Here is a 72,089-nt window from a genome sequence, read left to right as displayed (position 1 = left end):
ATATTTTTTAAATATTCACATTTATTCTAAGTCTTATTACAAAATATTTCATTGTAGCTGAAAACCGTGAACAAAAATCGACAGGCTAAAGAACACTTACACAAGGAACTTTTACCTAGTTTAAAAATACCACAACAAAAACAACTTGCCTAACTAATATAAATTTCAAGCACTATTAAAGACAAGTAAACACTCAGTAATTAAAAAAGAACAAATAAGCAAATAAGCTATTGCACAAATAAATACAACTGAACAAAAATAAGATTGAAATAAACAGTGTTTTAAGATTTTAAGGTATGTACAGAAAAGCACTTTATGAATAAAATATACATTACAAGTATAAATACAAAAGTTATTCTGTATAAAAGAGCAAGTGAAAAGTATCTTGTTTGTGAACCTTATTATAGACACGGGAGCAGGAATATCAGTCTGCTGTCACTTTAAGAGCTTTAACGGATCCAATATAGTATGCTTTTTCTTTGCCAACTGTTTACGTTCACTTAATAACCGACTGTGTTTACGAGAATATTATGACATGTTTGTGTGTATATGTGTAAGTGCAAAAAGACGTAGAAGAGAACTCGGTTCAGTATCGCTCTCTGTATGAGAGGCAGCTTTCTGTGCACACGTTTTGGATGTGTGCGCAGCACAGAAAACAGCACATGAGTCTTCGATTCCCAAGCCTATTTATGAGCTTATCCATTGATGCTGTAAAAAAACATTATTTTATTTTAACATTATTATTTTAGTCGTTTAAGTTTTAGATGCATAGCCTTGACATTAAAACTGTCTGTATGAGTTACTAGATGTAGATGCGCAACTGTTGTAGCATCTGGACCAATCAGACACACACAAATTATTCATTTATTTAATGAATAATCCAGCAAACTCACTCTCCCAACCAAGGCCTGTGAAACTTCCCCCAAAAAACTAACATCCCAAATGAAGCTAACACACTGGCAGGACGCGGTGTCTTGTTACAGGACATACTGAGACTGATAAGAGTTTTACGACCAAAAGGAATTTCCAGAGAGCTGCAATTCTCACTTAAAATTCTTGCAGAGGAGGAGAAATAAACCCTGTAATCCTATATATTCTATATATAAACACTTGAGAAATGTGTAAACATGTATCTAATTTTACCATCTCATGATTTTCCTTTTATGTGGTGTGGCTTTTGTATTCTTGTAAACTCTATTGGGTTAATGTTTCAGACTTTGCATATTATGGTTAACCAAAATCATATCTGTGGCATGTTTGGTCTCTATAAAATCCAATCTTCGTCTTCGATTTGTTAATTTACATTACATTTTGCTAACTTTGTGACGCATTAGTATTATAAAAATCTTAAAGATTCTTTTCTTAAACACCCAATGAAAGTACATATTCAAATGCCCTGCTAGGACACAATGGGTCATAAAATTTCCCTCCAAAGGGAAATCTTCTCATTAGCTCACACACCTCCAGAGGTTGTGCCATCTTCATGCTTTAAAGTCACTGATCAGCTCTTAGCTCTCGCTTAGTCCCTTTCTGAAATGCTGATGTGAAGATGATGCTGAACTAGAAGTTTCTAAGGACCCCTAAGCTTGTGCCAGGCTGCGGCCTTGTCTTTCCATTCACCAAAGATACCCTGACTCCCACTGGTTCTCTCTCATCAAGACCACATCAGCAAAGATCAACTGGAGCCTCAAAAAATTGCATCAGGACAGTTTAATTCAAATAGGCGAGACATGGAAGTATCAAACTTAGTCTCATTATTTGATACATTAAGTATCCTTACCCCTTTTAAGGAAGGGCGTGTTAGAACTAAACTGATGGTTTGCTCAAGGCTGTTGATCTGCTGAATTTCAAACAATGCTATAACTTCTTGCTTTCCTGTATTCTGCTTCAGCTCTCTTTCCCTTGGTAAACATGTATGTGTGTGTATGTTAGAGTAGTTTAAGTGTTTAGACTAGTTAATAAAGTCTTGTTCATGTCACACGTAAAGTTGTCCGTGTCTCAAGCTCATAACTGGAGTCACTAATCATATAGATTTTGGCTACTGCTCTTAGTAGTACTGTAAATTAAGAAAGACATTTCCCATGCCCCGGAAATGTACATTTCTTAGAGTTAATAAACAATTAATCCTTAGTGTTCACGGGACAAACAGGTTCATTGATTGTAATATTAATTCACGACAGTAAGTTAATTATATTAACTGATCCAAATATTCATAATCAATTATAACCAGTTATTATTGATTATTAATATTTCATAGAGCTAATTTGCTACACTGTGAAGGAACTTAGTTGCATGCAGCTGGCGTGCATTATTTTTTTATTTGTTTGCTGATATGGCAGTCTGTGACAGCAAGAGGCATGCATGGCATCATGTAAAAATAGTATGGCTAATTTAATTCTGGAAATGCACTTGTTGCAGTGCCAGTGAGACATTATTTATTTATTCTGTGAGTGTATGTTTCTCATACATAGGTGGTTCATAGTAGGTCCCATAATATCTGCTCCCATAATCATAATTTGTGTGATAAGGAATAAAACATTTTTGTTGTTTTATTTCAGCTGGGAACTGCAGTGATTTTTTTTTATTGTATGTATAGGTAGGCAAAAAATGTAGGTAGAGGCACATGTTTCTAATGAGGTTGCAATCAGGGGTTTAAAGTAGCATATTTGAGTAAATGTACAGTAATTAATTACTGTAGGGATAGTTCACCCAAAAGTTTATATTCTGTAATTTACTAACCCACAAATTGTTTCAAACCTGTATGAATTTCTTTCTTCTGCTGAATGCAAAAGAAGATGTTTTGAAGATGGTCTGTAATCAAACAGTTGATTGGATCCCATTGACTTCCATTTTTTTCCATACAATGGAAGTCAATGGGGCCCATCAACTGTTTGGTTACCGACATTCTTCAAAATAATATTGAAGGTACTACATCTTGTCCTTACTTACACAAACTTGTCAACAAGGCTACTTTACACAAATGCGAGTGCATTAGCAGGTTGCTGAATTGTAGGTGTTTTATAAATGAGATGAGGACATGACAGCAGCCACCGGAACCAGGCCGAAACCAGTAGAACGCAAGTAGGCGTTGACTTTTTTAGGTTTTAATTATAGTTAACATTATTTTATTTATCCGTTATACTGAAGAGAGTTTTTGAGGATATTGGTTTACTTGTGCCCTTTCTGAGCACTTGAGTGTCTGTTGAGGTTTAAGAGGCTGCTGTGTCGATTGCAATACTGAGGTGTTCGGTTATATAAATGTGTGATTGCTCTCCTCACAAATCAGCTGTTTCTTGTTTTTCATTGGCATGTCTCTAAGGCGTTGAGGACTAGTGCATCTTTGAGCCTTCCTTCAGAATGAGTAAAATACTTAAAGGTGCTGTATGTAACTTTTTTTATAAAATGAATCCTTTTTTTATTGCCCGTCTGTGAAGGGGTTGTAATCACACATTACAATGATCCACTTTTCGCGTTTTGCTATTACCTCTGAAGGCCAGTATTCCTATTTTTATGTGAAGTCTCCGGGTCGGATTTTCTGCGAAATCCACCGGATGTGACGTGCATGCGCGCTCCCGAGCCTCTCCGTTTTCTATATACAGTCTATTGCGACGGCACTGCAGCTAACGACATGGAGTCTGATAACACCAAAAAACGACCTGCCTCCAGCACAACACAGACTCCAACACAGACTTCAACACAGACTCCAACACAAACTCCAACACAAACTCCAAAAAAAAAAAAAAAAATTTTTTTATCTGCTGAAGCTCGTCAGGCCAAACGTCAATCGGATCGACTCAGGACGAAAACCCGGATCAACATTGGCAGAGCGTTTGAATTATGGAGAGACCTCCGCTTTGTTTTAGGTATAAAAACAGACCCTGAGTTGGCTTTCATCCTTTTGGACAGGTAAGCTAACAATACTTCAAAGCATGTAAAATATATTGTGATTTTGTGCTTTAGTTGGCTCAAGTTAGACATCATTAGTTCGCCAGCTAACGCCGACCATTTGCTAACGTTCGTTATCTGATGTGAAAGACTACAGTTGTAACTTTATTGCTTTTCACGAGCACGAGCGCTGTTGTTGCAATCTGAAACATCACCGCTAGAGGCCGCTGGATCCTACATACAGCACCTTTAAGTACTGTTAAAATCAGATGCTTTTACTCAAGTTGTATTGGAATGGTGACTTGTACCTGATAATGGAGTCATTTTCGCCGCAAGGTATCTGTACTTTTACTTTAGTATGGTTTTCAGGATGTCTTTACACCTCTGGTTGCAATTAAAACTTTTTTGGAGGTAAAACTTTTTAATAAGGAAAAATGGCTGATTGCAAATTTAAGTAAAAATAGGCACCAGGAAGTTTAACATCAATACAAATTTCACACATTTTACAAAGGTGATGTTGTGTTTTATTGTTTAATAAGTTTTTTTTTTTTTTTTGCTTTTTTGAGAATAGCTTGTCCCTCTGGTACCTTTTAAGATTTTCTTTTTCTTTTCTTTTGCTTAGCAGCAGCAGTTTTGTGAGAAAAGAATAAAATAAAAATCACATGTCACCTTTAACACATTTCACAAAGGTGATGTTGTATTGTATGCTTTAATTCGTTTTTTTCTTTCCTATACTTTTTGTCCCTATGGAACCTTTAAGATTGTATTTTCACATCATCATCAACAGTAGTTTTGTGTGGTGTTGCACTCATAATTACCTGATATTCTCTGTCCTGGAATAATGTTTGGAATAACCTGCTTTAACTATAGCGTGTCTTTCTGAGCCCTGGCAGCAGCTGTTAGCTTGTCACCAGAGCACAACTGCTGGGTCGAGGCCGGCTGGTGGACCACTGTCAAGCAGTGTATCTGTGTGCCCCATCAAGACAACAGTATGCTAAGTGCTGGTTTGTTGGCGGAGCTCAAAGATCCAAACAGACAGCGAACGTCTCTCTCTGTTACCACACTTTGTGTTGACATGGCAGTTTGCGAAGAGGCCTTTCTTGAAGAGAGAAAGAATAAAAAAAGTGTTAGGAGACAAATAGGCTCTTTTATGGAAGAGCATGCAACTTTTATGCATTTAAATGTGTTCAGTCAACTGATCTCCTGGAACTGCATATCTATAACATATTGCATGCTTTCACTTGCCATGCTCTTTACACAAAATTTTACATGCAACTGAAATGCAAAATTCACCTGCTGAATTTGACTAGTTTGCCTACACTGAAAAAATAAAATAAAAATGGTTTTAGGATTAACTTTGAAACAATTTTCACTCAGATATTCTACATTCACTCTACATTTCACAAATAATAACAAAGCAATGGCAAGACATTGAATTACAGTAAACGTGAAATTCCTCAAGTAGAATGGGTGAAATCATATTATCTTGTAAATGCACTCCAGAAATCTGTTTTATTTAAAACTTTGTAAAATCATTTTTTACAATGTAGGCAGAGCATGCCAAATGATTAAAATTAGAATAAAATATGTTAAGGCCAAGTGTGGTTGGTTGATGCACAGCCATTTACTGATGTTTTTTTTTTCCTAAAACCTATCCCTAAACCTAACCATATTTTTTTTTTTTTTTTGCATCCAAAATTCAGCCTCAAAAGATATAACAGCATTTAACGATTTATGTAATCTGCAAAAGTTTGCATTTTAAAAATGCTTTTTAGTATGTAAACAGCAATAATAATGAAATAGATGCGGTTCCTTTTAATCAATGAAATGTAACTGGATATTGCATATCAGATGTACATAAAAGGTGACTTTTGCATAAAACAGCATGCCAAATAATAATTTAAATCAGTTAAATCAGTTTTTTTTTTTGTTATTCCTCCTTTGAAGTTAGAAAAAGGGTTTATACCCTCCTATTATCTGTCTGATTATCTGCATTGTTAGCAAATGCTGCCACTTTAAAATGTTGAAAATGACGAAAAATACATGTATTAACTTAGCAGATGTTTCTGTCCAAAAGCAACAAATGAGAAAAAAGCACTAGACAATATTTGCATTGACTTAATATTAAACGTTTTTTATTTTATTTAAAAACATTACATGTCTTTACTTTCAGCATTAGATTTGACACTTTTTCTGTGAAGTAATGGAAATTCAATATTCATGGTTTCATTCAATAATGAAAAACTATACTTTTAGCTAAACAAATGACAAAAAAAAAAAAATGAATAAAAATGATTAATATTAAACTATTAAAGGATTATTCCAACCCTAACTCTAGTCTAACACTCTACTAACACTCTAATGAGAGTTAGTAAACATGTAACGTTACTTATAGTCAACAGAATGTGTTAAAGGGACCATCAAAATAAAGTGAAACCGAGTTTCTTTCTTCTGTTGAACACAAAGTAGATATTTTGAAGAATGTTGGTAACCAGACAGTTGACAGCAACCATTAGATTCCATAGGATAAAAAAAAAAAAAAATACCATGGAAGTCAATGGCTACCGTCAAATGTCTGGTTACCAACATTCTTCAAAATATCTTATTTTATGTTCAATAGAGTAAATAAACTTTTACAGGTTTGGAATAACATGAGGCTTAGTAAATTATGTCCGAATTTGAAGAGTTTCGTTGCAAAACGAGATATATCCATTTTGAGAAATGTTGGTTATTTGACATTATTATTTAAGACATCAACAGTCAAGTTCATTCACAATGTGAAGGCCAGGGACACAATATTCTTCAAATCCAGGATATTTTTTATTTAATTTTATGTCCATAAATAGTTCATAAATAAGTCAAAAAACATGCCAAAATGCAACATATTTATCTTAAAGGTGCATTGCGCAACTTTTCATGTTAAAAATACCCGTTTTCTAACCCATACATGCTTAAACAATTGCCTGATGGGCTGACTGAGCCCTTCTCTGATCACTGCGATTGCCTCTATAATCCTGTACAGTAAAATAAATAAGAGGGATTCGGGTCGGAATCTGAGACTGGGCGTGACGTCATGCGCGTTCACGGCACGCTCATATGTCTGGCAGGTTTGTGTATGCGCCGACGCCGCCATTCTCCGTAGAAAATGGATTCTAAGAGACCGGCTTGTAGTTCATTTCAAACACCAACGCAAACTCCACGTAAGATAAAAAAAGAGAACTTTTGTCTAGTGCAACCAAAAGGTCCAAATTGGAGTCAGACAGGCGTCGGGGTAAGACGAGAGTAAACATAGGGAAGGCTTTCAACAAATGGAGAGATCTCCGGTCTGCTCTAGGGCTCAAACGGGATCCTCAGTTGGCTTTTTTCTTGATAAAAAGGTAAGATATATCCCATTCTCTAATGTCTGATACGGCCAATAATGACAATAAATGACGATCCATAAAATGTGTAATGCTTTAGCGTAAGCTAGATAAATGTACAATCGGAATAGGTTTTACTAACTTACCATTGTCAGTGATCAGGTTCAGAATGATTGTGATATAAAATGCTGATATATAAGTTAGATACTTAGACACAAATTTTGAGCAAATTACTGCTTAATTACGATGTATTGCTATTGGAATATGCTACTTAGCTGATCAATAAAACAGGCTAAACCCCCGCAAATCTTCGGCGGATTAGCCTGTTTGGCTTTTATGATAACGTCATAGTGCCACTTGATTGTTTATTACCTTGAGACATTTGGGTGTACTTTGTTGACCGACTGTGTATGGTATGGTATCATGATTACAATTTTGAGCTTTTACAAAGTTATAACTTATATTGTTAATGAACGTGTTTCCATAATAATAGTCATAAGTGGATACAGTAAACACATAACACAGTTCAACATGGAGATAGATGGGAATAAAAAACGAAGTTTTCTACTACCCCCATTTTTTCCCTCACACATAAGTGTGTTATTTACTCAATTGCCTTTCCTTTCACATATTTTAAATTACTTGCAGATTTAAAACTTTATTACCTCTGAAGACTTTATGATTGTAAACAAAAGATTTGTGCGGCTGATGCTCCTTGGGTTATGACCAGCTCGAGCTCGTGCAAGCGTGCGTGTGCGTGTGGTCCGTGAGCGTGCACACCTCTGGTTGCAGTTTCGCTTGCCGCCAGAGGGGGCGTAGTTCTGCGAAAACTCAGACTCTCGCGCAATGCACCTTTAACATTGTCAAACATCTTAAATTGGTTAAAAAAACAATACATCATAAATATATGGAATAGTATATACAAAGATTGATTAATAATAATAAGATTCTGAGTTAGTTTTGGCCAGAACATACACAACATAACAATTTTTTTTTTTTTTTTGCAAAACGCTATATATCCACCTTAGGCTATATTCTACTAGGCTACTGTAATACCATTAAGAAAAGCTAGTGAATCAATGTTTTGTTTGTGTGTGTGCGTGTGCGTGTGTGTGTGTATACGTGACTGACAGCTCGCCTACAGTATAAACAATTAAATGGTAAACGTTTTTTAGTTGGCCTATTGAATCCTCTTTTTAAAAATATATGTTTTTTGTTTTGATATTATCGTTAAATCACTGAGCAAACTCGGAGCACTTCACCGGCGGTGACTCTCTCCTCGCGTGACATCCTGAGCTCGCGCAGCATCCTGAACGTTCTATAGCCTAACCGTTATATCGCACTTTGTAAAGAAACTGGGCTGGCGGATATCGCGTTTTGTGAAAAAATACATTTTGTAGTAGGCTTAAAATGTACATTTTTAAATCTTATTAATGGCAGCAATTCACACATAGATTAAGGTACATCTGAACAGTGATTTCCAATAATAAAATCCAAATGTCAAAAAATGGCGTTTATCGCGTTTTGCAACCGAACTCTTCATTTTCATTTTTGGGTGAACTATCCCTTTAAGTGTGGGACAGTAAATGCACTTGACACTAGAAGTAACTGATGGGCTCAAACTTCATTGGTTCCATGTGTCTCTTCAACGTTCCAGTTTTGAAAGTGTGGACTGTTTCAGTCTCTGATGCAACCCGTATAAGACCACAACACCCTCTGGGGTCCCACAATCTGAACCACTGAATTAAGGTGTCATATTATATAGGGATATATTCAGCTCAGAAATACACACATCAGCGCTCTCAGTCCACGCAATACACCCACATGATGAGGAGCTCCCAACAGGCTGAAGAAAGTGGGTAGAGAAGATTCAGTTTATGTCACATCCAATTTGAAACCCAGGCAGTAAATTTCAATTAGCTAATTAATGTTGATGAATGGCATGTTTTGAAAATCACATTGCCTTAACATCTGTATAGAATGCACAGATATTTTTATTCATATTGTTAATGGTGGAACACTTTTAGCTCATCTTGCAACACATTATGCTTTTTTGGTATGATTAGGTGTAATTGAAATATCTTCCGTATGTTGTGTAGGAGTTTCAGTCAGGTGGATTTTGCTGATTATTATACATGTGTCTTGGTTGTATAAAAACAAGTATAAATTGGGAAATGCTGTCTTTTTGATAGATGACAACTTAATAATTTTGTTGTCAGGCCCTTTACTGCATTACCTCTTTTTTGGAGACCCTAAGAATTTCAGTGAAAACTGATGTACTAATTACTTCTATTGTTTATTTAATTTGGATCATGAGCCAATTTTTTTTTTTTCTGTAAAAGAACACTAGGGGATATTTATAACACTTGATTGGGCAGCAACAATGAATGGGTGAAAAGGGAGAGGTAAAAGAACGAGGAAGATAGCAAGAAAAAGAGTGCTGAAAATGAAACACACATGGTATATGTTTTTTTTTTAGTTTTTTTTTTGCTTGAGTTTGTTCAAGGTGAATTCGTGAATATTTAAAATTCAGTAGCATTTTCTTTCTCTCTACAATCAATCTACCTAAAATCCCCTCCTGCTGCCCAGTGAGTGTCCGTCCTGTCAGAGTTAATGTGAATAACGTTGCACTTCACTTCCCCTTGAGAACATGCACGGCTGTGCTAATGTGTGTGTGTTTATGTACAGTATAGGGGAGAACAATTAATGAAACGGCAAAAATGTTTTGGCCAGCAGAAATGAATTGAAATTTTCACGTGTACAGTATGTACAAATGTAAATGTGTATATGTGTGTACATACCTATACTTTTATGTTATGTACTGAATTTGATGAAGAACTTAATCTTCTCATGCAGCACAAATGCAGTCTTGGACATACATTCACTATGTTGTCTTTTGACCTATGATGTACTGATATACACATGACTTATTTATGACAAATATGATATTGAGTTTTTTGTTGAATATAATTCACAAATTCATTTTAAACTAAAAATATTGGTGTAGGATTTACTTTGAAACTACTTGAAAGTGAAAGTGTGCATTTTCTTGTAAAATGTAGGCCTACTAAAATAATCTTTGTTCTATTTATAACTTTGAAAAAGCATATATATATATATATATATATATATATATATATATATATATATATATATATATATATATATATATATATATATTTACTGTGTAATTCAATAGAGCTTTGATATTCTGAAAATACAGATCACTCATTCTTACATATATGGTAACACTTTTGTGTGTGTTGTAATTGGTTGAAATAATGATGCAACATTTTTCACATTTTTAACTTATTTTTTAAAGAGTGGATGGTTTCTGTTTAAAAAAATATAGGAAATACTAGAAATATTGCAAGCTTTGGGTTTTTCTGCACAAGTAAGCCTATTATTTGCAGGAAGTATTGTGATAACTTAATTGAAAAGCATATTGGGGTGTGAGATTAGAACACATTCCTTTACTTTTTCTTTAATATTAAAAAATGATTTCATTTGACTATAATAATTCTTAGCTTATTGAAATCTTTAAGCTGACTAGTGCAGTATTGGTCTGCACTACTTTAACTTCAAATCATCATGTGTTTTAAATATTTATTCACCCATATCAATGTACTGCATTCAATACTTTCAGATTATGTACTGAATTTGATAAAGTAAGTTATGTAAACTAATGCAGGTGTGCAGCACAATTGCAGTCTTGGACGTACTACATTCACAATGTTGTTTTTTGACCTATGATGTACTGACAACAACTTAATTAATAGTTTACTCAAGTGTTGTTAAACAAGCACAATTTAATCATGAAGAACTGTTGTGGTACCTACACTGAAAAAAAAGAAAAGAAAAAGAAGCTGTAACTGGGGCGGTACTTTTTCAAAAGGTACTAATATTTACACTTTAGATTATGTTTCTTTAAGGTACTAATATGCACCCTGTAGGGATAAATAAGATACAAAGGTGTACTGTTTGAAAGGGTACCGCCCAGTGACAGCTTATAGTACTTTTTTATTCAATTTCTCGGCTCTGCTTTCTCATGGCATACCAAGTGTCCACTAGTGGGACACTTCATAATCTCAACAGATGCAGTAGGTCATCTGGGTGTTGTTAGCTTACTGTATCATGAATACTGAGTAGGCTACTACTTGTTTGATGAACTGTGCTTTTTGCATTCTGTGCATCAGGAAGTATGCATATTTGAATTGGGAGATGTGTGGGGATAGTTTGGGTATATGAACATTTAAGTGTTTAAATGGAAAAATGGAAGCTGGACTGATGTGATCTCACATTTTAATATCTGGCAGTATGACACATGGTTTATTTCTGGGCTGCTGGGCAAGCATATATCTGAGGGAAGGCTTCAATACCCACACATTCTTTTCTGAGACGTTCCTGTTTTCCATCATGAATCAGAATTCAGTGTCTTTCAGTAACTTGCTGCTTTGCAAACATGTAGAAAATCAGTCTCCACTCCTCCACCAACTCCCTCTCTATATCAACTCATTCTCTCCAATCTGTTTATGCCCACAAGGCATGACACACACACACACACACACACACACACACACACACACACACACACACACACACACACACACACACACACACACACACACACACACACACACACTGTAAGGCCACCATGCTTATGGAGGTGTGTCTTTGTTTCACTCTGGATTGCTTGTCATCTGTATTAGGAGCAGATACAATACTATATTAATTTCTGAACCATTCGAGACATGTCCATCTCTTTGAGAAACAGCTTACAGCACAGGAAGGTCTGCGTAGGTGTGTGCGTTTTTTTCTTTCCAAAAGAGATTTATCAAAAATGACAGTAAAAAATATTTTCAATAAAAGCTGTTGTTTTGAACTTTCCGTTCATCATTCCTGAAATCAGTTATTTTCAATTGTAGGTATATTTCACAATTTTACTCTTTTACTGTTTTGATCAATATAATGCCTTGGTTAGCATATAGACTTCTTTCACAAATGGAATGAATACCTATATATGTATTCTTTTGATGTCTCAACTATATGTATGTGTGAACGAATAAATCTAACTCTGTCAAGAAATGGTTTGAAATCTTTTTCCCAAAGAAAAGTTCTTATGACAGCCACTTTTTAAACGATTATTCTCAGCAAAACTTAATCATAATACAATCTCAGCACATCATTTACTTTTTCTTTCAGGGCATTAAACTCGAAATGTGTTTGTAGGTCAAAGCAGCAATAGCGTAGGTCAAAAATGTAGCTTATAAAACTCTTGTGCTTTACAAGTCTCTAGAAGCTGCATGATACTGTATCTTTGTGTGGTGTGCAGGCCAACATTTAAGTAATTATTAATATTCACTGATATTATTATACTCCCCTTAAGCTTGTGTTGAAGATTGACAGATGTCTTTTAATGTGAAAGACAAGGACTTTGCTCCGTCCATTTATACACTGATTTATACGCTAGCATTGACACTGTTGTCATGGAATCTGTGCACCCCGAGGAGTTTGTTTGCTTAAATAGTTTCACCCATTACCATTGGGTATTATACAGCAAATTTACACAACACTCAAGAATGTATAAGCCTGATAACAGTGCCGTCGCTGGTGGGGTGCGAGGCCCTGTGCGAACATGAAATGCGAGGCCCTGCTCTTTGATGTGTATGCTCAATTGCGCATGAATTACAGTCACACGGACGTAGCTGTTCTAATTCTTTTGCACGCATAATCTTGCTGCAATACGTTTTTATCAAGTAGAATAATACAGCATAATCATGCACATAGTCTCAGGCTCAGCTATGACTTTTTGCTATTTATTTCAGAGGGGAAAAAAATCAACTGTGCAACCAGTGGCTTTACATCAAGTCAGCTCGAGAATTTTCATCGAGAATCCGCCTATTTAACCCAACGTGTATCTTAAAGGTCCAGTGGTAGAACTTTCGCCAAGCATGTCACAGGTTCTGGGTTTGAATCCGCTCTCGTATGGTTTTATTTTTCTCGTATAACGTTAGTTTTTTTTTTCTCATCAAAACAGGGACACATTTGTGTGCATTATGTTAGAGTATCCACAACGGATTGAAGCGCGCGTCCAAATGAAGACTTGTGCGCAATTAAGCCACACGAGAAAACACTGTATCCGCGCCACTGATCGCAGCGGCAACGAGCACTTTGATCACTTGATTTAAAAAACACATTTCAGCGCTAGATCTTCTCTTATTTAAAAAAAAAAAAACGAACGAAACGAATGCTCTGCCAGTTAACTGGATAAGTTTTATTTATTTGTAGAATTACAAATACATTCGTACATTCGTGCCGCGAGATGTTTTAAAAAGTGGTAAAAAAAAAAAAAAAAAAAACACAGCAGGATAGCGAGGCCCCCTATTGGCGCGAGGCCCGGTGCGGTTGCACAGTTCGCACAGTCTATGCGACGGCTCTGCCTGATAAGCTGTACTATGCTTTCATATGGGTACCGTATATTAAACTCTATTTTTTGTTGTACAAGGACAAATAAATAACTATTAAAATAGTGTTTTAAAATGTTTCACATTTTATGATTGTAAAAGTGGTTTATCTGGTTGCTGTAAGTGTGCTTTTTATATATTTTTTATTTATTTCAGTCCCCCTCCCCCTCCTCTTCCCCCCTCCTTGACCGCTAAGGAGGCAGGAAAAATGGGAACGGGACATGACACGGGCCAGACTTACACCTGCATCCCTGCGCTACAACTGTTACGCATTCGGTTCATGTCTCGGTTCAGACTAGGCTTGCTTTTGGTAATTTGAGCTTAGAATTAGGGTAACCCAGCTTGTTAATGTTCGTAGACTGTCAGAGTTATTAGAAACACCTGCAGTTAACAGATAAAACTGCTATGACACTCTGTCCCTGAAGCAGAGTGGTTCTTTTAACTGGGTTGAGGCTGCATTTGCACATCAGTTGTGCTCAAGGCAAAATCGGGATTTGCGCTCCCCAACTGAAGGTGACATGACTTAACAATGGGGGGGTGTCGTGGGGAAAGTGAGTAAGGCAACAATGAGACAAAAAGACTATGCTGATGAATGAGAACTGAGCTCATTCTGGATGTCCCTGATGACTGACAGATAGGCAGGATGCATCTGATAGAGATTAGATCTGATCCATTTGATGCTAAAAATCTGTTTCAGTTGCATCATCAGCAATTCTTTCAAATACTTACTTCAAATCTTTGAAATACATGTACACACATATAGAACAAAAAGGTATTTTCCAAAACTTAGTGAGCTGCCTTGCTGTCAAAGTATTTTGAAAGCAAGGCAGCTCACTAAGTTAGTGAGCTTAAATATGGTGGATGGTCACATTGTTGGAAAATGACAAATGAGTTGTCGTCGGAATACGACAATTCACCATGACGTCACAACAGTAATAGACGTTCTTCCGGGTGGCAAAAGTCGAAGCGTTCCTATGGCAACGCTAGTAAATTGCTTGGAAGGGAGGCCCACCATCGACAGTAAAAATGTAATAAAAATAAAAAATGTAATTAAATATAATGCATTTTTTTATCATAATAACAACTGTGTTTAATGATATAAGTAAAAAATATAATAAATATGTAATATAGTAGGCCTACACATAATTAGCAAAATACTCTCTATAGCTCTTTTTTCTAGCCAAAATAACCTGCTATGTAGCCTATCATAGTCATTAAATGGCTTTCCTGAGGTAAATGTTATGTGACAATTGTTCTCCAGCTGTTATATTGACCTTTGCGCGGTTGAAAAACACTGATTGGTCGATATTATGTATGAGGAATATACATTTCGGTAAGTTGCGTGAGAAAATGTGTGGCGTGAGAGCGTGCGAAAAGTGACAATTGCGTGAGTCTCACGGTGAATGCGTGAGAGTGGGCAGCCCTCTTTTACTTCAGGCAGTGACTGGCAATGAGTCTCTTCATCAAAAGAGACAAGTTTACTAATATTAGTCTCGAATTTCCCCAGCGGAAGATAAATGCTCTGCTGTGATTTTGTAGATGGACCGTTTTGAGAATACACGAAGCAGAGTTGAAGGGCAAGCAGGGTTGGCAGCAGAAATGTAAACGTTGGATGAATCATATAATTTAGGGGCTCGTTAAGATTTCCTACTTTTGACGACACGACGTCCACTCGCTATAACCTATCACCCACAGGAAATCGATGAAACCCCTACACCTTTTGCTGTATATCTGGCAGCACAACCCCAAACACAACACGTTTTCATCATCGTTTCATCTTTGATCAACAACAATGTTTTTAACTATGTAACTGCTGCAGTCGCCGGCTGGATCTCTTCAGTTAGTCAGTGGAAGCCGCTCGCGTTCTGCCACCCGGAAGTTACTCGGTGCCTATTGTTTACAAACATTCTGAAAAGGCCTATTGGCATAAACTAATTTTGAACATGTTTTGCAAAAATTCTTATATCTCTGGAACACTAGGTGGCACTAAGTTCAAACTTCTCAGGTACCTTCAGGGCATGCTGTCAATGATCCCTATCAAATTTTGTGAAGATATGTCAAATCATTTAAACGATATTGCATTATATGACAAAATTCAAAATGGCGACTGATTGTTCAGTTGAACATTGTTGAACAAATTTTGGAGTAGCGAAAAATGGCCTTTTCAAAATGGCCACTACTTTAATGGGCGGAGTCTTAATGTAAGATGTTGAATGGCATCAGCATGATGAGAGGAATCGGGTGAACTAAATTAATTAATTTTTTAACTGGTGGTGACGCTATAAAGTTGGATCCTAGAGACTCCAATATTGGTCCAATCACTATTCATTACCATCTTTACAATTGTGCCAGATTTAATAATTTTCTCATGTTCCATTGATAGGGCTGCCATAGACTCCCATTTGTGGCAATAGCCAACAATACATTATGGGTCAAAATTATCGATTTTTCTTTTATGCCAAAAACCATTAGGATATTTAGAAAAGATCATGTTCCATGAAGATATTTAGTAAAATTTCCCATCGTAAATATATAAAAAATGTATTTTTGTGAGTGAATGCAGCACAATCACGAACATAAATGGACAACTTTAAAGGCGATTTTCTCAATGTTTTGAGAATTTTCAAAAAGAGAAGGCGATTTTCAAAAACGATTTTTTTGCACCCTCAGATTCCAGATTTTCAAATAGTTCTATCTTGGCAAAATATTGTCCTATCCTAACAAACCATACATCAATGGAAAGCTTATTCATTCAGCTTTCAGATGATGTACACATCTCAATTTAAGAAAAATTGACCCATGTGACTAGTTTTGTGGTCCAGGGTCACAATTGCATGTGCCATTAACAAGGCTTTACACTTTTCTCTCATTGTGCCTTCGCTAGTAAAATGGATATTCAGAAAAGGAAACAACTGAATCATCTAGGCTTATTTTTATCCATTCTGCACACACACACACTGTAAGCAGATGTTCATCTGTAGTTGCAGACAGAAACGATAGTCTCCTTCCAAAATACCGAAAATACTAGCAGAAGCTACTGGCTTCCAACACTTTCAGTCACTAATACTTTATTGAACCACACAAGAAGAAGAAGACAGGCAGGCCCATCCATCCAGAGGTTCAGTATCCATGGCCAAGGGTCAGGGGATGCCTCCTACTCAATTAGTCTGTTGCAAATGGAGAAGTTTTATTCAGCATCACATCTGATTAATAGTTTATTGAACACAGCTTGCAATTAAGCCACACTTGAATGAATCCCATTAATGCAGCCTGTTATTAACCTTTTCACTAATGTTTAATATCTCCTTTATTAAATGTTACAAAATGATATTTCTTTGATATTATTGAGTTTTTAACAATGAATGAGGACGCCCACTCTTTCAAGCATCTTGTGCAGATTTTTAATTAGTTGTTTTTTTTCCCTACCGTGATGACACCCCATCATTAACAGAATTAGAAATCCAATTCGATGAGTCTTTGTGAGCAGCTGGCTTTCAAAGGACTCGCTTTCATCTCTATCACTTAATCCATCCTCCTTCCAATCATTCATCCATCCAGCCCTCTGTCCCTCCATACATGTTGTTCTGTGTTGTTTTCGTATAGTTGTTAATTTGTTGACAAATTTCACAGACAATCACGTTGTGTATGATGGACACAAACTCCCATTTTTATAGCTTCAGACTATGATTCCATCCAATCAGAGGATATCAAAACATGTTTGATATTTTAAGACGATTTTAGAACACGTCGTAGTATCGTCTCTACAGAAAATGAAGCTGTCCTCTATCTACCAGTGTTGCCGGCAGCACAGCCAATCGATCTCCCTTTCTTATCTGCACATTCTTATTTATTCCCATTCCAATCTGGTCTAGCTCAATCCTGTACACCTTGAGAATTTTCTTTAGCCCTCCTCTCCAGCACCACCTGTCTAGATTTGCTAGATGGGGTTCTCCCTACTTTACCTTGAAGCAACAGCATGTATCCTAATCCCTGTAATTCTGAGCATGTTTCAGCAAAATGATTTGCTCATGCAGCACCAGGAGTGTAACATATCTAGTTCCGTCAATATCAATCCCATCTACACTCCATTCTTATCAATAAAATGCTGTTAAATCTATAGAGACTGGCCATGACTGAAAAATGCAGGGATGAGTCACGCTTTTAGGAAGCCTTCAAAACAAATATGGCACTGATAAATATCTACTATAGTGATGCAGTGAGAGCCAGTCAGATGAAGGAATGAGGATAAAAATACATTATTTCTTAATAGCACATAGTCAAACAATAAATGAGTAAAAGAGTTTGGAACAAATAAGATACACATTTTAATAATAATCATAACAGTTAAAAATGATTTCTAGTATCTCTGAGTCAAATATTCTTGCGTAAGAAGAATAAAGTAGACAAAGGTCCCTCTTGAGGTGCGAGAGAGAGGTAAGAGTAAGCTAGAGTCAGAAAGTGTCTTACTATGCAGGAAATATTGCACACTTCTTATACCACTGTCTGGATCCGATAAGCAAGGGCAAGTTCCTACTGGGTGTAAATAAGGTCGATGTGACCTCGTGGGACCACAGCTGCAAAATTAGATAGCTGTTGTGGTTTTGATACCTTCGGAGCAAAAGAACAATCAAGTAACTTTTATCATATAGCTAGAGTTGTGACAGAACATTTGGTACTTCGATTCAAAGAAACAATACCAACTCGTGCTGAAGTGAGAGATGATAACACTGTAGATGTGGCACTTGAATAAATCATAAAAACATGATTAACAACAGCGGAAAAACAACTTGTTCCAGCAGTTATAGGAAACATTGATTACATCTTCAGAACAAATGTTAACTAAGATATAGATATGGTATAAATATAGATTTGGAAAAACAAAAATGATCACCGGGGAAGGGGGGCAGTGGAGTTCTCTCTTTTTCCTCACAGTGAAATGAAGTGAAATCTGACTCCTGCTGCTGATCTGCATATGCAGAGAAGACCAGCCTGCAGAATCACATTCTTGCTGCAAGGGGGTGCCCCTTACTAAAGCTTGGGAGAAAGCGACCCCCCTGGTAGAATGAGCCCTAATACCTTGGGGAGAAACTTGACCGCACACCTCATAGGCTAGGGCAATAGCGTCCCTCACACAGTGTGAAATTGTTTGCTTGGTTGCAGCCGCCCCCGTTTCGATCCCCATAGTAAACTGGCTAGTGCTGTGGACGTAGGTCTGAAGAGCACAAACTGGACACAGTCTGTGAAGTTTCTCCTGCTCCTGCGTTGTGAACGGCAGAGGACAGAAGGCTTCAAGAGTGACTTCAAGAATGGAACCTTAGGTAGATAGTCAGGATGCAAAATAGCTTTCACCATTCCCAGGGCAAAGTCTAAGTAGGATGGCAAGGCTGACAGAGCCTACAAGTCCCCAATTCTTTTTAGTGAAGTTATAGCCATGAGGAAAACCATCTTTAGGGTCAGAAGCTTGATAGGCACTGACTCTACAAGTTCAAAGGGGGTCTCAATCAGCCCCTCGAGGACTATGGCTAAGGCCCCCGAGGAGATCTGAAGTGGGCGAGCAGAGGTTGCTTCCCGACTTGCACCCCGTCAGTCAGGGCGTGGCAGGCTGATATGACGGCCATATAAACCCTGAGAGTGGCGGGGTATGTGCCTGCTGATAATTTTTCCTTCAGAAACTCCAGCACTGAAACAATCTGGCAGTACACTGGGTCTGCATGGCGTGCAGTACACCACCTTTCAAAGACACCCCATTTAGTGGCATACATCCTTGTGGAGGGAGCCCTAGCCCTGAGAATGATCTCTATGATGTCAGATGAATGCCCAGTGTCCCTCAGTTGGTACCCTTCAGGGGCCAAACGTGAAGGTTCCACAGTTCAGGCCGGAGATGAAATATTGTCCCCTGCACTTGAGACGGAATGTGAGTTGTCGAGGAGGGACATTCTCTCCGAGAACCAAACTCTGTTTGGCAAAAGCGCTAAGAGGAAAGACCTTTGTTGACTAACTTTGGCCAGGACTTCCTGGAGAGGGGGAGACGCACACAGGCAAATTCTGGGCCATGTATGCGCCATCGCGTCCAGACCCATGGGGGCTGGGTGACTCAGAGAGACATTGCTCTGTTCCCTAAGAGGCGAAGAGCTCTACCTCTGCTTAGAATCTGTCCCACATTTGTTTCACTACCTCGTGGTGGAGTTTCCATTCCCCGTTCGACACTGTCTGTCTGGACAGTAAATCTGCTGCCACGTTCAGATACCCAGGGATATAAATCGACCTGAGGGACAGGAACTTGTCCTGAGCCCAATGCAGAATCTGTTGTGCTAGCCTGTTCAGATGGCGCAAATGCAGACCGCCCCTTGCTATTTTTATAGGAGACTACCGCAGTGTTGTCCACCCGCACCAGGGGATGGAGCCTCTCAGCTGCTGGAGGAAGTACTTCAGGGCCAGAAATACAGCCATCAATTTGAATAAATTGATGTGCCAATCAAGATGATGGCCTCTCCAGATCCCTTGGACTGGACAGCCATCTATGACCGTTCCCCAGCCCAACCGAGAATCGTCTGTCGTTAGCATCTTGTGACGACAAGACACACCTAGAGTTGGACCCAAGGTGAGGAACTGGGGTCTGAGCCACATAGAAAGGGTCCATAGTCTGCGGCGTGTAACCCTTATTTACCTTTGTGGATTGGCCCTTGGAGCCACAACCGAAGCGCTCTAATGTGCAAAAGGTCCATAAGCATCACCGTGGATGCAGCTGCTATAAGACCTAAAACTTATTGATGCTAATGTATCAAACAATAATGTCCTGACCTAGGGTGTAAAAAATGGTCTCGACACGAGCTGGAGACAGAGTCCCGTACAACCCCTAAGTACGTTGTCCTCTGGGCAGCAGAGATAATGTTTTTCTTAGTGTTGAGTCTCAACCCCAGAGAGACGAGATGAGCTAGGACGAAATCTTAATGTCGAAACGCAAGATCCAGTATCAGCTAGTCGTCGATGTAGTTCAAAATGCAGATGCCCTGGATTTGTAGCCGAGCCAGAGCTGCATCAATGCATTTTGTGTGTGTGCGGGGTGATAAGGCTAGGCTGAATGGAAGAACTCGAGAAAGCAAACCTCAAGAACTTTCTGTGTTGTGGCAGTATTTCTATATGAAAGTATGCGTCCTTGATCGTTTGTGACAAACCAATCGGGGTGTTGGATTTGCGACATAGTTAGCATCTTAAACTTTCTGAGGGAATGGTTCAAGCCGCAAAGATCTAAAATTGTGCTGCTGAGTGTGACGAGCCGATCCCCAGTCTTGCTTAGGGGGAGGGTGACTTGCAACCCTCTACTTTTGTGCCTCTCTTTTGTGAGAAGGACTGGGTTGGGGCTGGGGGACTGACAGCCCCTCCCCTGGAGTGCGGCGGGAAGGAAACTACACAAAAGCTTCCTCATGCCTTTTCACCTCCCAGAAACTGCTGACTACTGTGTTGACCGAGTCACCAAACAGCCTGGAAGGTGAGAGCAGAAACACTCTGTGGTTGTCTTTGATACTGTACCTGTTAGATTTCTCTCCGTGGCGACTGGGCCGTTTGTTTAGTCGCGCGAACAGATCTGTGGCTCGACAAAGCCCAGAGAAAGTCTCTTTGTTGATGGAACCACCCGCTCTCAAATCTTTACCAGGTCAGCCTGGCATGCCTGTAACACTGCCATGGTGTGGCTGAAACACTTTACCCACCAGCATGGAAGTTGTCCTGCACTGCTTGGTGGGGAGAGTTGTTTTTTTTAATGACGATGCAGACCCAGGCGAGAGATAGCCCGTGAGCGTCAACCCGAGGCATCGTCGTATAACTGCGTGCCTTCACACCCACAATAGTTGAACATGTAGATGTCGAAGGCACAAAGATACGCAATGCATAACGTTTCCCCCATAAACAAGATATCTTGTCATGGAGGTCCTCAAAGAAGGGGAGATACTGATGTTGAGGTCCCTCCTCCTGGCCACTGGACAGAAATCTGTCCTCAAATTTTGAGCGTTTGGGGTCTCCTGTTCCCGTGGCCAGTCTAGTTGAAATCGTGCCACTGCATGAGTCACCACCTCAAGTAGTTCCTCTAACAAGAAACAAGAAATTCACTGCCCTCTGCCTGAGCCGAAGAGGCGCTGGGGCACACTTCGAAGTCAGGCAATAGGACATCCCGGTCTGAAGAGTGATAGGTGACGGACCTGTTTTTTGCTCCTCAGCCAGATTGACACGCGAGCCCCACAATCTTATTGTGGGTGCTGGCCCTTGGAAGTAAGCAAGGCGAGTGCGAAGCAACCCTTAATCGCTGTTTGGGGTCAAAATGACCCCAATGGACTTTTCCTTCATTTTTTAAAAGTGTTACCTTCATCTCAGGGGCATGAAACTCTGTGACTTTTCCTAAATAATCTATCTAAACATGCACAAAAAAACTGGGCTTGATTTGGTTGTTCTAAAGGTGTGTAAAAAAAAAAGTACCATTTAAGCTGTTTGGGGTCAAAATGACCCCACATTGAAAATGAATGGGAAAATGAAAAAAATGACTTTTTAAAATTTTGTTTGTCAAAAAAATAAAAGTAAATCCATTATAAATCTGAAATTTTTTACAAATAAACCAAGGTCTGGTCCTAGAGCATAAATAAAAAGTAGAACAAACTTTCTATCTCATACACACACACTCTCACACACACACAAACACACACATGTATGTGACTGCAACAGAGAGCATTTTTACAGAAATTGGCAAATAAAATAAACAAAACTGGCATAAATCTAAAAATTTTTACATTTAAATAAAGGTCTGGTCCTAGAGCATAAACCCAAAGTTGAACGAACTTTCTATCTCATACACACACACACAAACACACACAAACACACACAAACACACACGTATGTCACTGCAACAGAGAGCATTTTTATAGAAATTGGCAAATAAAATCAACTAAACTGGCATAAATCTGAAAAATGTCACATATGCAACATGGAACAAGCTTGCCCCCAACCACACCCCCCCCCCCCCCCCCCCACACACACACACACCCCACACACCCCCCACACCCACACACACACACATTACAGTCATGTCATAGTGGTGACTTGTAATGTTACTGCAAATGTATGTATAATAATTTGCAAAAGCAAGATAATTCAAAATATATCAGAAAACAACAAATTATAACTCTGACAAAACTACATATTTTTTATGTATTTCAAAATGTTTAAATAAATATTCACAAAATATATATCATAAAGTTGTGAGGAGAAGTTTAAGTATCAAGAAAAATGAAGTGAAAATGAATGAGTCTCTATGGCCCTCTATTGGATATATGTGGTCATTGCAATTTCTTTCTTTAATTATCATTTCTAAAGTTTTTCCACAAACCAGCAGATGTCAGTATTCTATCCCTAACACATAGAGCAATGTCCAAAAACTATTTAGATTTAATTAAGACCATCATTTAAGTGATTTTTTCTTTAAAAAATCTTTTTTCATGAGCCAATTTATGGCCTAGTTATGTAATTGTGCAGTAAATAGGTAAAATAACTTCAAAATTTCCACAAAATCACAGCATAAATGTATAGTTGAGAAGTAAATAAAAAAAATGATATATAGTTTTCCATTTAAAAAATGTATATTTCCTTATGCAATCGCTCTTTAAAAGTTTGGGGTCAAAATGACCCCAAACATCTTAAGTGTTATCCTTTTTTAACAGCGATTAAGGGTTAACTGTGAACATTTAACACTGTTCGCAATTGCCATGCTCCAACGCAAGGGCAGCATGCTTTCCCCCAAACATGGGCCGTGAACATGGAGGAACACATGGTTTACCTTGAATGATGCTCATTTTCTTTCTTTCATTGCACACACAGAGAAATTTCTGCACACTTTCAGTTGAACTCCTAAAAAAGAGTGACAGACAGAGAGTCTAGCACCCCCCCCCCACACACACACACCCCACACCCCACACTCCACACACACACATACATTACGGTATCTGAAGACAAAGAAACCTAAGGCACACCTGTTGCACATCTATTTATTGCCTCTGATGAGTGTGCATTCCAATGACGTCACCGTCAGAGGTTGCAAAGTTCACTGGTGTTTTAAGCCAGGGGTTTTAAAACTTGACTGTACAGTATAATTGATTCTGTGCATGAACAAGGTATTTGTCAAGGGATCAAGGGATCATCCTATTTGGGGGTCCTTGGCATAAATTATGCTAAATGATGAATTTTCCACTTACTTTTGGCATACACTGTTTTTTTTTACAAGAAAATGCTATTTAAGTTGTTCTACTTTGTGTTACTTGTCATATCTTTGTAATTATTTGTGAAATTTACGGAAAATTGCACCAAATAGTTTCAGTGTAGTTGATATTAGTTCTAGACGTTATTAGGGTGAGAGCACATTATCTTCCTTGACAGCATATTATCGAATAGAAATTTCTGTCTCCTACGTACAACATGAGTCATGGATATTTTTGTACATTTTAAATGTGTCTGCTGGAGTGCTAAAAGTTTTTTTTACCAAGTTTTAGAAATGTACTCATATATAGATGGCCTCAAAGCTAACTAACATGGGCTTTAAGCTACAAAACTTACATTTTGATTTCGTAAGGCTCTTCTCTCCTTTTATGAATTAATGCCATCTCATTTTTGAAATTAGTATGTTTGTGTATATGTGAGCGATATGATGATATAAATTTCTGAATTTTTATGCTCACTCAGCCCTCAGATAGACCTGTCGTCAACAGGGATTGCTGTTTTGCTGTGTGTGTATATGTGTGAGTGTTTGCTTGTCTTTACAGCTTTCCAACACAACCCCAGAACATTGACAGGAAGCTGTCTCTCTGTGTGACTTCTAACAGCATGACAGGCTTTAACATACGGAATGAATCTTTATGCTAATTTATTTCACTGCTAATATTTCATTACTCGACATCACTGAATTATTAAAGCTCAGACCAGGGGGACTGATGCAGATTTGTTTGGATTTAGAAGTGTGAATCAGAAAGTGGTCTGTCACTAAGCTGTGTAGGCTATATGTCAAACAGAAAGATGCACTGAACACATGCTGACAGAATTATAAATGTAAACTGATCATTTAAATTCCACACTGTGTGCAAGCCATGAAGCAGATAAGGGAAATTATAACAGGACTGTAAAAAGACTATACACACATGCATTTATATTTTTTGAGGGTAGTTTTTAACTTTATTACCTTTACCTATTTTGTATAATAAATATTATCTCTGAGACTAAATTATAGTTAAACACTGAATCCACATCAAAGCTCAACAGTAGTGGCCAGTTAGTGATGAAACTGTTATTTGTTCTTTCAGACTAATGATGCATTGCTATTGAAAATTTTACATTCAGTGGCCTTGCATATCCATTTTTATGCATTGCAAACTTAATTGAACTTAAACTTAATTACTGATTAGTAATCAAGATATTGGTATCCAGCACGCTTGTAAAATTGCAGAAAATTGCAGTTGTGATAAGAATGTTGAAAACTACAAACTAATTAGTAATGTTTTGCTTAGCATGTCTTAGTTTTTGTGTTTATGAATGTATAGAATTTATAGAACATTATAGCTGTATTATTTCCAGCGGGTTGCAAACTGTCTTTCTGTAAAGAAAGATACAATTATTTTAGGGGAAAAAAATATTTATGCATATTGATATTTCTCTGTCTGTCAATGCCATCTCTGTTTGAATGAGCGTTGGGGTGTCAAGAGGGATGTAAGACTGTGCAGAAATTACGCTGTTATTCGTGCCAGAACTGCATGCGTTTAAAGACTGTTATTGAAACGAAAACAAGAAAGAAAAAAAAATACTGTTGTTACTAGGATATTTTGATATTCCAGAAGTAATTTGATTTACCATATTTATTAATGTATAGCCATCAATGCGCATATATTATATTTTGTATATCTTGTTTATAGCTAGGGGGGGAAATTGTTGGATTTTACATGTCTGATGAGTTTGAGGACAATAAAATCATCATTTTAATTCAGTGAATTCAATTCAGTGCAGAGGAGATGGTCATTTGGTCCTTTAATAAAATGACTTTTTTTTAATGGGAATAGAAACTGTTTAAGGAATAAAAACAAATGGAATAATCAATGTTTCTGACAGGTCATACAATAAAACTGGAACAAAATCACTTTCAAAGAGGTGGCCAATGCTGGCTGCATGATATGCTTGATGCCCCACCACCCAAAACCAGGGGTCACTTATTTTTGGGCTTGCTCTTCCAGACCAGGTTTCTTATTTCTCTAACAAAACTTGGTAACACTGTATAGTACATTTTTGACAATTGTCCAACCTAATATTCACCCTTTATTGTCCAACACAACATTCGTTCCTTATTGTCCAACACAATCAATATTCAAATAAATAATTATAATATATTTTTATGTTTCCGACGATGACGTATATAATAATAATAATAATAATAATAATAATACTATATATATATTTAGTCATTCTAAATGTTTAAATTTTTTGCAATATTATTTAAAGAATAGAAAGTTTGAACGGTTTTGTGAACCCAGATAGACTTTCGCTGCAGATAAGTAGCCACAGTGATGAAGAGCACTCACTGTTTCTCCTTAATCTTTAATATTAAGCATTTTAAGCATTAGTAAGCATTTTGGTGGCAAGAAAATGGATTTGTTGTCTACAACATGGAATAGGCAATCAGTAGAGGGGAACGCCCACTAGCAACCTCACCACCAGCCACTGGCAGTATGCAACAACAAAGTTGCTGGTGGTGTGAACAGGGCTTTACTCTGCTGCTTCACTGTGTGCAGGTGGTATAAAATGGGCCTTTATAAAATTTCAGTAGACGTGAGGTTGCAGTTGTAGTTGTGTGAGGAGGAGGGCTTTCAACCGGCTCAGCATTAGCAGAGGTAATGATGCAGCGTTCTGCCGTTTGTTTGAGTGAGAGTCCTGACCTCACAGCTTGGGTCCTTTGAGACTCCTCTGCCCCGTTACCGTAAGCTAACTCAGCACATCCAACGCTCGGCCCCCACCACACAGAGAGAGTGACTAAGAGGAAGATAGAGATAGGAGAGGAGAGAGAGGAGAAAAAAAAATCCAACACATGCACTTTTCCCCAAGTCCTACCTTAGACTCTGCCGTGCCTCTTAATCCTCTGCGTCAAGCCTAACTTGCATTCCAGGCACACTCGTAAGAGGAGGAGAATGCTTGGCGTAACCTCTGCAGGTAATCATGGAGGAAGATGAGGGAAAAAGTGCAACCCTTAGGCAATTCTAGACCTAATTTAGGAGGACGTTCTTTCTTTGCAGCCCCCCTAAGTCTGCGATTAACACAATTGTCAGCACCCTTAAAAATCTGACTATGCGATCTCACTTCATGTTTGCTGAAAACAGCAGCTACAGAGAGTTATCTTAGGTTATTTCACTCTGAATCCTCCTCTTATCAGTCTTTAAAAAGTTGAAAGTTTATTAGATTAAGTATTATCATTCCCTCTAGTGAGGGGCGGGTAGGCGTAGGCAAGAGCAGCACCATTTCAGTTAAATCACAAAAGAAAGTGCATTCAAATATGCAACAATCACTGATATACATCTACTGGCAAAGAGATGCTGTTTTAATTGTTTAAAAAAAATAATAATGTCAGTCGAGCAAGATGAACTTGTGACCTCTCATGTTAATATTCCTCTGGGCAGCAAGATTTCATATTCAGACAAGAGGCTGAGCCTCGCAAGACTAAAATCCTAGAATCACCCTGTTACAGCAGCATGAAATGGCTGTTAAATGTTTAATAAGCATAAACTTGAACATCAGTTTAAAAATATTGATCAGATTAATTACATAGTGTGGCAGTTAATTAATAAACGTAACTGCAATATCAATGTTGTTCTGAAAATCCCCTGATGAAGTCACAATAATAAACATTACAAAAAGTAAACTTACAATTGAATATATTGTTGTTTCCCCCATATCGTTTATTGAAATAGTAATACACTACCGTTCAAAAGTTCAGGGTCGGTAAGATTTTTTTAAGGTTTCATAAAGAACTTTCTATGCTCACCAGGCCTACATTTATCTCATCAAAAATAAATTAAAACAGTAATATTGTGAAATTATTACTATTTTAAATGTTTTCTATTTTAAGTACACTCTCAGAAAAAAAAAAAAAATTAGTACAAAATCTGTCACTTGGACGGTACCCTTTAAAGAGGTTCTAATATGTACCATTTTATGTACCTAATATGTACCGTCATTAATATGTGACCCTGGACCACAAAACCAGTCTTATGGGTCAATTTTTTTAAAATTGAGATTTCTACATCATCTGAAAGCTGAATGTAAAAGCTTTGTTTGGATAGGAGAATATTTGGCCGAGATGCAGCTATTTTAAAATCTGGAATCTGAGGGTGCAAAAAAATCTAAATATTGAGAAAATCGTCTTTAAAATTGCCCATTTCTGTTAGCGATTTTGCTGCATCCACTCACAAAAATAATCTTTTGATATGTTTATGGTAGGAAATTTACTAAATATCTTCATGGATCATGATCTTTACTTAATATCCTAATGATTTTTGGTCCTAAATACGATGACGATAATTTTGACCCATACAATGTTTTGTTGGCTATTGCCACAAATATACCTGTGCGACTTATGACTGGTTTTGTGGTCCAGGGTCAGATATGTACACTTTTGATACCAATATGTATCTTTGAGGTACTAATATGCACTCTTTAGGTACAAAGGTGTACCTTCTGAAAGGATACCTCCCCAGGGATAGCTTTTTAACCTTTTTTTCTGAGAGTATACTTTAACATTTCTGTGATGGCAAAGCTGAGATTTCAGCAGCCATTAGTCTTCAGTGTCACATGATCCTTCAGAAATCATTTTAATATGCTGATTTTGTGCTAAAGAAACATTTATTCTAATTATCAATGTTGAAAACAGTTGTGCTATTTCATATTTTTGTGGAAACCTTGATACATTTGTTGCAGGATTCTTTGATGATTAGAAAGCTACTTGCCCTTTCTAGCTAATGCTGCTTCGTCACTTAAAATATTACAATTATTTATCTTTGTACATTCATTTTAGATAGATGGATGGACCGGCGGATGGACTTTGGAAAACTCTTACATTCTGTTACACTCTGTTGCGCTCTGTTGCGGTCACGTCTTTGCAATAACGTGACCTGTGTGATCAACTTCTGACTCGTTCTCGGTAAGTGTGGTTCACTTGTTTCCTGTAGCAGCTGGGGCTGTGCTGACTGTAACGTACAGAAATAGGAAGGTGATACTTCAGGTTTGATTTGCTCATATCATTGAAAAATGCATTATATGTACGGTTCAGGGGGGCATGATTAATTCCAATAATTATTCACAATAAATTAGCATTTTAAATTGACAAGCTTATAAATGAATAATAAAAATTATAAATAAATGAATGAGAGAGAGAGAGAGAGAGAGAGAGAGAGAGAGAGAGAGAGAGAGAGAGAGAGAGAGAGAGAGAGAGAGAGAAACACATCAGGAAAGGATGTGGGCACAGCTTCTTTCATCAACATCTCTTCAAATGTTTTTCAAATTATCACATCATTTCAGCCCAATCTATTTCCATTCCACTCTAAAATTAAAACCTTCAAACTTGAAGCCTTTCCTGGTGTGATTTTTCCTACATAGATACACATATAGCCTTCTATCTTCACACATCTCTGAAGTGAAGCTGATATGATCACAGACATGTCTCTTTTTATGAACTTAAACATATTATGCTCTTTTTGGTCCACACACATTTTTGATGTTCTTTATCAGTGCTACCTTCATTCATTAACGTTCATTAAACATTTCATCTGAGTTCTCCAAACCCCTGAGATGAAAGGCAAGCATCCTCTTTCTGACTGGTGTGCATGCTTGTTGTGATGAATGTATGTGACAGGGTTTGACCCTACCATGTCGCACTGCCTCTCACACTGGTTGAGATCGATAGAAGCGTTTGACGAACGCCCCTCAGCCGTGACATGCTTGGAAAGAGGATATTCTCTGTCCTTCTCATTAAAGTGCAAAATGACTTGACATTTACATGTAGATTGGATGCCGGCTGCCGCTTTGCAACAGATAACATTATTTTAGAAGAAGGTTAGGGGAATGTGACAGTGGGGGGGGGGGGGGGGGGGGGGGGGGGGGGATTGGTGTACAGTATGTGTGTGTTTTAAAGAGAGAGGGGCAAATTGTTTAACAATAATTTGAGCTTCTTTTTTTTAGCTTTTAACAACAGTCACCTAGTATAGTTAACTGACTATGGCAAATAAGTTAAATAAACTAGGGTGTTTTTTCTAGGTTTGTATTTTCTAAGTTTGTTCCGTTGTAGTGGTAAAATGTATAGATTATGGTTGCAACATGTCACCCAAACAAAGTTTATCTAGCATTCATTCAAACATTCAGCTGGACATATGTTAAACAGTAACCAGTGATATTTGATTTTGAGTAAAATATTTGAATATATTTTTAGAATACTAGAATATTTTTTACATCAAAACTATGTTGTAATTATATATCTTTATTTGCACATTGTCATATATTAACACTAACAGACAGTCAGTTAATAGACTAATTCAAATCATTAATTCACAAGTGAGTTCTAGGTTGTTTCGTATCTTAAAAAAAAAAAGAAAAAAAGAAGAAAAGTAAATTAGTCGTCATTAAAAATAACCAGTTCATAAGAGTAATTTCTTTTTCACAAATTGCAAATCCTGGCTTACTCTGTGTTTATGTATGCGGCCGGTAAACGCTGTTGACAAAACCACATATGGGTGTTTACATGGTTTTTTAGACTAGATTCCCAATTATTGACACTTTTTTTGTTGCATTTGCAGCCATTTTTGTCAAAATTACAAAATGTTTGCCTGCGTTTGCAGCCATTACCTAATTTGCATAATTATTCTTATCAAATTGAGAGCTAGACAACAGACAGGGTGTGCACTTCTTAGCAATTATATATATACATATATAATATATATATATAATATATGTATATTAGGGCTGGGAATCGATTAAAAAAATTAACAAATTAATTGCACAATTTGCTGTAATTAATTGCAATTAATTGCATTTCCTCCAAGCTTGTAATCATCAATATTTAAACTTAGAATAACCTAATTAAATTAAACAACACAGAAAAAAAAAAGGAACAGAAAATAGCCCTGTATTAAAATAATATTAAACATCAATATATCAATATATTATTCTTTTTCAATAATCAATCAACATAATCAAAAAAAAAATAAATAAAAAAAAAAATATATATATATATATATATATATATATATTTTTTTTTTACTAATTATCAAAGCTACAAAGCTATTTTTACCAGAGCATGTGATCAGAGCAGGTCATTTTACCATTGTTGCCCAGCATGACTATGCCAGCTCAGTAGGGCTATTGTAAACAGAAGTCTACTACTGAGAAATTTCACATTTATTGAGCGGACTTTGCTTTTCCAGTGCATGATCGGTACATGATTGGAGCGTTTGGGCCGTTAACTACAGAGCAGAACACGCAGTGCAAACACGGAGCAGAACATTGAGCAAAGAGTGCAGTAGCGCGCCGACACACACACACTCACACGGAACGGAGAGCGCGGCGCGGAAAAGACCTAGAATGAAACCTGATCGCCGAACACGGAGGGGCGGGACGGTATATTTTCGGCCTTTTCAATAGCAGCCACAACAGGAAGTCATTAAAACGAGGCAAAAAAAAAAAAAGGTGCTGCGTTAATTGCGTTATTATTTTTTTACGCCTTAAACATCTCAAATTAATCTCAAAGATTAATGCGTTAATTCCCCCAGCCCTAATATATATATATATATATATATATATATATATATATATATATATATATACTGTAGGTGCTGGTCATAAAATTAGAATATCATCAAAAAGTTGATTTATTTCAAGAATTCAACTTAACAGGTGAAACTAATATATTATATAGACTCATTACATGCAAAGTGAGATATTTCAAGCCTTTATTTGTTATAATTTTGATGATTATAGCTTACAGTTTATGAAACCCACAAAATCAAAATCCCAGAAAATTTGACAGTCACACAGTAATTACACAGTAATTCATGGTCATTGAACCAGGTTTTGGTTCTTTTGGCAGTATGGGCAGGTGCAAATCCTGCTGGAAAATGAAGTCAGCATCTCCATAAAGCTTGTCTGCTGAAGGAAGCATGAAGTGCTCTGAAAATGTCCTAGTAGACGGCTGCGTTGAGTGGACAGCACAGTGGACCAACACCAGCCGATGACATGGCTCCCCAAACCAACACAGACTGTGAAAACTTCACACTGGACTTCAAGCATCTTGGATTGTGTGCCTCTCCATTCTTCCTCCAGACTCTGGGACCTTGGTTTCCAACTGAGATGCAAAATTTGCTCTCATCAGAAAAGAGGACTTTGGTCAACTGTGCTTTATTAAATCCAGAGTCAACGCAGCCGTCTTCCAGGACATTTTCAGAGCACTTCATGCTTCCTTCATTTTCCAGCAGGATTTGCACCTGCCCACACTGCCAAAAGAGCCAAAACCTGGTTCAATGACCATGGTATTACTGTGTAATTACTGTGTGATTTCATGTAATATTCTAATTTTCTGTGATTTTGATTTTGTGGGTTTCATAAGCTGTAAGCCATAATCATCAAAATTATAACAAATAAAGACTTGAAATATCTCACTTTGTAAGTCTATATACACTGTTAGACTTTTCTGTAATTTCTACAGTTATTTACTTTAAATCCCCCAGTATTATACTGCTATTTCTCTTTACAGTAAATAACTGTGATTCCAATTGCATCATGGGAATTTTCTGTGACGTCTAACACCACATACAGAGACTTACTGTATTTTTTAAATTTGCTGTATACTATACTGTATTTGACGTAACTGCCTCTCTGGCTGGCACCATTCCACCGTGCTTTTTATTTCCTAATTTTTGCCTTACACCGCGTGTCTACAACGCTATAATAGCCAGAGGCTGTCTATATTGGACACATTGAAGCGACCGGACCTTTAAATGCAAACCTGTTTATCCCTTGTAAGAACTAGCGCGAGCGCTTGGACTCGTATCGGACTACGTCTGAAATATAACAGCCGCGGCGCATCACTACACTGTCTGGGATGTGTCGCGTCAGACAGACATCCAGTGTAGGTAATGGGGTCTGTCTTTTGTTGGATCGCGACGTTCGTGTCTGGCCTGGGGAAGAGACGGAATTCACTTCACCGAGAGAGAGATCAGCAAGCAAGGTAAAAAAAAAAAGAAAAAAAAAAAACATTCTGTGTATGTTGACCATAGACTGGGTGTTGACAGGATTGTGCCCAGTTTAACGTATGTTATAACGTTAACGTTAGCCTAACGTTACTCGTCGTCAACATGGCGGTAACGAACTTTACCATGGTAAACTGAGCTAACGTTTCATTTTACACACTTTGTTAGATTATTGAATTGTCGAGTTAAAATATGCCAACGAGCAACGCGTTTACATTAACAATAAATATGAATAAACTAATGTGAAATTCTGTTTATAGCCTAATGTTGGCCTACTGATGAGAACCTTTATAGTTTTAGCATTAGTTTGCAAACTATACCATATTATAGTTTTTTTTTTTTTATGGAATTGAATATTTACTTCCATTTTTGTGTTTAAAGGCAACTGCAACAAAGCGCCAATTCGCGCCAGTGACTTAGCAAGATTCCAGAGGTAGGCCAGCCCATTTGTGATATATTTTGAGATAAGTTTGCTGAAATGATTAGCATACGCTATGTGAAAATTGCTTTTGAGCCACTGGTGCAGACTAGGTAGCTTACAATATCTTATAAAATCTCTATAAAATTGGCTAACTTTATATCAAATAAGTGACCTTTGCATTATGTCTAACTTTATTACACAGCAAATGAACCAATCAGAAGATGGACCATTGTCTTTGTTCAGTCTCACCAGATTAAATGTATCCAGGTAAGCACTGCAGTAAAACTCTCACTAATTCATTCAGACCAAATCTAGCATTCTAAACAACTTAAGTTTATATTTTTGCGTTATTTTTATATTTTATTAGCCAGAGGACTCTACCATTGCAGTTCCACCTGACTAGGAAGGTCCTAATATCAGCGCACAGGTGGGTTAACTACTGTAGGAAGGAGAACGATCATCACACAGTGATTTCTTGCATGTATCTTACTGTGTATTTGTCTCAAACAGGTACTCCTTCACTGCAGACAAGCTGAAATGGGCTAAAATCATCTATTTCAGTCGTTCTTTCTATGGATCTCAGCATTTTTGGACAGAATTTAGGATTTGTAAGTATTAAAATTTAATCTGGCATAATTTAATTTAGTTATTTTGTATGCTATTTATTGACAAAAGCTGTTTACAAATATATATTCTTAAGTTTTTGTGAAAATAATAATAAAAATTAACAAATTTTTCATTTTCATTTTTTATGAATGTAATGGTTGATATTTCATTATAATACTTGTATAAGCTAAACAACCAATGACTCTACATTCATTTAGTCAAATGCTAATGTTTTGTTTATGGTTTTATGTATGTTTTCAAAAATGTTTGCAGTGAAGGACAGCACATAATGTGTTAATTTAACACGTTTACACATCTTTGTGCTAACCTCTCTGACATATTTACTTTGTTAAAATCATTAACACAATGAATGAGTTAAAATTAACACAAAAAATGTTGTTTCTAAACTCACCCATTAATGTGTAAAAATTTCACACATCATTTCCAGCATTGGCATGTTTATTTTGTGATATATATGAAATGTTTTAAATAAAAAAAATGGTATTTTGTGATAACTTTGTCTAATTGGTCTGTATGAAAGTAGTACTTATGTAGGATAAAAATAAAATTAATCATATATCAAAATTATCAAATCTAATTTATATTTAGTACAAATAAAAATAATTACAGTAGTGTACTGATTAGCTTCGTTTTTACAGTAATGCACTGTATTACACAAAACTGAAATACGGTTTGGTACTGTAACTCTTAATTACAGTAACTTACTGGCAACAGTGTTGCCAGTAAGTTACTGTAAAAAACCCTGGAAAAGTCTAACAGTGTACTATATTAGTTTCACCTGTTAAGTTGAATTCTTGAAATAAATCAACTTTTTGATGATATTCTAATTTTATGACCAGCACCTGTATATAAAGTACATTTTGCCAGGTTTATGCGTAGAAGTAAAATATTCTGTTGGTTATGGTCCCTCTTCCAGCATGTCACCCGAACAAAATTTATCTTACAGTTGATTCAAACTTTCAGTTGGACAACATATGTTAAATAGTAACCAATATTATTTTTTTGTAAAATATTATATATTTTTAGAATGTTTAGTCATTTACTACATACAAAAAAAAATAAAATCTGATTATGGATCTTTATTTAGACATTGTCATATTAAAGTCACCATGAAATCAGATCTTATTTCTTTTCATGGAATATTGCAGTATTGACTGTGCATGATTTATCCGTGCACATCATATTTTTTTTTTAGTAATAGCAAACCACATTGATCCAACGATCCAATCAATTCCAGATGGACAAAAAAAAGTCCCGCCTTGCAATATTTCTAGCATATATCCGTTTCACTCGGATACACATCACCATGGGGAAGAAAAGACTATCACAACTTTCGTTTCACGCCAACTTTACGAGGCAGTCACTAAAAAGAAGTCTAATTCAAATCATTATCACACTTGTGAGTTCGAGGCTGTTTAATGAATCTTGTAGACTGGGTCATTTAAAATAATGGGTTCATAAGAGTAATTTTTGCCGCAAATCTGACATCCATTGCTGTATTTATGTGTGCGGTAAACACTGTTGCACACACTAACAAAGTGATATCTGTTTTCCTGTCATGCATTTTTTGCATTTCTGACCATTTTATTTGAGGTCTGGAGCCCTGATTCAACACGAAATGCTTGCATGCATTTGCACTCATTACCTAATTTGCATAATTGCAATCGCATTGAGTGCTAAAAAAGCAGACAGGGCATGCACTTCTTAGCGAATTCCTTCTACTTAACTTCAAGATATCACTGAATATGTCTGTAACTGAATTTGTTTGATTGTACAAAAAAATTGTAGGCTACCATATTATCAAATTACTTTTGTGCCAATAATAATGAACGTAACTTTTCAAGAATCTCTAATGAAAATATAAATGAATAAAATATCTTTGAAACTGAAAAAGAATAAATCGCAGGCACATTTTTTTGACTTTGTTTTTATACACTGCATGTTTTGTTTTCTCATCTTTCTTTCGCTGATCTGAACTTACAAATGCGCTTCCACAGTTTTCATTAATGACAATTGCGCTTACAGACGCTCACATCCACACATGGAAACACAACACTGATGTCTTCACTTCCAGGTCAAGAAGCTGTCAATCAAAAACTCAGTAACCAATGAGAACACACTGCTGTTAGCCCCGCCCCCACGAGAGCTATGTGCCAGAATGGCAAACGAAAACTCAGGGAGCGTAAACAAAAACTTCAGAAGCATAAATGAAAACTCTGGAAGCGCATTTGCAAGTTCAGATCAGCGAAAGAAAGATGAGAAAACAGCTAGTAACATGCAGTGTATTAAAAACGAAGTAAAAAAATTAGCCTGTGATTTATTCTTTTTCAGTTTCAAAGATATTTTATTTAGTTTCAATTTATATTTTCATTAGTTTCTTGAAAAGTTACGTTCATTATTATTGGCACAGAAGTAATTCCATACTATCTTGTGAGGTTTATGCATAGAACAACATATCTTCCAAGACAAAATACATTCAGTAAGTTTTCTTAACACAGAAAGATATTCAGGATAAATACCCTGAAAACAAGTCTTAATTCCTCAAGGCATTTTCACATCTCAGGGAAATTGTTTTAATAAGGCCTTTCTTCAGATATTTGTGCTAAAAAAAAAATTGCCTTTTTTTGGGGGGAGGAATGAACTGCATGTATTGGTTACTATGCCTCTGTGTGTTTGTGTCACCTAGTAAACGTATCACAACGATTTTACCCTTTGTAAGTAATCTCCTTGGCATGTGGTGGAAGCTCATTTGGCCAATGAGGCATGTTTGCTTCTTGGCAATAGTAAATCGAGATCTGAATCTATCACACTGAGAATGAGGATCAAGCCCTTGTCAGAGAGGTGAATGGCTCCGGAGAGAGCCCTATAAATCCAGAGCACTGGGGGCGGGGAGGTGGGACAGCACCTGTCAGATCAGTCTGATGTCAAATGGTAATGCATGGAGCTCACATTATATAATTATATGACAATGAACTGTTCTTGTGTATAACTGACACACACCGATCAACTGATTCTACGGATACCTTATATCATAATGTCTCTACTCTCTGGTGTTCATACAGCATGAAATTGTATTTAGCTTTACTTGTATGTGTGGTTTTGAGTGCTTTAGTATGACAGTGCAAGTTAGGCCTGTGATATTTTTGCCTTAGTAGATGAGTGCAGTGCATGGTGGGGGGTGGGAGAAAGCAGTCAAGACACTTTTACTTGGTCACACTGACAAGTCTCAGCATTCCCCTCGACGCACATAACCTCGTCCGAAAGTGTGTATTTTTGTCCTTGAGTGGACCCAAATGGCAGCAAGGAAAATTGTTGTTAAATGCTGACAATCTCCCTTCGCTCCTCTTTCTCTTTGTGTGTCAGTGTTTATAAAGACTGTAGGTAGAATTCAAAAAGAAGAAAATAAAGCTGCGGCATGTAATTTCTGCACTACTAACAATGGAAGCCTGTTTCTGCCGTAAGAGTAAAAAATAAGTAAATAAATAAATAAATTCACATTGTAAAATATAAAGCCACACTACAAGATAAAAAGTCATAGAAACAGACTTAAAGATATAAATTCAAATTCTGACTGAAACAGAAACAGTCACATTTAGAGCTTCAAATAATTAAAGATGGGATCAGTGGTTTTTGAAATATGCTGTTTGGATGTTAGTCGGTCCGACACAATAACAAACCGTGTAGCCAACGAGCATTAGGGGGTGAATGACGGTGGAGGAGAGAGAACGAGCAAGAGGGAGATTTGAACTGAAGAAATACTGCAGAAATAGAGATGAGACACAATACAAAGAGAAAAGCTCAGAAGAAATCACTGGAAAATTAAGGGTTATGTCTGGGCAAGAGCTTTAGGACCCGTGTTAATATTAGAAAAGCTTTCCAGCGCTAGAGAGAGCCTGAAAATAGACGCAGAGTTTGCTTTCAGTTCAGTTCAGTTCAGTTCAACTTTATTGTCAGACTCAGGGTCCATTAGAAAACCATACAACATTACAGACACCCAACCCCTCCCTAAAAAAAAACAAAAAAACAAACAATTACCAATTATAAAAGACAGTTATACCAGTGCTTCCACAGAGGTGACTGGTATCGCACAACACTATCGCTTTGATTCACTCCACACGTGAGTAACACTGGGTTTGTCATTGTTTGTCTGGAGCTGCTGTGCTGTTGGCAACTAACAACCAACTGTTTTGTAATTGTTTGTAATTACTATTGTGCACTGTACGTACGTTTTTTGTGCTTCCTTGTCATTCGTTCATCATCTGCGCTTTATTTTTCGTGAAGGATTATTCTATTGCGCTTCTGCTATGATAAACAAACATCCTCTCTTGGATTGCTTGCGTAAGAGAGGCCAGTTAGTCAGAGTCGTGCTGACGACTCGCTTGCAGGGGGATCGGGGTTCGAGACCGACTCGGAGCAGGGCTGTTTGGATTGGAGGGTGAGTTTTGGAGGCGGAGCAATGAAGAAGGGGTGTGTTTGTTTGGGTTGATTTCAAATATCAACATTGGCCAACAGCATATTTTAAAAACTACTGATCCCACCTTTAATATCCATAAATATAATAAAAAAAATATAGACCGTTTTCCAAACTGTTTTTGCATTGTAGCCCCACCCCTAAACTCATGCAATTGGTTAAGATGATGTTGCTATACAGAATAATGTTAAAAGCACCAAAGATCCACAGTTTGTTTGTGTGTGTGTGTGTGTGTGTGTGTCTTACTTTTTGTTCTCTGAGAATAAATGAGGCTGGAAAAGAAAAAAAGGTTGTTTAAAAAAATAAAATAAATAAGTACACCGCTTTAAGTCATTAACATTAAATATTTGTTAGAAGGGCCAGGAGAAAACAGTTTAGTTTTAAATTTCCACATCTTTTGAAGTTCGCAGTCAACATTAAAAGTGATAATTACAGCTGAAATCAACAGTCTGTTATTTCAGTGGACTTCTAAAAGGAAAGTTTATGAACTTCGCCGCCTGAATTTGGGAAATCCATTAACAGATTATGTTTTCTGCATTTGGACTAAACAAACTTTTAAAATAAACCCCAAAACACAGATTGCTTATTATCTGTGCTAATTCTAAATGAGCAATTTCACACTAACAATAATTGATTTGCACAAACTTTTTTAGAAACCACAACAGAATTAGCAGGCCTGAGTAATATCAGCTTCTACTTCTGTTTGGCATGCATGGTCTAATTGATAGAGACTAACACTGCCCAGTTGGTATATTAGAATTGATTATAATGTGGTGCAGACTTGAGTGTCCGTGTGCATTTATCACAGTAATAGTTTGTATTAGATGGTGCTGATGAATGCAGCACGAGTTTAGCCGATGCTAATGGAGTTGCTTTTGTCCGTTTGGCACTGAACTCCTGATTGAATCAACTGGATGGAAGGTCAGGGACTCAGGGGAGATGTGCTATTTATTTACATTATGTGTTTTATGGGTGGAGTGAAAAGTTTACTTGTGTGTGCATGTGTATTTTAAATGTGGGAGAGCATTTTTATTTTTTTGGTGGTTGTTTACTGGCTAAAGTCAAAATAGCCCCACAAGTCTCTATGATAAAATTGTTACTTTGATTGCTTCAAAAAAATGTCTTGTTGAGGAGAGATGCCCTATTACATGATTTGAGGTATTATTTGGGTTGAAACTGCATGATTTTCTTATAGGGAAAGTGGACAAAAAGGGGAAATCATTAACTGAAAATCTTGAAATCCACCATTTTCTCAATGGCATGGAATTAAGAGAATTAACAATGTCTGATTCATAAACAAATAAAGTCTTTTGAACAATTCGGTTGATCCAACCAAACCAATGCATATGATTTGTTTACAATTTGGACTGATCTAGTTCTTACTAACTCAATGATTTAGAGTAGTTAACAGTCAGTGAATAAAGATTTAAGTTCGTATGGCTTCAGAAAACAAGAATAAGGATAATTTGATATAAAACCGAAATCGTGATATAGCTCAGTGAGTTTATGAAATTGCAAAGCCTGCGATTTAAATAAACAAATGTGCTGCATGTTTTAAGTGCAGCACTGTGATCAGAACAGCTTATGATCCTGTCTTTTCGGTGGGGTATAAATCAGCTGTTTTCAACAAAAGAGAAGCTTTAAAGGCTCCACGTGATTTTCAGCCAAATGAAAAGCTTGATGTTTTAATCGCAATCGCAATCACGATTATATATGATATTTTTTCCCCCAGATCGTGCAGTCCTACTAGAATGTTGTAATGAATTTCCACTGAAGGCAAGTTGAAGTGAACCCAAATGCAACTTTAATTCAAAAACTCGATCAAACATAAAACAAAGGCATGACGAGGCATGGAACTCAAAACAAGAACATAAACTTACATGACGTTACAGGAAAAATTCAACCAAGACACAACATGAGAGCATAAATACACAGACTTACAAGACAAGGAACACCTGTGAACAATGATCAGACGATTAACCAATGACAAGACACATGGCAGGATCACATGACAAACAGGGAATCACATGACAAGACACACAAACATGACAATAGGCTTGTTCGACTTGAACCGGCGCTGCACAGATCGATCGGTGAATGACATCAAAGAACCGCGAGAGCGAATAGAAAGTAGACGAGTCCTTATGCTTTTGAATTGCTCTCACGGTACTTTGATGTCATAAACCGATCGGTCTGTGCAGCGCTGGTTCAAGTCGAACAAGCCTAATGACAAGAACAAGAAACAAAACCCAAAATGTGACAAATATAGTGCATGAGTCATATGGACCACCTCTGTGATAATTTTTTTATTATGCTGGAGATGACAAACCCACTCCTGATTCTTTCACTAAAAAAAAAAAAAAAAAAAAAAAAAAATTGGTGAACTTTTCCTTTAATGAGCAATAATAATAGTGATTTTTTTTTTTTTCTGTCTTGGCAAGCACCAATAATCATTACTGTTTTAGAGAGAATGATGTGTGTGTGTGTGTGTGTGTGGAAGAAGTCTCTTCATTTCTGTCATGAAAAGGGTCTCCATGGGACTGAAGAGAAGAGAAGAAGAAGGGGGGAGAGAGAGGGAGGGATAGACAGAAGACTATTTAAATCCATCACCTTGAGCAATTGTCAGTGCTGCAGAAGAGGAGAGAAGAGGATTGAGGGACCCGGGGAGGGAGGAGATGGAGGAGTGGATCTTGTCTTGTGATTCATCCCTCTATTGGGTGAATTAAATCTCAGTCAGTTGGCGAGCAAACAGATTTATTTAGAGTGGGAAACCAAGGCTTGGGCGCGGGTGATGTGACCAGACCAAGCTGTACTGAATCAGCTAGCACTGGTGGGGGCAGGCTGTCAATCACCCATGCATCTACCCTCAACGTGATGCTGACTATCCCTCAGCCTCTCTCATACACACACACACACACATACTCGCTCATCATGCTAGGGCTGATCCTTTTAGGGCGGCCTGATTTATCATCCCCCTGCGGATGAGAGTATGACAGCTGTCAGTCATAGCTTTGGTGTAGGAGATGGAGGAGAAGGATATATGTGCGCATACTTCTTGCATACTGCTTGCTGACACACCTATACACACACATATCCAACATAAACCCTATTTCGATAGTAACAAGAGGACGTACAATAATTTTTACATTGACAGGGGCTAGTCAGTGATTTTATTGCCACCCCAATCCAAAATGTTTTTCATCCACCATCCACGTAAAAATTCCCAGCCGAATTGAACCTGTTTTTTGACAAACTCTAGGGATTTGTGATAATTTGACTGCCATTCGAATCCACATCTTTTTATATCTTCGTTCTATATAGAGTTCTATAAGGTTCTTGAATCAATTCTAATGATCATGAATGTCTTAAATGATTGCAAAATACTTTCACGTTTTCCGGGTTATTTCAATATTTTCTAAGGATTCATCCTTAGTATGTTTAAGAGTTATATATAATGTATAATGCATCAAATTTAATGAATTCATCAAACTAATATAAATTTATTTTCATGTGGTTCCTTACACTATTCTATGTTATGACCTCAAAATGCTTTTACCATAGTGCTGGATTTGTAAACTAATGCATTTTGATGCATTGTATGACTTTTATGAAGTAGTAAGCTCGGTAGCTCACCTGGTACAACTTTGCACTTGAGTTGTGAAGCGCTCAGGTATGAATCCTGTGAAACAAGTTACAGTTAAAGACTTGTTGAAGGAAGCTGAAATGGCATGATTGCATAAGCAAAATAATTTTTATCTTGCATTTGCTTTTGTTAACAGGATCGGTTTAGTGCAGGTGGTACTAGAGTTGTCAAAAGTACCGACTTCGGTACCAGCATTTCCCTCTAGCATTTTGAGCGCTGTTGAACGGATTCTTAAACACCTCTGATTGACCATTGTGTTGACGTGCTCAACATATACGACCAAAGTCGGTACTTTTTGACAACTCTAGGTGGTACATTATTTTCAAATGCAGCAACCTTTTAGCTCCACTCACTAGACATTTCATTTCCTAACCTGCCTTAGTACGTTCATTAACCAAATAAAATATCACCAGATTCACGTTCATCTGCTTTGGATAAAACTGAATGCGTTTTTAATGCCACTCACTGGACACTTCACTTTGAATATGTTCAAATATGTACGAATATGTCCTTTTGCAGAAATGTCGCCAGAGGCGTGTTTTTCCAGTGAGCCTGGGTTGCACATTTCAGTTCACACATGTGTTTCAACTAAAACAAGTCTTCTTAGCACAGTAAAGGAAAGCTTGATGTATGACACACTTTTCACAACCAACACAGACGCTTACCGAGTTCAGCAGAGGCACACAGTTTTCGCTTTTTTCTGTAAGTCATTTTACATCTATACTCTTTTAAAACCCAAGTGAGGTGTCTCGCTGTCAACTATCTACATAGGCAACGACCTTCTAAGGCAGCATCTTGACTAAAATGAATCATCATAAGAGACTGATCTGAAATCTTCTTCATAAGCATCAACTAGGTTAACTGTCACGGACGTGATCCCCATATGAAGCACATGAGAGACTTGACTAAACGTCAGTTGATTCCAATAGAGTTGGAGTTTCTAAGCTAATGACTCAGTTCTGTAATACACATTTTATTTTCATTTAGGCATTTGGCAAACACTCTTATTCAAGGGCCTACATTTGATTAATAGAGCAGTTTGTGTATTTAATTGGAATTGATCGAACTACATGGGGTGGCACAGAAGCTCACTAGGTAACACTGTTTCACAGCAAGAAGATCCCTGGTTTGAGTCCCGGCAGAGCCAGGAGGCCTTTTTTGTGTAGTTTGCAAGTATTCCCTGTGTCAGCATGGGTTTTCTCTGAGCGCTCTAGTTTATCCTATGCAGTGTAAGTGAATAGAAGAAACAACATTTCTTGTAGGTGAGAGTGTGCATGTCTTTATATCTGTGTGTATTAGCCTTGTGATACATTGGCCACCTGTCCAGGGTGTCCCCTGCCTTCGTCCGGAGATCCTGGGATAGGCTTTCAGCCCTCCACCGACACTACAGAGCATAAGTGGTATGGAGAATGGATGGATGATTGAGCTATATGCCTCAATGCATTTCACAAACAAATAGATCAACCCATTTTCTATCAATAATTTTTAGTACTGAATGACATTGACATTTTCATGATCAATATTCCCATTTGACTGCTGTATGATGGATGACAATTTCTCTGATCTCACCACAATGCATTCTGGGATTGCCTAATCAGGGAAGAATTCATGCAGGTTTAAAAACTTAAGTTTACAAAACTTAAACGGAAATTAGAAATGTTGCCTTCACACAGCAAGTTTACGATGATTTAAGGCACGATGAATCGGAAGGAGTGACATATTTTCTTCAGTATAATTGTGATGTACATCCAAGTGTATCGTATTATCGTTGTGAGCCTGCAGGGTTTGGGTTTAAGTTGACAAAATAATTCTAGAATTCTTGCATACTTCACCAGAGAGAAGTCTGTCGTTTTCCCTGGAAGGTCGAGTAATGACATTTTGAGGTTAAAACATTTACAGTTTTTCTTGATTGCTAACACACTATAGCTGATTCAGTTGGCCCAATTTCCCAAACCATTCATTAATTTCTAGAAACAAAGACACGTTTCTCAAAATGTTTAACACATTTCACCTGTTTTCACACACGTTCCAATTTTCTCAATGTTTTTCTACAAAACTCTGCACAAAAATGGCCTCATTTTACACAAGTTTAACCATGTTCTCATTCAGAAAACACAAGTACACAATATAATTAATTTTAATAGAACACATTTAGCCATGTATAAACATTTAGAAGCAAAACTGATGACACACCAATACAGAATCTCAGGATATTATAAATACGGCTATGGGAGATATGTGCTTTGGAAAATGAATCCTGGTGGAAGACAAAGAGGAAGATGAGAGGAAAAGAAAAGAAAAATGAAGGGGACAGGGTCAAAGGACATTTGTTTCTGATGAAATACAAAGCAAAATAGTTGACCGTGTTCTTTTGCAGAAGTGACCATGAGGGAAGTTGGTTCACAGGCTCATCAACAGGGGTTTTATACTACTTGCGTGTACAGTATAATTACAGCACACAGAGAGAACTTTCACTATTCTATGTACAGTAAATACTTTTGCACATATTGTACACCCTCAAACTAGTAATTGTCTAATTGATTTGAAGCCAAGTAGTTCTTAAATGTGGTATTTTTTTAAAGCTTATTGTTGAATTGCACAATATCTGCACCCCTCTATTTATGTTGTATACTGTAATAGACATTGAGATGTAAAATTATTCATGATTGCCAAAAGCAGGTTTTTGCAACAGTGTTTTGAATTGATCTCATCTGTGTGTAAGTCTATGTTGTAATGTGTGTGTGTGTGTGTGTGTGTGTGTGTGTGTGTGTGTGTGTGTGTGTGTGTGTGTGTGTGTGTGTGTGTGTGTGTGTGTGTGTGTGTGTGTGTGTGTGTGTGTGTGTGTGTGTGTGTGTGTGTTTGAGGGCTTGTGTGACATTTCTGAGGGCAAAGTTTCAGCAATATTGAATGGTTATGAGTGGAGAGTTTTATTTTGACCTGAAAATAGGAAGTATGGGGAATTGGGTGTAAAGTTATGGATTTGTGTTTAGAGTTCAAGAAAAGGAGGCATAATTTCAAGAAATGTGTTTAAGCAATCAAGAAAAACTGTAATGGGTTAGTTCGTTCACCCCAAAATGAAATCCCATAATTTACTTACCCTCAAGCAATCCTAGGTGTATGCCTTTTTTTTATTTCAGCCAAACACAATCAGAGTTATATTAAAAAAAATATATCCTTGCTCTTCCAAGCTTTATAATGTGGGAGTGAATAGTGCCTGAGATTTCGAAGCCCCAAAAAGCGCATCCATCCATCATAAATAACAAATAACAGTACAAAATTTTACCTCAGTACAAAATTCACCATTAGAGAGTAAATCACTTTTTGTTATTATTGCTATTATTGTATTATTATCATTGCATGTCGTTTTAAGCCTGTATGATTTTCTTTCTTCTGTGAAACACAAAATAAGTTATTTTGTCCATACAATGAAAGTCAGTTGTGTCCAGTGTTGTTTTGGATCCTTAAGTTTTGACTTTCATTATATGGACAAAAACTTTCTTCAGAATATCATTTTTGTTTGTTTGTGGGGTGAGGATGCACAAATGATGACACAATTTTATTTTTGTAAGAACTGTCCCTTTGCTTTGAATATCCTTTACAAAATCAGGATGCATTTAAAGCCTAAAATGTTGTCACATAGTTTTGTAACATATCTCATATTGCTCTGCGTAAACAGGTACAGAGGGAGAGGGAGGGGCGGTTAAATGTACACTCTTATCAGACACAAATAGATGAAAACATCAGGGAATGAGGTGATGATAGGGACAGTTCCAATCATCAAAAGACAGATCCTGTGGATGTCTGTTTGTAGACTGGGGTCAAACTCATAGTCAGTTCCCAGACTCATCCGAACTTATCACTAGTCAGGCAGTCATGTTCCACAGATCACTGAGCTAAGTGATAAGATCCAACGAGAAAAGATCAGATAATTTCAGCATAATTTAATCTCTCAGCCTGAAACACACAAACACATGTTTGTGTGATTCAGTGGATATTTGTGTTAGTGATGAAGACAGGCTTCAATGTTGGGGAAGCTACTTAAAAAGTTAAAATAGATTTAGTTGAATATAATTATCAGATTAAATGATTAAGGATAGCCATCAAAGATGACAGATCAACTACATTAAATACCAAAAAAAAAAAAAAAAAAAAAACCAGTTTATATAAATGAACTATTTGAGAGAAGGGATGAATCTCTGGCTACCCATTGCTTTATATGAAAGAGAAAGGTGACATTTTGGCTGAGCTCATTTAATTAGTTATCTTGATCATATCTGTGCAGCTCTCAGCATTGTTTGGCAGCAGTGTCTCTACTGTTAGGGAAGTTTGATGTATAAATTTAACATTACCACCTCGACACTGTAGCTTTATAAAGTAACGAGATTAATAAGGTTATTGAAAAAGGAAACGCTGGCAACAAGTTTCCTTGTGCATGTAAGTCTGTAAATCTGTGTGTCTGGGAAAGAGAGTAGGAGAAAAAATATTGAGAATGGAAATAGTCATTTGTATCCTATATTGTTTGCCATATTAATTTGCTTGGTCAATGTCTTTGTAGTTTTTGGTTATTTTGCGATTGTATAGGTTTTTAGAATTAATTAAAACCTTGTGGCAGATCTTGGAACTACTAACTTTGCATTTACTGAAAAATAATTGCACAACTTTGAATGTCTGTCAACCAGTCATAATCAAGCAACAGCCAATTTGTGTGTGTGTGTGCGTGTGTGTGTGTGTGTGTGTGTGAATGAATGAATGAATGAATAAAAAAAAACATATTTACACTAGAGATGCGCGGTTGGCGGTTACAGCCGCGGACTCCGCGGATAAACCGCGGATTGGGCGGATGACGTGACGAAAAATAATATTTTAATTAAATTCGGGCGGGTGGCGGGCGGTTGAACCAATCAAATGAAAAATATATGTACACACAAATCAACGGATGGCGGGCGGGTGCGGTTTTGAAAATTGGTCAAAAACGTTGGTGCGGCTGGATGGCGGACGGATGATGATTTTTGTGATGCGGTTGCGGATGAAATAATAGCCCATCCGCGCATCTCTAATTTACACAAAAATATTGATAACAATTATTTTGGGCTGAACTATTTCGTTAGGTTTGTAGTTTCGCTGCTACTTTGATTGGCTTCTCCTTAACACTCGCCAGGTTAACATTGTTGTTCTCTATATGAAATCGCCCAAGGCCCACATCAGCCTAAGGGAATTATCGACAGTCAAATTCATAACATGAAAGTTGCTGAGGATATCAGGGTGTGTGCGTGTGTGTGTGTGATATGAGTGCTACTGAATAAGTTATATAGCTGTTGGCCATTGGAAAGCAGTTGGTAAGATTTGAAGGATAAGGAGAGAGAGAGAGAGAGAGAGAGAGAGAGAGAGAGAGAGAGAGAGAGAGAGAGAGAGAGAGAGAAAGAAAATCAGAACTCAGCGGAAATATGGAACAGAGAGGTTGAATTGACAGACCACCGAGGAGGCCGAAATGGAGTCATACTGCCGAAATAAGCAAAGGGTGTGATAGAGATAGAGGTAGTGATAAGGAGAGTGAAATGCCAGGGCATTTCAAAGATGGAAAAGATAAGACAGGAAGGATGGAGCCAAAGAGAGAGATAGGGTGAGAATGCAGCAAAGAAAGGGTGATCAAGGGAAAGGATGAATTGAGGTGAGGCTGCAGTAAACCACTGAACCCATCAAAGAGCCCTACATTTACTGAGGCGTGGGTGTGTGTGTGTGTGTGTGTGTGTGTGTGTGTGTGTGTGTGTCTGAGTGATTGCAGCAAGGGAAACCGATCTAAACCTCTTTTCACATTGAGGTTTGAGGCATACTTCAGGAACAGCGCTGATATCTGGGTTACGATGACAGAAAACGTGAAGGGGAGTGAGATCTTGGGGGCAAGGCTAGTGAGACACGGAGAACATGAGAGCTGCAACAAATTCCTCTGGAGGGATGGAAAGATACATTTCTAGAGTGAAAGAAATGATCATGAAAAGAAAGAGGGAAAGTGAAGAGGCTGGTATACATTATATTAAAAAAGTGCTGGGTGTGCAGGTAGCAAGACATTTAGAGTCAGACCAAAAAAGGTGCTAGATCTGCGGCTAGGACAGAAATGTCCAATTGATTGAACCTATCTGAAATAGGAAGGACTTATGTTAAATCACACTTGAAATTCCATTCTAGTCCTTGATAGTTCCATTCAAATCCTAGGTTATCTTGATCTACATTTCACACTGATTATACTTTATCATGGCTTAAAAATCAATGCTGGGTATTCAGGTTTTGAGCTTTCGCTACATTTGTAAATCCTGTGTTAACGTTCTCATTTGCATATTTATGAGGTCAATAACATTGCTTAGACAAACACAGCATGTGATGAGCTCGCAACTTGTTTTAATAACTGCGTGTTTATCTGTGGAAAAGTCGGCACATGGACTAGGCCTGGTTGCCTTGTTAAACATAAAGCAATGATAATAATTATACTATTTTTTTTATGTCTGTTTGACATTTTTGTTTCCCTATAGATATGGAGACCAAACACAGCGGGCAAGATTCTGTGACTGTACAAAAGTGAATTAATATTTAATAAGGTACACAGAGGCTGTGTATGATTGGTTGTCTGTTGCTAAACAACTTGTCCTGCATTGTTTTACACCTTTGGCCTCGCAATTACAAATTAACCCCTCAAAAGCAGTGCTAACTCTGCTCTGAATCTTGTTTCTTCAGCTTGTTAAATGAGTCCTATTATGCTTTTTTACATTTCCAACTTTCTTTAGTGTGTGATGTTGCTGTTTAAGCATGAAAAAGCTCTGCAAATTTACAAAGCACAAATTCCACTCCAAATGAAGTTATTCTCTTCATCAATAAGCACTGTTTCTGAACTCCCTGAAATGCCTCGATTGTAGTCTTGAGTTTTCTTCCGAGAACGTGCACGCCACAATATACCCTAATTTAAATAATTCCCTCCCAAAACTACACAAAAAAAGGGGAGAGACTTATAGTGTTTTGAAACTTGCGGTTATAATAATATAGTGACATTTCCGAAACACTCTCGGAGTAGTTGACCAATCACAATACACTGGTCTAGCCGACCAATCAGAGCAGATTGTGTTTTTCATAATGAGGGGCTTCATAGAGACTGGAATGCTGTAAAAAAAAAAAAAATATATATATATATATATATATATATATATATATGAAAGAAATTAATGCATTTATTGTTTATTTTCCCCCTCATTTGCAAATCATTGGTATATTCTAGCACCTGGTGGATCAGTGCCATCCGGCCCTAATGCGATCCCACCCCTTTGCTAGATAAGAAAGAGAGAGATATATAGAGGAGAGGAAGATTAATAGTCTAATGGAGTCTTATGTTTTATGTTTCTCACATTTTTGAACTTGGCTGTAAAGAGCAAGCACACAGGGATTCAAAGGAACTGTTTTTTTTTTTTTTTTCTTTAAGAAATATGTGACCACATCTTTATTATGCATAATTCATCACCACGCCGGTATATTTATTTCACTGTGGCATAAACCCAGCTTGGACACCCAAGTAAATAATTAATAAAAGGCACATATAATAAAATAAATTAATAATAAAGATGTACCCTGCTGTTTAGTGCTCATGGGTGGCTTGACAGAGCTCCAGTATGGATAGTACTCAGTAATGCATTACCCAGTTAATAAATTCATACTTTCACGCTTAAACCACTATAGAAGTCATTCAACTCATGTGATATTTAGAAGAAAAAAAAAAAAATACCTTGATTATAATCACTCATTAGCTATATATTGAAGCGATTATAATAAAGATATTAATCAATTGTTTTCCTTCTAAATATCACAAGTTGAATGACTTCTCTAGGCTTATGAGATTTTACTTTGTTATAGAAGTTACCAGTGTGATTAGTGAAATGTTCTTTTAATGTATTCTTTCAAAGTCTGTATTAAATATCTGAGAGGTGACTGAAGCTGATGTAGGAATGCAGTAACAGCGCTTGCTCATTTAGCCCGGCTTCCAGAAATGAAATATGCACTTATTTTGTTTTAGGAAGGTCTCCAACATGTGTTAAAAACATATAAGGGTCATTGGAACCAATAGTTTAAAGGACCATAGTTTAAAGTTTTACTTTACTGTGTTATATTAAAAGTGTCCTATCCTTGAGAGAAATAACATATTATCTTGATGTTTTGAGAAGACTCTCCTGTTTATAGTTAGAGCCTGGTCAAATCCAACCTTGAAAAAGCTGTGTGTTGGTGTGTGTGTTAGTCTTTTTGGTTAAAGGTTAAGGAACCACTGGCATTATTAACTAAGTTGTTCTGGACAGGCTGGCGCCCAGCAATCCAAATCTGCGACCTGGAAGGTCACGACGTGCCTAACTTTAGGGTCCGAGTGTCAGCTGCCTAATCAATAGAGATATGCTTCAGTCTATCTATATATGTGTGAAAAATTACTATGTTTATTTATTTCTTAGCAAATCAGAAACTGCAACCTGAAGCAAGTACGTAGCTTAGACCTTGGTGAAGGGTATAATTGCTGTGATCTTTGTAACTGTAAGTGGGACGGCCTACGAACGCCTTGAGTCTTGAAGCTGACTTTTGCCTGATGAAACTGCAAACTATCTTCTGTAAAAATGTTCTTCAATTTATTATAATTATGACTCCGGGTCTTCATTTATCATATCTGGTTCTGGGCCTTTAACTGTAAATCCCCTTACAGGGTTGTTTTGTTTCAAGATTAGTGCATATAAAGCATAGGTAACTATCTTTTTTTCCTATAAAGACTGGACAATATGACTATGCTTTTCCACCATTGGTTCGAACGGTACTAAGAACGATAAAGAACAGTGTCATATTTCCACTTGAGCTTGGTTCGGCACGGCACGATGACAAACCGTTCTCGGCCTGGAATTCCCAGCAAAGTTGGGTAATATATATCTATGTTTTTGTTTTGTTTGTTTTTTTACCTGTTTTCATGTCTGCAAGACACTTTTTTTTTTTTTTCATGTCTGCAAGACACATCAAGTATTGTTCATCTCCGTATAGTACAAACAAATGAGTTACATACCAGCTACGAATACTTGTTAAAATACTAATTTGGTTTGTTCAAATACCTAATAGTGATAAATAAAGAAAACGAGGGAAAAATTGCTCTTGTTTTTACTTCTCTGCTACTTTGGCTTATTTTATCCAGAGGTACAATGAACTGGACACCTCATGAATGCAGTAAGCAGTTGTTCAAGCGTACCAAATTAACTGACAAAACAACTGACTGATTGACGGAATGATTGACTGAATTATAGACGTATTCAATCATGTATTCGTTAAATCGCTGGAGTGGGAGACTGTGTAGCCATTTTAGAGCAATGCATTTAAAATAGCATGAAGTGCCTCTGCTGTAGGTTTAAGTCTTGGACTTAATTTGCCCTCGAAAAGACAAAATAGCAAATTATGGTAATGATGTTTAAATGATGAATGCCTTGGTTTCATCTCTGCTGTGTAACTTCTAATGAGCAAGTGAAGAGTTAGTGGAAGAGAATGAGAAAAAGAGAGCATTCTACCACTTAACAAGTCTGTGCTTTTTTCCCCTTAGGAGAGAAAGGTTTCTTCCCTCATGGTCACATGTAATTTCACTTGAAGGTCTTCCTTTATAGGTTTGGCACAGCTCTGGCCAATCTTCATTAATATGCAATACAATAATAATCCAAATGAACATTTTACAAATGAATTTCCTAACTTTTATAACACACACTCACACAATGAATCAAGTAGGCTGTGAGGGAGGTTTGTCCCTATTTTTTTGGCCATATTTGATGTTTTAAGGGATAGTGGCTTCGAAAATGAAAATGGTCAATTTTTACAGCCCTGATTTTTTCCCCAAACCTCTAATTTTCGTTTATTTAATTATTATTGTTATTATTTTGTATAGAGAGAATATTCTGACCACTCTATAAAGTACACTAATTGGGACTTGGGTTGTCAAGCTCCAAAATGACAAAAACACCATGATAAAAGATATATGTGCTATATTCTGAAGCCATAAGATATCTTTGTGTGAGCGACAGACCATAACTAAGCATTAATAATCAGTAAAAATGCATTTTTGCAGTACGTCATATGGACTCCTTTTATAATAATTTCGCTGTTTTGTCATTTTGGAGCTTTGAGAGTCAGAGTCCCCATTCACTTCCATTATACTGAAAAGAGAGAAGGACATTCTTCAAAAATTCACCTTTTTTGTCATACGGATGAAAGTCATACAGGTTTGGAACGACATGAGGGTGATTAAATGATGACAGGATTCTCTTTACTTGCAGTTTTATTTAGATGCTGTGATATGAGACATGGGATGAAAGAAAACAGTAACAGTAAAATATCAGTAAGAGAGACAAAACTTATGCAACACAAGAAATCACAATGATTTACCATCAAAAGTCTTTTTATACCTTTGCATAATTCCATTTTTAATGGAAAAAAATGACATTGAAATTCAAATTCATTGTATAATCACACACACACACACACACACACACATCATCTTCTGAATCGATGACACTAACACGCATGCTATTAAAGATTCTCTCCTCTGTAACACAACACCATTGACTCAATTATTACTCATCTCTGCCTCTTCCTCTTCTCCTCCCCCACATTTTCTCCCCCTCTACCTTCTGCCTCCTCTGTGATCATGATGGATTGGGCCGTGCCAGGCGCCTGAACTCTTGACCGCTATTGGCTGACCACTTGGCGACACTCCTGTTCCTGGAGCGGTTGATTTGTTGATCTCTGTAAATGAGAAATGAGTGTTTCTCCAGCTTATATGAATAAATAAATGTGTATATTTATTTATATCTCCATAAATAAATGAAAACACTCTTTAAATGAAAGTGACTTATAAAAGAGTGATGCATCACCCGCTATGCGATCCAGGGAGGGAGGAGAACAGTGAGTTAGTGAGAGTATTCAGAGGTCGAGTGAAAACCACCGAGTGGCAGTGTGTTTTGTTATATCATATTGCATTAAGAGAGACAACACACATCCTGTGGTATTGTTTCATAGGATGTACTGTTTCTCTCTTACACGTATCATGTAAACTTACTCAGGTTCAGTGATTAGATCAGGCCCTGATGCATGGCAATCATTTGGGTGATCCAGGTTTTTTTCTTATCTGTGACATATCCTGTTTTCTTGGGATTTCATGGTTGACAATGTGAATGAGGAGAACTGAGATTCTAGCTGTTCAAATTCTCAAACTAAGAAACAATGTGTTTCTATGGCAACACTCATAATGCCAAATCGTTTTCGTGTCTGGTTTTACTGATGACCCGTCCTTCGGATGAGACGTTAAACCGAGGTCCTGACTCTATTTGGTCATTAAAAAGTCCATGGCACTTTTTGTAAAAGAGTAGGGGTGTAACCCTGGTGTCCTGGCCAAATTCCCTCCATTGGCACTGAACAATCATGGCCTCCTTATAATCCCTATCCACTCAACTGGCTCTATCACTTTCTCTCCTCTCCACCAATAGCTGGTGTGTGGTGAGCGCATTGGTACCGTTGTACTGTGGCTGCTGTCGCATCATCCAAGACAAGTGGAGGTGGTTGAGGAGAGACCCCTTGCTATGATTGTAAAGTGCATGGGTGTACAGTAGTATATAGTAAAGTACTATATAAATGCCTCATTCCTTCATTAATTCATTCATGATTTTTATTTCTTTCCAAACACATATTTTGGGTTCATAGGAAAATCATAGGAAATATAAAATAGAAATGTGTAGCCATAGTTACCTAGCCAATTAATACTAGTTTTTTTCTCATTAAAAGAAAATTAATAATACCTTGCTTTGTGTACTGTGCTTATATACTGTTGCCCTCTTGTTTGGTCTGATTGCTTCTATTGTTCACCTCATTTGTAAGTCGCTTTGGATAAAGCATCTGCAAAAATTTTAAATGTAAGTGTAATGTAGTTAACTATTTTACTGCCAATGCTTCTGCCATTTTAGTTTTTACATTACATAATGGTTAATTGAGTCAAGTTTTCATCATGCAGTTTTAATATCTGAACATTTTATACATGTACAATTTCGTAGTGATTATTTGCTATCTAGTTATTTAGCTAGTGTATAACCAGTACTTTATACCATGTTGTAGCGAACCAATTAGTTCTCTATTTAAAAAACATACACAAATAACATTTGTAATATTAAATATTACATTCAATTAAAAAAAATATATAATTTATAGTAGTAACAATATTAGCACATACAGTGTAAATAATATTTAGAAAGAGTTAGAAATGTACATGCTTTGAGAATAGAATATGTCAAATCAAAAACACAAATCATTGCATTCTATACAGTGCTATACTGTGCGGTTATTATACGTGTCACCCGTCACTTCTCAATCCAGACTGCTAGTTAAATGAAAGCTCTTTACATACAATGCATGCTTATATCTGACACACAGGGAGAAGTAATAGAACGCCATTATTCGCCGAACCAAAAGCGTAGTGGACCCAATTTATTCCGTCTTTGACATTTACAAGAGAGACTTCATGCAAATTTTACAGAGTCTGGTTCTTGAGCACAATAATAGAAGTGAGGAACAAGGCGCTTGAACATTGCAGTGGTCTAACAAGCTGTGTCCCATTGCTGAGATTCTCTATTTGAACCCCAATGACATTACTTTGCAATTGGGCTTTAGAATTGCTACTGACCATTTTTCCAGAAACTCGAACTCTCATTGTAGTGGAGCACCAGTGGGGTGTCGGCTAATCGAAGGGTAAATGCAAAGGCCTGCATGTTCGTCCCTGTAGGTTCTTTTGCTGATGCAGGTGTTTGGATGTCAGTGGCTACCGGTATACTTTTAGAGAATTGCCGGGTTGTGGATAATTGATTCTTTCAAATTAGGGGAAAAGGGTCCCTTTTAAAAAGAAACGGAGGCATAATGTGCTAGCAGCCACAGAGACATCTGAGAGTATTTGCATTGAACTCAGTGCTTTAATTTACTTTATGGTGTTAATTTGCTTCGGAATTATGAGTTTAATACAGATCCTGAAATGATCCACGGAGGGGAAACCTTTCTGACATGCCTCTTAGGAGGTTTTGCAGTTATTGGCCGATTATTTAAGTATAGTGTCCTAAATAATGACTGACAGCTCTAATTGCTTTGTGCTCTGTAGTCAGCAGAGAGATGAAAGAGGCATTTCTGTCAATACTGACACCTTCACCTCTCCTGGGAGGATCAACAGAGCAAGAGAGCATTTCCTTCCTTTTTGCCTCTTCTCTCCACCTATACCCCTTCCTCACCTCACCTCACCTCCCCTCCCTTGCCATAGGATGAACCCCCCCCCCCCCCCCCCCACACACACACACACCCACACCACCCTGCTACATACTAAAGTCAGCAAGTGAAAATGAGTGTGAATTAACACATTCAGAATGAACGCAGCGATGTATAAAGAACAGCGTACACACACACACACACTGTGAGTGCGAAAACCAGAGAGAGAAAGTTGTCATTACAGAGTAAAATTTTTTATTTTATAGCTATAGCTTTAATGCCTTTTAGCATAATTGATCACATGGCACCATCCTATAGTAAAAACAGGAAACATTCCATTTTTGTGTTTCAAAGTGATTGAAACTGTCATGTACACACAAGTGGTTTGATGTCACTGTCTGAGGCTGATGTTATTGAAACCACAGTATGTTGTCATCTGCACTTTGATGTTCTTGGCTTCCTATCCCCCTCTTTCACTGAGGTTTGTTTATGCTACTCTTTATTGAGATCAGACTGCTGTCAGTCTCTAGAACGCTTCAGGGACAGTTTTATTGAGATTTGCTTTTAAAGATTTTCTTTAGATTTCAAAGGCCTTACAACAATTAATTAAAATTTTAGAAAGGGTTGGAGGAGTGGGATAAACAAACAAATAAATCTGTCCAGTCCAGTTTATCAGTGAATGTATTATTAAATTAAATGGCGTTAAAGGAATGTTCTGGGTTTTATTACAATCACATGCAATCATTCAAATACACACAAAGTACTCAAGGTCACCTAAATGACTCACCATCATACAATCACAGTCACACCATGTCTGGAAACATGCAATTTGTCTGTCCACACCAAACGTGACAACAACAAGATGCGACAAAACCAATCACAAATCACAGCCAATCAGACAAGCGGGTAGACGGACTCTTTCTCTGTAAACACACTTCAAATTACATTGTCATAGTCCATGGGCCAGACCAGATATTGGTACCATCTGGGTGGGCAAAACCATACCTATACTAAATTGTTTATGGGGTTAATATAAGTTAATTATAATATGATAACCTTTCCACAGGCCCAGCTTTTTATACTTTTTTTAGGATTAGTCATTTTCCTACTTTTATGTATTAGAATTATTTTTGAAAAATACACAAACGTCCAATACCGTAATAACAGTGATCTAATATTAATCCCAAGCAAACTAAAATATATTGTACATATTAAAAGGCATAATAAAGTCGATATCTTTGAATTGAACATTGTTTTGAGATGTAAAAAAATAAATAAAAATAAAATAACATGTATTGTCGACTCTACACTGTCTACTATTGGAAAGTCATAAAATGTACAGACGATTTGTTCTTAATCTTTGTATAATATATTTGAATTAGTTTTGTTATCAGGTTTATGTGTAATGTATTAGGTTTCAGCTTTGTAACACAAGAAAAGAAGAAACGTTGAATTTCAGGTAAATATTAACACATATGCCCCGAAAACCCCATTATATTCCAAAATCTGTGTTTATATTGGTCACAACCTTCATTGCTGTTATATTGCCGTTTTCTAACCACAAAATAAACACACACCCAGCTAACAGGGAACGTTCCCAGAACATTCACTAACGTTCTTTAAAAGTTGTGTAAATGTTAGTACAAAACGTTATTAAAATAATGTTTTCGGAACATTCATATAACGTTATTGACGTTCTTGTCTTTATGACGTTATTTGTGATTGCTGAACGTTCTCATAATGTTAAGTACACTTGTTAACATGCACTTCTTAACATTAGTTTACAATCACTAGATTTGTATATACAGTACAAGTTGCATTTGAACCAGATTTGAACTGGAGTTACCATGGAAACGGGCAGGGAGCTCAACTGACGACAAGCAGCAACTTCATCTCTCACTGTTGTTTTTGCTAATTTCAGGTAAGTTTAGTCCCCAAAATTACACAAATAGTACATAAAAATGTTTCTGCGCACTCTTTAAAGATGGAACTACAGCAAGCCAGATCTATCGAATCTGAGGATGTTGTAACGAAAGCGGCGGTGCTGATGAGAAACGACATAAAAAACCAAGACACCAAGCAGGAGTGGCCACCAAATGTAGAACGAGATGAAGCCATCATTCCTGAATCCGTGACCCACTTCATGCACACACTTCTGACTGGAGGCAGTGAGCACGGAAATCCCCCTGAAAGAGTCCAGCGACTTGCTACCTCCTTTGGCAGCGACCTAGTCTTTGCTGTCACTTGTGGCCGGATCAAGCCGCCGAAGCACGTTCTTCTGCCATTTGCTGTGAAGTCTTTGACGGGTAACACAGAACTGGTGCACACTCTGAATCGGCTCGGTCACTGTGTTTCCTATTCTCAGTTGGAAGAAGTTGACACGGCTCTGTGTCTTCGGAAGATGGAGCTGTCGAAGGATGGTATTCCATTGCCAGCGAACATCTATCCAGGCATCTTCACCACGCTGGCGTATGACAACATTGACCGACTGGAAGAGACCATTAGTGGAGTAGGAACTTCTCACAGAGTGAATGGTATTGCCATCCAGTCGAAAGCGATCGTACCGGCTGCACCTGAGAGGCATGCAACAGCAGTCATGAAGTCAAAGAGGAGAAGCATCACCCCCACACATCAGATGCTACCCATCTACAATGCTGGCCAGAGAGTTGGACCACCAAAGATCGCAACTGCTGACGCCGACTATGGTGCACAGGTCCAGGAGGCAAAGGCAAAGAACATAGCCTGGCTGCTTGCTAGGATGTCTGCCCCCGAGGCTCAGACTGTGAGCAGCTGGACTGGATTTAACATCCAGACCCGTGACCAGGTTGAGGTGGTACAAGACACTGTGGGTTACCTGCCAACCATCAATGCGCCTCCTACAGAACTATCAACTGTCTACGAGGTACTCAACCAGACATTAGGCATAATGGAGTCCCTGCAGTTGAAGACAATTGTTTGTGTCTTTGACCAAGCCCTGTATGCCAAGGCAGCAGAAATTGTGTGGAAGCATGAGAAGTTCAAGAACATTGTCATCAGGATGGGTGTCTTCCACACCATCTTCAACCTGCTCTCCATTCTGGGGAAGCGATTCCAAGATGCAGGGCTGCGGGATCTGTGTGTGGAATCTGGCGTGATTGCTGAAGGATCGGTCTCAGGTGTAATGGAAGGCAGAAAGTATAACAGAGCCGTCCGGCTGCACAAGATAGTCTATGAAGCACTTATGCGCCTTGCCTGGAGAGGCTTCCTACCATGGCTAGAGGTCAAACACCCGACACAGCTCCCTCAGCTGGAGGAAGCCCTGGAGAGCATTGCCAGCTTCAGCGACGATATCAGGCAGGAGGCATTCACCAAACTTCTTGATAATGCAGCATGCGTCCGCACCATGCAACTGTTCCAAGTCTACCTGGAATCTCTGCGAAACCAGCATAACCTTTCATCCTTCTGGATGTCCTACATTGACATAACAGAGATCATGCTTGGACTGATTCGCGCTTCCAGAGAAGGCAACTGGATGCTGCATCTTGCATGCATCCGAGAAATGATTCCCTGGTGCTTCGCTTATGACAAGCTCAACTACGCCCGCTTCCTGCCCTACTACTATGCCACGATGAAGCATCTGCCTGTTGACCACCCAGATGTCCATGAGCACTTCTCACAAGGAGGCTTCTCTGTCCAGATTGGCTGCAAAAACCCCTTTGGGCGTATACCAGTCGACCAGACCATTGAGGAGACCGTCAACAAGGACACGCAGACAGCAGGAGGAACAAAGGGCTTCAGCCTCAAGCCCGGAGCTGTCTCGAAGTACTACCTGACAGCAGAGTACCGCAGCGCATACCTAAGAAAGCTGAGAGAGATGGTCGGTTGGGGTGATTGGATGATGACAGGTGTCGGTGATCATTCTCAAGTGTCGTGGTCAGCACTGCTGCTGTTGCTGTTGCTGTTGTATCAGTCAGTGGTTTATCAGCTTGTCAAAAAACGGGACACGGGAGGTCACGCACGGGACAAATAAATTAGGCCCAAAATTCGGGACGTCCCGCCTAATTTGGGACAGTTGGCAACCTTAGTGACAGTATCATCCTAAACCAGCAACCCTCCGCGCAACACCACCATCTACAGGCCGATGAGTGTACAGTAACTAAATGTGCACATAAATGAATTTATTTTATACCTCCCCATGGATTAAATTCTACGAAACTTAGCATACCCCCAGAGGATGTCAAGTTAATCATACACATGAAATATGGTGCAGTTCTGAACATCTCAACTGAAGATAGGAGCGATTAAAGCAGAATAATATTGCATTTTCATTTTTTATGGGAGGGGCGCAAATCACAAATGAGTGATTATGGGCTAGGTTGATGTGGGCCCTTAAGACCAACATACCATAAAACTTTCTTCATCCTCGGTGCCACGGTTCAGGTAGTTAATTAGGAAAAACTGCATTTTTTGGGTTTGGGGGGGCCAAGCGCGGGGGGGGGGGGAGTGGCCCCCGGGGACCAAACAAAATTTTTCCCTAAAAGTCTAGTGGGGCTACATGCCCACCAAATTTCATGTTCCCCGGTGTTTCGGTGTCCCTGGTATCGTTGACGAAAAATTCAGTAGATGACGAAAAAAAAAAAAAAAAAAAACTGACAATCCCTATATGACCGCTTTTAGCGTAGCTAGCGGCGGTCATAATAATGCTAATTATGCTAATCATGCAAATTGCTCAACATAATTATGCAAATTAGCATCCGGCAGTTTCTGTATGCTGGGGACCCATACTTCACATTTCTGCAATAAAACTTTGGTGTACTCAACATTTCCGGGTTCACCTAGTTGGCTACTAGACTATTTCATGACATTGGGGTATTACGGTTTGACATGCTAAAACTCCCAAATTTACCAATTTTTAGTAATTTATTTTGGAATTATTGCCTTTATCTCATTATTTCACTAATTTGGAACCTACTTTATTTGTGATGAATGAACCACTTGATGAATTATCAACTGGATGAACCAGATTATTTCCATGGAAGGTACTTTTGCCATTTTTTCCGCTTACAGGGGTCAGTCACTTCAAGCGGTCATAACCACTACTAAGCTGCCAGTTGGCAAGGGTTATCATGTCAAAACATTATCTAGGGATGCATATGATGTAAAAAATCGCAACTAGAATTTGCCCACCCAGATGGTACCAATACGTGAAATTTTGGGTCTTGGCCCAAGGACTATCAGTGACTGTACAAACTTCATAAAATACACTTCTTTATCCACTGTTTGAACATTCTTGTTTCCTTTTAAGTCATTTTCAAGATTGGTGGTAAATTATTAATTTACGAAGTTTGTTTGGAGTTTCAGGGAGTTCAAAACAATTTGCCAAAGTGAACTTTCCAGAACAGAACACTGGGGTGCGTTTCCCGAAAGCATCGTTAGCCAACTATGGTCGCAAGTTCCGTCGTTATCAGCATTCAGGTAGTTCAACGATTTGGTGTTTCCCGAAACCATCGTTCACCTCTCGAGCTGTCGTTAGAAGCATAGTTTCTAGTTTACATGAGATGTAGACTGAATAAATCCTTATCTTTAGCAAAATAAGCAAGCTGACATTCAGTACAACCCGTGTTTATTTATTTAGAATACATACAAATGTAATTTATGTCTTTTAGTTTGTCAAGAGATTTAAAGCACCGTTTTTGAAGACTGTGCATGTGCGAACGTGCTCTACTATGTAAGAACGAGCCAAATATTGAGTCTGGTAATAAAGCAAAATAACTGAGAAAAATTAGAAATGGTCTTCAGATGCCATGTCTGTAGCTTATATGACAAAATCTAGCGTTAATTCGATCTCAAACAGATTAATTAAAATAAGTTATTAGTCCACCACGTGCGAGACGTCATAAACCAACGTGGTTGAACGATACTTTGCGACATACGGTTTCGGGAAACAGTCGTGACTAGCTAGTTGATTTCTCCATCGATGCATCGTACTATGGAGTTGTACGGGAAACGCACCCCTGGCTGGTAAACACCCTCAAACTACTATTGGTCCATGGTGACTATGTAATAGTTTTGTGTTCTCTGAGGCTCCACCTTCTTTGACGTGGAAATTTTCCAGTTCATGTTTTCTATTCAGTCCGTTGAGGCCACACACAAGTAAAAAAAAAAAAAAAAAACACACGAGAGCTGCTTTATAAGAAAAGTTTTGTCTGTTCAAGCACAAGTAGACGTGAAAGAGAACTCGTTTTATTATTTGCACGCTTTCTGAGATGCGCAGCTTTCTGTGCACACACACACAACTTCAGTACAGAGTTCTCTTTCGCATCTTGCACTTATGTTTAAATTGGCAAGGCTTAAAAATGTGTGCAAATGATAAACTTTTGTGACCATGCAGCATTAGGCCGTGTGTCCACTAAAGCGTTTTTAGCCAGCTGAAAACGCTATAGGCGCTCTGCTGAAAACGCCTTGCTATGGGCGCTTTAGAGCATTTTGGCAGCGCAGCATTTTTTTCAGTTGAGACGCTTTGCTTGTTATGATACGGAATATCCGCGAAAGTGGATTTCACACATATTTTGTTTCTGTGTTGATTCTATTTTAAAATGACGATACAATAGCCGCGTTTCCAGTGTCGGGCCAGGGCCGGGCCAGGGCTTTAAACGGGCCGTGCCGGGCTAATAGCCTCGGGCCAATAGCACCGGGCATGCGTTTCCACTGTCGGGCCAGAATCTCCACAGCGCTTCACTAAAACACGCCCGTAACACGCCTCTCTGGGACAACGTCACACTAACCCATCATTTCACCAACAAATGGAAGTTTTATCAGAAAACTAATCAGAAATCACTGGAAACAGCGTTGAAAACAAACACGATAAAAGCGGCCGTTTGCTAGCTTTTTTTTTGTTTGTTTGTTTAGCAGCTACTTGAATATTTAAAACCCAAGCATCGATATTTTACCACAGGTTTACAATAAAAAGTGATACATTGATCATAATGAATTAATTTATGTAAAAATTGCACATTAGTCACTCAGAAATAAATTACCATTAGGTCTATTTCACAAAAGAAAGAGGACACACTTACTTTTTCAGTCGCGTCTGTTTCTGTTTATCTGGTAGTTACAGGACATATTTACATCACATTTAGAAAAAATGATAATTTCTACAAATATATGCCATACGACCTGAGGAGCTTTAGCACTCTCTCGACTCCCATACAGATATTTTCAGTCAGAGAAACAGAGGAAGCTCCCGAAAAAAAAAGTTACTTTATTTTTTGATAGTCCGGTTTAAAGAGACGAGACGTAGGCTATGACAGATAAAATAAAAACATGACTGTGATAGCCTTTAAGATTGGTCTGATTTCTTCAAGCGTTCGCTATGTTGTTTTTTTTACTATGCGTATCTTCCAGCGTTTACTATGTTTACTATGGTAACGGCTAGCGCGCATAGTCTTTTGCATCACAAACAGAAGGCATTCAAACATGAACGCGATTTAAATTATTTTATTTTTAAGTCTTAAATGCTGACAGAATCATCCGGCGCTGCCGTCTCCCAACGGTAAACTCCTCCTCTGTTGGTAACCACTCCTCTAGCCCGAGCTGGCCAGCTTTGGCTAGAGGTATTCGACGGGCCAGAAATCCTGGCCGTTGGCCCCGAGTAAGCCCCGATCAAGCCCCGGAAGTGACAGTGGAAACGCGACTGGCCCTGGCATGCACTAGCACGGCCCGGCCCTGGCCCGACAGTGGAAACGCGGCTAATGTAACGTATTTTCTCTGGCTGGCTCTTGTTTTAAATTATTTTGTTCCGTTATTATGCTTGTTGTTGTCATATGTTGACGTTGTATGCAGAATGTGGCGGTTGGTCGGTGTGGTATTAGTCCCGCCCTTCCTCCACTGTGATTGGACGGTTGGGTAAAAAGTGACCGTGATGAGCGCTGCGTTTTGGTCAAGTGTAAATTAAATCATTTTGATTTTTTATTATTTTTTCCAAATGTTGAGCAAGCAATCTCATATGCTTGCAGGATCAGCAGAGGCCAATCAGCTTGTACCATGCGGTAAAGATGTGATTGCTTGCAGATTGCATGTAAAGGAAACTATCAGCCTACTCCCTCTGGAGTTTCATGACTGAACTAGATATTTATGACAAGTCTTTCAGCTTTGTTTCTAGGAAAATACGAGCTTTACATTTTCGGCCTTTAAACCTCTCTTTACTTCCAACAGTGCCTTTCTGCAACTCTGTATTTTGAAAAAATACTGTACCTAGAACATTGTGTTTACTTAAAAAAGGCATTCAAATTAGTTGTTTCGTTAAAGATATCTGAACTATCACCATCTCTCTTTTAATCTACAAAGCACTTTGTAGGCTATTATAGTACTTCCTTATAGTACCTAATGCAGCAGATTGAGGCTAAATTTGGCTTGATAAATGTAAGCTTTCTCTTTTGATGGAGGCCGATTGCAGGCATTTAATAGCTATTGATTTTTAGCGAGCACGGCTCCATTTTAACATAATCTTCAAAAATGCAGCAATATAAATATACCCTGGAATTGAGGCCTTACTCCATCTAAAATGGATAAACTATTGATTTTCATGAATCTGGTCTGCCTCGTGACTCTTATTCTGCCGTAATCATCTGAGGTTAATTAACTTTAATATGTTGTTTTGTGAAGAGCTTGAGCTATAAATGTTACATCTGAAGAGAGGTTTATCTCAATCCATGATTCATAATGCATTTCTGTGTACTGTGTTAGTATCGCTTTGCTACATGACTACCCAAATAAATGTTATGCACAGTGTATCTGAATTGAAGTTTGATTTATATGTGTGTTTTTTTCTACAGTAGGGCTGATAAACCTGCCACTAGATTGCAAAAGGTTAAAACAGCAATCAAGAATTGTTAAAACAGCCCAAAAGCTGCCATATGAAATCACAAAAGAAAGCTTTGAACGTGTTGAGAGCATAAGGGTGATGTCTGCGCTGATCCCTGCTGCAGCAAAAGCCACAACATAGAGAGTTTATTATTTGAAGCTCTCTGTGGTTGCGCATCCTCTCAGTTGGTGTAATTTTGAATGGTGGCTTCAACAGATTGGGAAATGTAAGCAACATCACTGAAGTCTGTTTACAAAATGCTGATTTTTGTTTTCACCAGGGTGCTGGCTTGCTCCAAGTGCAGGCATTTTAACCTGTCACAGACTATATCGTCAGTTAACAACAACTAGGGGTCGTGTGTGTGTGCATGCATTGGCATACAAGACACATCCAGCAACCCCCACGGTGCACCGCTCACGGTATTATGAGCTATAATGAAATTCTAGCTAGATTTGGCTGTCTAGGAGTATCTAGGGGTTGCGAATAACTAGAAGTTCATCTTGCTAGAATTGCAGTCCCACCGCAAAATGAACTTTACAGCTCAAATAATACACATTTACAGAGGAATTTATGTAAGTATTTTTATATGGCACCGTTTAATACTGGCAACCCCGACAAATATTACATCAGTGACAAATTACTATGTTGATTTTCCCAGAAAGCAAACCTATGCAATTCTGGTTAGATTTAGCTCTGTAGAAGTATAGGGATAGATTTAGCTAGGTCAATTGCTTTCCTGTGACGTTTTAGAACATAGTTTCATTTTAGATTCTTTCTGCAGTTGCAAAACCACAGATTAAATCAATGATGACTCAATGATGAGTAACTGGAAGCTAGTTTGCCTAGACAAGGAAATTCTGGTTAAATTTGACTATTTAGAAGTATATGGTAGCTGTTGCTAGCTGCTTTAATGCAATGCGTTGCAAAAATGTATGTCACTTTCAAATTACAGTACACACTGTTAACAAATAACAGTTTGTCCAAAGACAAACAAACCAAAAATAGTTAATGGGTTTGGAACAAGACAGTGAGTAACTAACAGAATTTATTACACAGCTCTCTGAAATGCTTAATTCTGGTCAGTCATGACATTTCAAAGTCAGTTATTCCACGATATTGACTCATCTCTGCTGTGTTTTTTTCCATAGTAGAAAAAAAAAAAAAAAAAACTATGGAAGTCAATGGTTACAGTCAACTGTCTCATTACTAACATTCTTCAAAATATCTTCTTTTGTGCTCAACAGAAGAAATAATCTCAAATAGATTTGGAACAACATGAATTATGACACAATTTTCCCTTTAACAGGATAATTACCCAAAAATGTACATTTGGTCATCATTTACTCACACTCATGCCATTCTAAACTCATGTGCTGTGGTATTTTTGCCATAAAATGTATTTGTGCATCAACTCCAAAAAAGTATGATAAAAGTAGTGCTTTTCATCCGTACACTATATTCCAAGTCTTCTGAAGCCATATGGAAGCTTTGTGTGATGACCATCCCAAAAATATATTGGGATGGTTTTTGGTACTTATGCCACAAATATATATTCTTAAGGACATCACAACCTAAAATAAAACTTCAGAAAGGTGTACAATATGGGACCTTTAAAGTTGTGTGCTGCATTCACTCACAAATATAAATGTTTTATATATTTACGGTAGGAAATTTACAAAATATCTTCATAGAACATGATCTTTAATATCCTAATGAGTTTTGGCATAAAAGAAAAATCAATAATTTTGACCCATACATACACTCACCTAAAGGATTATTAGGAACACCTGTTCAATTTCTCATTAATGCAATTATCTAATCAACCAATCACATGGCAGTTGCTTCAATGCATTTAGGGGTGTGGTCCTGGTCAAGACAATCTCCTGAACTCCAAACTGAATGTCAGAATGGGAAAGAAAGGTGATTTAAGCAATTTTGAGCGTGGCATGGTTGTTGGTGCCAGACGGGCCGGTCTGAGTATTTCACAATCTGCTCAGTTACTGGGATTTTCACGCACAACCATTTCTAGGGTTTACAAAGAATGGTGTGAAAAGGGGAAAACATCCAGTATGCGGCAGTCCTGTGGGCGAAAATGCCTTGTTGATGCTAGAGGTCAGAGGAGAATGGGCCGACTGATTCAAGCTGATAGAAGAGCAACTTTGACTGAAATAACCACTCGTTACAACCGAGGTATGCAGCAAAGCATCTGTGAAGCCACAACACGCACAACCTTGAGGCGGATGGGCTACAACAGCAGAAGACCCCACTGGGTACCACTCATCTCCACTACAAATAGGAAAAAGAGGCTACAATTTGCACGAGCTCACCAAAATTGGACAGTTGAAGACTGGAAAAATGTTGCCTGGTCTGATGAGTCTCGATTTCTGTTGAGACATTCAGATGGTAGAGTCAGAATTTGGCGTAAACAGAATGAGAACATGGATCCATCATGCCTTGTTACCATTGTGCAGGCTGGTGGTGGTGGTGTAATGGTGTGGGGGATGTTTTCTTGGCACACTTTAGGCCCCTTAGTGCCAATTGGGCATCGTTTAAATGCCACGGTCTACCTGAGCACTGTTTCTGACCATGTCCATCCCTTTATGACCACCATGTACCCATCCTCTGATGGCTACTTCCAGCAGGATAATGCACCATGTCACAAAGCTCGAATCATTTCAAATTGGTTTCTTGAACATGACAATGAGTTCACTGTACTAAAATGGCCCCCACAGTCACCAGATCTCAACCCAATAGAGCATCTTTGGGATGTGGTGGAACAGGAGCTTCGTGCCCTGGATGTGCATCCCACAAATCTCCATCAACTGCAAGATGCTATCCTATCAATATGGGCCAACATTTCTAAAGAATGCTTTCAGCACCTTGTTGAATCAATGCCACGTAGAATTAAGGCAGTTCTGAAGGCGAAAGAGGGGCAAAACACAGTATTAGTATGGTGTTCCTAATAATCCTTTAGGTGAGTGTATATGACCCATATTTGTCACATATATTATCAACTAAATAAACTAACATCACCTCTTTGACTTGCACTGATATAGCATGATGTCCCCTTTAATAGACCCTCTTTTCTTCTTGCTGTGTAAACGCATTTAAATTCTTCATATTTTTCAATCTCGTAATATTCAGCAGATGACAGAAGTGAATTGCAGTTTCATTGCATGTGATTGGCTGTTTGCTTCTGATGTCACACTTTCATGGTCATGTGCTCCATATGTATTCCTGAACTCAGGATCAAAGCCTGAGTTGACAAAGAAATTGATTATCAGCGGTTCCAACAAAGCCTGATTGGATTGGTTTGGTTTGGTTTGGTTTTGTCAACTCAAATCTAATCCTGCAACCCTGAGACCATAGACTGGAACTGCAAATTTGTAACAGAAATTGGGACTGGAATTGCTGACAACTCATTTTGGCAGTTCAGAATCAATTCTTTCTTTCAGCAATCAGTTATTTCTTTATTTGTCGTATCTTAAAAAAAATTCAGACCATTACATTTACATTCACAAACAGCTGTATTACACTGCATGAAAAGTAAAAATGCATAATGAGGCACTTTAGATATAATATTTTAGCTTCAGCTTTTTTTCAGGTAAAGTTTAAATATTTTTAAGTAACAATAACAACACTGTAAATTACAAAACTTGCAGGTGCGAGAGGCCCCCTTATACTTTTTTTGCTGGGACCACAGATTCGTAGTACACAATTTGTTGCGGTTGTTCAAAAGAAAGAAACATTTTGGGAATGTGAGATTGTATTTTAACATGTTTTTCTTCTCATAAAGAGACTAAACTCTTCACAGCAGGAAAGAGTGTGTGGGCATGTTTGAGCAAATGTAAATTTCACAAATGTCAGGTGTATTAAAGTTTCATTTCATGGATGTGGTGTTTGGTCTCTTAAAATAGTCAGTTAGGACATGAATTTTAGCAAGGCTTAATTAAGAGAAGACTGCTGTCATCAGCTTGTGCAAGTAATTATCATAGTGCATGAATTCGGAGGGGGGGTTCTTCCTAATTACCAACACATTGCTCTCTCTTATGATAATGCTATAATTTGATCTTGGTAAACCTCCTGCAGAGTGGAAATACACATGATGTTCTAGAATGTTACACTTTTCCAACTACCTTGCAAATGGGAACTTAGACACAACATCATGAAATGAAAAATCGTTGAGAAGAAAAGACTGGTATTATCCATGCCCGACCCTCCTTCGTCCTTTTCATCTACTTCCTCTTGTACTACTTGTGCATTTTCCTTCTTATCTTCTTATAATTATTCCAGGTCCAGGTCAGGAGAATTTGAGGGGGCCATGACCCTGAAAATCTTGCGCTGGTCCAAGTAATTACCACTGGACATTTATCACACTACCTTCATCTTGTCCTGTAATTTCTTTCTCCTCAGCATGTGGACATTTTTATATAAACTCATGTTTCAAAATACTGAACCTTACCATCTGAATTTTCTGAAGTCATTACCGGGCTTTCATTTAAAACATTCACGCACACGCTGGACTAATTTTCCAACTTGCTTGTATTCAGTCAGCTAATAGTCCTTGATGATTGTATTTTAGAGACAACAATGGACGCAACAATGAGAACTCTTACATGAACTAGACATTAAAGGACATTAAAGAAATAGCTTATAACCAAAAATTAAAGTCTGTCATTATGGACTCACTCTCATGTCAATCTGTATTATTATAATGTTTTTTTTTTTTTTTTTTTTTTTTTGATGAGTTTGTTATATGATTTACAAAAATGTTGTGACTTAAAGGTACAAAATGTAAGATTTTTGTAATAAAATATCCAAAAATAACTTGCAGTGTGATATATTTCCTGCAGTTGTGTACAATATCCCAAAAGTTCCCAAAGATTTTTAATTTCAGAGAAATTCCAATTTTAAATAATGGCTCGCCCCTGGTCATTGTCACCTGTCAATTACGTAAAATCCACGTTATCCTTGGTTTCTGCTCGTACTGCCATAGTAACTATGGCGACTAACGTGGACAACTGCATTACGTCTAGCGGCACGCTCCCGCTGTTGTTGTTTCGTTCAAACGTTATGGACCATGGCAAGCAGACTAGGGCTGTCGCGATAACCGCAATATCGCAGTACCGCGCTTCTGACAAGCCAACCGCAGAGGAATTCAAGTAACCGCAGCAACCGCGATATTCGTGTGTTTTCTTTTTTCATAAGGCAATACCCTTCTTGTTTTGTTCATGTGTATTGAATGTTAAATAAGTTAATGATAATAAGACGTGGTGATCATGGTTTTAACATGGTGATTTGTACAGAGGCTTCGTGGATGTGCACTTAAGCCTAAACAGACAGTGAATGAGAGAGATCGACTGAGCGCGTGCGATTACCTGCGTCTGTCTTTGAGGTCAAGTCATATTCGTGAAAAGGTTGCCGTGTCCCAGGAAAGTTAAATATTTGTCCTGTCATCCTTTTAACGTTTAAAATAAAGGGTATTTACCATGAATGGCATCAGCGACAGGCAGCGCTGGTCTGCATCCACAGCACGAGGAGCTCGCGGTCGCGGGAAACAAAACTTAGTGAGTCACGCATTGAATCAATGCCATTTGTCTCTATTAAGTGAAGCTTCAGCGTTACCCATGCGACGCATTGCTGGTCAGCTGAGCCTTGAAAAGTGGAGCTCAAAGTTAAAAATAATTTACCTTGTTTCATTACTATCTTTTAATGAATCAATCAGCGTTTTTGAACGTGTTGTTAAATGAATGGTTTAATGACTCACTCAAAGACAGTCCGTTGCTGTAACAACTGTGCGCAGGCTTTCAATGCGGAGAGACGCTGTTTAGTTTCGGTTTATTGGTTACTGAAAATGTACTCGTTTTTGTGCATGCTGACCACATCGTGACACTTATAGCAACAAATAAATATAAATAAATCAAAAATAAATTAATAAATGCGGTAAAACCGCATATCGCGCTATTGAACCACTCAAAATTACCGCAAGGGAAAATCCTTCACCGCGACAGCCCTAAAGCAGACTGTGGGACAAAAGGAGGACTAAAACAAGGATCAATATCAGCGTGGCATTTTCGAGAAGCCAAGAGCTCCACGTCCACAACTTGATAGAGATGGCGCTCTTGTCATGTTAAAAACATCAATATATTCACTCATCCATAAACATTATTAGATCCATCAGCATGACGACAAGTTCCATAATTCCACTTATGTGTCATCAACCTATGCCTTTGTTATTGTAAGAGGTTAGCGACCCCTAGCGGCGAAAACAATTACATATTTTATAGGGGTGGGGGAAAAAATCGATTCTTAGATGAATCGCGATTCGGGACGTGGACGATTCTGAATCGATTCGCAAATGTCAAAAATCGATTTTCTAAAAAAAAAAAAAATTCTAATAACGTAACATTGACGGAACGCAAAAGGCGGAACTCTGAAGCGGACGTGCACGTGCGCGGACAGTTTGTGGCGTGCACATAACAGAGACGCGCACACATAGATATCATATAAAGGCTAGATGTCTCGTCCGCGCTGCTGGCCAATGGAGCTCGACATCCGCACACGGCGGCCATCTTAAGACAGGATGCTCGTTCACTCATAACATGGTGCATGTACTTTTAAATAACCATAACTTGCTCAATTTTATACCGATTTTCAAACGGTTTGGTTTGTTATAAACGTCAGAGATGTAGCTATTATACTGCATACATATGAATAATTATGTTCAAAATGTTTAAGCATTCAGAATTATAGCCACGTTAATAACGTTTGTAAGAAACCAAACCGTTTGTAAATCCGTCCAGATTTCAGCGAGATAAGAGGATTTGTGTGCGTGCTGCTCACTCACCTTAATTCACAGAGTCCTGTCCTAAGATGGCCGCCGGTGATGCCGGAAGTGACTCCGCCTTAAGACATCTAGCCTTTATATGATATCTATGCGCGCACATAACGGACGCATGATGGCTGAGCGCCAAATGTGCAATGCCAGTCACAAAAAGTTACATTTTGACTGTAAGTTACTCTCTGCAGATGTTCATTCACTTTCTTTGTATAAGCTGTTTTTGATTGTGGTATACAGCAAACATTTCAAGTCATAACTCTTTATTATTTAGTTGTGTATAGGTCAAGAGCGACTTTGTATGTTACTAATTATTCAGAATATGCATAAGTCCACAAGCATTATACGTTATGATAGCTTCTGGTACATAATTCTATATTTTTGAACGAAAACTGTTTGTGAATTTGCTACAGCAAAATGTTTTTTTTGTCTGAAGGATTATATTGCTCATTGGAAATAACAAGAGGATGTTGTTTAGAAGTCTATTATTAAATGCTACTATGCTAGAGATTCAGAATATGCTGAAGTTTGTATTAATTTACTACAAGTATGCTGCTAGTACAAGCACACATTTATTTTCCTGTTGGTTCTCAGCAATGTTGGGACATATGCTGGCAAATGTAACCTTACAGTTGACTTGCCAAATCACTTCCATTTGTTTTATTAATAAAATGAATATAGGAAGTATTGGAAGTAAGTTCGTTATGGGTCATCATAAATACTTTGCTTTAAAAGTACCAAGTAAAAAAAAATTGTCACTGTTTTTGATAAAAGGCACTTCCCTGAGAATTGAACTTAATAAATGTGAAAAAGACACTTTAATGTCTCCGTTTGTCATTCTGTATAGCAAAGCAGATGAGAGTAGATCATGATCAGAAACCTGATTAGAAATCATTATGAATAAAATCGAATTGTTTTGAATCGAAAATCTTTTTGAATCGAAAATCGATTTTGAAT

General features: G+C 37.8%; 1 long non-coding RNA gene across 1 annotated transcript; it reads left to right on the top strand.

The window, feature by feature from the left end:
- The first annotated feature begins 32,877 nt into the window (after window positions 1–32,877).
- On the top strand, window positions 32,878–71,226 carry LOC311286125. The gene is made up of 3 exons (XR_014626492.1): window positions 32,878–32,990; window positions 33,394–33,445; window positions 70,794–71,226. It is a non-coding gene; the product is annotated as an uncharacterized lncRNA (long non-coding RNA).
- The last annotated feature ends 863 nt before the right edge of the window (window positions 71,227–72,089 follow it).

This window comes from Rutilus rutilus (genome assembly GCF_951802725.1).
Source record: "Rutilus rutilus genome assembly, chromosome: 2".
Taxonomy (NCBI): Eukaryota; Metazoa; Chordata; class Actinopteri; order Cypriniformes; family Leuciscidae; genus Rutilus; species Rutilus rutilus.
This window is presented reverse-complemented; position numbering and strand designations above follow the sequence as displayed.